At 42.7% G+C, this 71,527-nt stretch overlaps 2 protein-coding genes across 11 annotated transcripts; both read left to right on the top strand.

Annotated features, from left to right (window-relative positions):
- The first annotated feature begins 13,423 nt into the window (after nt 1-13,423).
- A4GNT (alpha-1,4-N-acetylglucosaminyltransferase) lies at nt 13,424-17,745 on the top strand. Its single transcript, XM_019746617.2, has 2 exons — nt 13,424-13,834; nt 17,131-17,745. Exons 1-2 carry the CDS (start codon nt 13,424-13,426, stop codon nt 17,743-17,745), a joined length of 1,026 nt encoding a protein of 341 aa, XP_019602176.2.
- Nucleotides 17,746-20,297: 2,552 nt separating this feature from the next.
- Nucleotides 20,298-63,662, top strand: DZIP1L (DAZ interacting zinc finger protein 1 like). Of its 10 annotated transcripts, none has more exons than XM_019747844.2 (17): nt 20,448-20,570; nt 23,185-23,297; nt 28,825-29,406; nt 33,455-33,524; nt 36,501-36,619; nt 37,444-37,605; nt 39,347-39,475; nt 45,703-45,765; nt 46,958-47,098; nt 48,979-49,009; nt 50,279-50,332; nt 51,385-51,518; nt 52,736-52,928; nt 55,819-56,035; nt 56,464-56,645; nt 59,914-60,053; nt 61,868-63,661. In XM_019747844.2, exons 3-17 carry the CDS (start codon nt 28,906-28,908, stop codon nt 62,030-62,032), a joined length of 2,301 nt encoding a protein of 766 aa, XP_019603403.2. In that variant the 5' UTR covers nt 20,448-20,570; nt 23,185-23,297; nt 28,825-28,905; the 3' UTR covers nt 62,033-63,661. The 10 variants fall into 10 exon arrangements, with proteins under 10 accessions (XP_019603430.2, XP_019603403.2, XP_019603440.2 ...); XM_019747860.2 differs by lacking the exon at nt 20,448-20,570 and adding an exon at nt 20,760-20,817; XM_019747871.2 differs by lacking the exon at nt 23,185-23,297 and having other exon boundaries at nt 20,298-20,570.
- The last annotated feature ends 7,865 nt before the right edge of the window (nt 63,663-71,527 follow it).

The raw sequence follows: 71,527 nt of genomic DNA, 5'->3' as shown, positions 1-71,527 counted from the left end.
TTAATTACAAATTAATTAATTACTAATTAATTACTAGGGACTGAGTTGCACAAATGTTGCCCTTCATGCTGCGTAATGGATTGCTAGTATTAAAGTATTTTTAAAGAGCCATGTGGAAAAACACACCTCTGTCCTGTCTCTGGTTAAAATGCCCGGGCCACCTGAGGAGATTGTTGCCCTTCATTTTGGATCAGGAGCCATGGAATCCAAAGACTGTTCCAGGATCTCATCATCCCATAGCAGTGCAAATCCAGAAGGGAATCTAGAATGACCTGACAGTTAGCTTCCATCTTGTCAGCATGTGACTTGAAAAAGGTCTAGGACTTGGGGTTTTTTATCTTTATTGCCTTCCATTTTTTGTTTACTTTCTTTTTTTGAGTTGAATACTTAATTCAGTTCTTTTAATTCTCATTATTTACATAAAGTATTTAAAAACTATGAATGTCCCCATCAGTAATGGGGACAATTGAATCCCACAAATTCTGACATTTTGTGTTTTTCCCCCCAGAAATTCTTAATAAAGATAAAAAGAGAAAGTAGTTAGATATAAGTACTAGTTAATAAATGGTGGTTCTTAAAAAAAAAAGACAACTCTCTAGCTTACCGAATCAAAAAAGAAAGCACAAATACCAAAAAACAAATAAATGAGAGAAATAGCCACTGAAACAAGACATTCAAATAAACATAAGATTACTCTGTATAACTTGGTATAATAAATTTGATAAATGGATGCATAATTTCCTCAGAAAATAGAATTTCCTGAAATTCATCTTAAGTAGAGATGGAAAGTGAAAAATTAAGTTTCCATAGAAAGGACAAAAAGTTATGAAAGGCTTACTCCCATAAAAATCACTTGGCCCCGATGTTTTCAGGAAGACACTAACCTTTTAAAGGCCAGACAATTTTTAATATTATGCAAACAGTTCCAAAATATAGAAAATGAAGGCAAGTTTACAGTTTTTATGAAGCAAGTATAGCTGATACCTGAATCTGAGAATGATTGCACACAAAAAAACCACAAGCCACTCACATATCAATATTGATGCAAAAGTCTTAAATAAAATATTAGCAAACAATCTATAGTACATTTTTCAGGTAATATAGCATGATACAAAGACAATTCAATATTAGGAACCATATAATTCACGTATTAATAGATCTAAGGACAAACATGATTATCTCCATGGATGATGAAAGGGCAAAATTCAAGGGTCAATTTTGATTTTTTTAAAAAATAGTACAGTCTAGTATCTTGTTGAACAGGGAGGCACTCGCTATAAGCATTCCTGTCCAAGACAAGGTTACCCATTACCTCCATTACATTTTAACCTTGTATTGGTGGAAAGAATAAAACAATTAGACAACACAAGAAAAAAAACCAAGGAGGAGTCAGAATTGCAAAAGGGATGCATTCGTGTATTAGAATTTGAACAAAATCCTAAATGGCAAAACTTTTGGTCCCTTTTAGAGTCTAAACCTCCAGCAGCAGCATGGCTAAGTAGGAAAGACATGTCTATCAACCCAGAGTTTTGCAAACGTTTTTATACTCAAGTAAGGGGAAGAAAGATTGCATTAGCTCTAGACAAAGGAGATGGGAGAGGTGAAGCGGGGATAGTTCTGGGATAGGCACAGCAGGGTCCATAAGGAGGAAGTACCAGCTCCTGTGGATTAGCTGTGAACAGCAGATTGGAAAATACACATGCAAATGAGAAAGGTTCCAGGGGTTCTATGGTGCTTGGCTATTCTCTTTTGGGTAATCCTGGAAATAGCCACCTGAAGATTAATCCTAAATTCCATCAGATATACATGAATGTGAGCAGTTTTTTGAGAGGGCTGGTCTACAGCTATTTACAGGTTAACTGTTCTGTGTCTCTCTTTCAGGCAGCTATAATTTTAACGTAGAACATCTCAGAATTTTTTTCTTGTCACATATTCAAATGACCTGATAGTTTAGGTGGAAAGCATAAGGAAATTAAAACGAATACAGTAAAATGAGTACATAAAGAAAGGTAGTAAATAATAAGGTAAAATTAACATATTCTACAAACCAATAGTTTTCACATATGTACACAATTACTAGTAAGTGACATGATATAAACAAAAAGAAACACTGCCTTTTTATTTATATGTACTGTTTTCTATGGCACCAGGTAGAAACATTTACTCCCTATCTGTTCCAAGGAAATAAAATAGTTCTCAGTCATAATTTTCCTACTTACAATAAAGATTGTTAACACATCTGTAAAAAATAAAAATTCATGATTTATAAATGAAAAAAAAATGGTTGGCACTCATTAGTTCTAGTAGCAGTGCCTGGACAAAATTATTTTGTAGTTTCTATTATCTATTCTACACCTCAGAATTGCTTTTTTCTTAGCCTAGTGTTTCAGCCTTCCTTTTATCTTCTAATCCCTAAATCCCAATCTCTTTATCTCCTTCCAATAAATTTCCCTTTTGCTTAATGTAGCCAACATGAGTTTTGGTGCCTGCAAACAAAATATGTGAGTGATACCTATGCTGAGTGTTAATGAACTTGTAGTTAGAATAGGGGAGGAAAAAGCAAGATAAGAAAAGCCCTCATCTGTTATGATTTTCTTTATTTTTTCATTATCAGCTTAGGCCACTCATTTATTCATTCAAGAAATACTTGAGATGAATAGGTCCTAGGCAATATACCTAGGGATACAATGGTGAAAGTACCAGGTGTAATTCCTACCTTCATGGAGATTATAGTACAGTGAAGAAAATTAATATTCATGAAATAATCATCAAAAATTGTGAAATTCCAACTGTAGCAGTTTGACAAATGAGAGGAACATGGTACTTACTATAAGAGCAAATCAAAGGGACATTTGATTCACACATATTGTTTAATACAGTACTGGAGGTCTTGGTCAAAGCTATAAAATAAGAGACACAATGGTTGGAAAGGAAACATCATTATTTGCAGACCATGTATATGCAGATTATAGAAAGGAGAAAAGCAAAATAAGAAGGTTCATACAAATTAACAAGGTCAATAAAAGTTTACTAGATACAAAAAGAACTAAAAATCATTTTTCTAGAACAGTAATAACCAGTGGAAAAAAATTATAGAGAACAACATAGCAAGAACAAAAATGATAACATTTTTGGAAATTAACTTATCAAAAAATGCAGAAGATTTCAATAAAGAAAAATTTTAAACTGCATTAAAGGAAATCATTTAATATTTAAATAAATGGAGAAATAGTTTATGATTCTGGATGTGATAGCTTAACGTTGTAAAGGTGTTAATGCTTGCCAAATCAACAACTAGCAATTATCCCAAACCACCTTGGAGAAAGCACTGACTACATTCTGATCATTTAACAAATCTGGAAAGTTAAACTTTAATATAAATTATAGTAGCAAAACTACGAAGAAAATTCAAAATCAATTCCTAAAAGTATATCAAAGTATGGTAACAAGAAAGAACATTGCAAAATGTAATCACTATCTTTATTTTTAATACATAAAATATGGCGAGGAAAGGGTAGAGAAGCATATCAAAAGATTCCAAAGCAAGCATTTCAGTTGTTTTGCCTTGTCTACTTTGGACTTCTTTATGTATCAAATTATTGAATTGAAAGTGGGAAATTCCTGGTGATTTCCTGAATCCTTCAGTTGTATCAAACTTCTGAACTTTCATTATAAGCCTGGGTTTATCAGTCATTGTTGAGATACTCAAATGTTTTTCTATAAATGTTATCACTCCGAAATGCTTATATATTCCCACAGTACACAATTCCAATAGTACAGGTATATGCAATGAAAAAGCTCTTCCACCTCTGTCCCAGGCCTTTAGTTCCTTTCCCTAGAGTCAACCAACATTATCAGTTGAATTTCTCCTTTTTGCCTCTCTTTTGAAAAAGATTGGGGCAATGCATACATTCTCTTCTTTACTGTGCTTTTTTTCACTTAAAACATATCTTGGAGATGATTCCATGTGCATATATAAAAGTCTTCCTTGCTTTTTAATGGATATATATTATTCCATTATATGGGTGTATCTTAACTTATTAAACCAATCCCTTCTGATGGACATTAGGTTGTTTCTAATCCTTTGAAAATAAAATCAATAAAAATGAAAATAGATTTCATTTTGCTCATGTGCAACTAGATCTCTAGGATAAATTCCTGGTGATAGAATTGCTGGACACAGGGTACATTGGTTTATAATTTCGATAAGTATAGTGTAACTGTCCTCTACTGAGGGTGTACAAATTTATGCTCCTAGCAATGTGTAAAGGTGATCATTTCTCCACGCCTTTCCTAAAACCTTATATTATTAAACTCTACAGGCATTTACTCATTGCAGAGATGAAAAATGGTATACAAGTGCAGCTTTAATGGTCTTACATGTAAGGCTGAGTGTCTTCATATGTTTAAATCTATTTGTATTTCTTTTGCTGGGGACTGCCTGGTCATAGCTTTTGCCTAATTTTTTACTAGATTGGAATTTTATTTCTTACTGATTTATAGGAGTTTTTATGCAATAGGGAATTTATTACTTTGTTTTTTGAGTAAGTCTCTGACTTACTATTGAGGAGTCCAATCACTGGATCTTTAGCTCTTTTTATAAAATAAAATTGTAAAGTAAAATAAAACACAGAATCAGAACACCCACAAGACCAATGTATAGTTACGGAATCATTATAAGGTGAACGCCCCTGTAGCTACTACTCAGATTGCCGAATATTCACCCCAGAAGTCCCGCCATGTGCCCCATCCTGATCTAAACACCCTCCCTTCCTCCAAGAGTATCCATTATCCTGTCTTTTATAGCTTACTTTCTTGTCTTTCTTTATAGTTTTTCATCTGTGTGCAATTCTAGACACTAGAGTTTAGTCTTGTCCATTAAAAAAAATTGCTATATCTTTTAAGTGTCTTTTAATCTTCAGGATTCATTTCCATCTTTTTTTCTTTTCTTTATACTTTTTCAAATGAAGATAACAGGTCTTTTGATGTATAGTTTCCCACAGTCTGGATTTTACTCTTAGTGCAGTTCAACACATTCCCCACTCTCTGTATCAGACTTAGATGCTTTATCAGACTTAGGTAAAATCCAAGAGACCATTGGTGGTGCTGTATTCCTTCATCAAGAGGCACAGAAACAGAAACAAACTCATAGATACAGAGATCATTTTGATGTTTACCAGATGGGGGGGTGGAGGTAGGGGACTGGGTGAAAAAGGAAAGGGATTAAGAAGTACAAATTGCCAGTTACAAAAACAGTCAAGGGATGGAAAATACAGCATAGGGAATATAGCCAATAATATTGTAATAACTATGTATGGTGTCAGATGGGTGCTAGATTTATTGGGGTGATCACTTCACAAGTTATATAAATGTCTAATCACTATGTTATATACGTGAAACTAATATAATACTGTATGTCAACTATAACTGAAAAATAAAAAAATTATTTAAAAAAAGAAAAAATTATCATTCTGAACCTACAGATTTAAACATATTTGCAGAGTTTCAATCAGTTGCATTTAGTATACCTTTTAAAGCTAAGAGTGTCATTTTTTTGTTCAGTAGAAAACCCTTCAAGTTGGTTCCCAAATTATTTTGACATGGCCCTAGTAGCTTTTTTACTATCTGTTGTGAAAATGTATTTCAGATTCATCTTGTAGTTTTTCTTTCTCAGGCCTGGAATGAACCATTTCTCCCCAAAAGCCCTTGTTTCTCTTAGTGAGACACGGTACTTCAAGACCACAATCTGGGTATAAAGTTTGCTAATTGCTACTGGATTAGTCATTGTTTCTATGATTCTTCAATGCACAGAGCTAGGAAAAGTGTACAGACACAACAAAATACCTCATGAGTTTATAGTGGTACTTCTATTTCAAATTCAGGACTACTGGTGTTTTATTTAACCTCTATGAAATTATAAAGAAAAAATGTAGGGGACTGTTTTTGTGACTTAGGAGTAAAGAAGGTGTTTAAAAAGATGCCCAAAACACAAATCATTTAACAAAATAAGAGGATACCAAAGACAAATTAATCCAAATGACATATTGGGAAAAGATAGTTGCAGTATTTAAAACCAACACAAGACTCATATCTAGATTCTATAAAGGGTTTTTAGATTTGTAAGAAAAAGGCAGAGAACTCAACAGAAAAATGAGCAAAGCACATGAAAAGCAATTTACAGAGGAGAAAAACAGACAACTAATATGTGAAGAAATGTTCAAATTTATTAGTTACCAGAGAGGTGCAAATTAAAGCAACGGTGAGATACCTCACAGGAACACTGATGTCCTGCTGACAGTCTAGCAATTGGTCACCAGCCCAGAACTGCCACCATGGGCTATGGTGGCAAAGATAGAGGCCATGAATTGGTCCATCAGCAGAGACTCCCACTTCTGAATACTGATCTAGCTATTGCTGCCTCTGAATATCCAACTTGTCAGCAACAGAGATCAACACTGAATCCTTGATATGGCTATTTCTTGAGGAGAACAACTGGCTACTTGTTGCCCAGTTGATTGACTACATCAGGCCCCTTCCATTGGAAGAGCCAATGGTTCGTTCCCACAGGAATGAATATTCCAGGTATGAGTTTGCCTTTCCTGCCTGCAAAGCCTCAGCAACAGTACTGTTTGGGGTTATGGAATGACTGACCCACAGACATGGAATCTCATATAGCACAGCATTTGACCAGGGGAATCGCTAGAGTGAGAGAGGTACAGAAGTGGGCCCATGACCATGGGATCTACTAGTTATATCACATATTGCACCATTCACTTTTCTGGAATGGCCTTCTAAAGGCACAGCTAAAGTGCTAGCTTGGAGAAAACATTGAAAGAATGGAATGTCATCCTTTATGTAACGATATATCAGTTCAGGGCCAGTATAGGGTGTTCTGTTCTCAACAGGAAGAGTACATGGATTCAGGAATCAAGGGGTATAAATAGGAGTGACCCCACTGACCACCACTTATAATAACCTGCTGGAGGATTTTGTGCCTCTGTCCCTACAAATCTGAGCTCTTCAGTGTTGGAGGTTCTGATCCCAAAAAGAGTAGTTTCTTGCCAGGTAATACTGCAAGGGATCCAGTGCAAGGCATGTCGGACTTCTTGTGCCCAGAGACCAGCAAGTAATTGACCTCGCTCAGCAGGAGGAGGTCAGGCTGCTTTTACATAATAGCAGCTGAGAGGACTATGAGAACCTAAGAGATCCATCTTGGGGCCTCCTGGAACTCCCTTGCCCCCTTACAACTATGAACAAACCTGTGCAGCAACCCTGACTTGAGAAAGAGTATCACTATCAAGGGTTCAGGCACTGCAGGGAGGTGAGTTGTACAACCAGCTAAGCTACCGACACTTGATGAGGTGACTTCTGAGGGTGAAGGGAATTCAGAATGGATATTGGAGGAGGGAGCAGATGAGTTGTAGGCCTGAGGTCAACTACAGTGACAGGTGCTGTATTTCATCCCTCTAACCTCCTTTATAAGTTTTCCCTTTGGAAGAAGGGCCAATGGGAACTATGGGAGAACTTTCCCCCCAAACTATGTGGAGAAGTAGATCTGTTAGCTCCAGGGGTGCACTGTAGCGGCCGTAAGAATATGCCTTATGGACCTCCAACTGGAGGGAGCATAACTGACCAAAGGTCCCAGCTGCTGCTGAGTTGTGCCTAGGCCACTCCTCCCACAGGCTTCTCCACACACAGCAATGAATGCATGTGGCAAGAACACTGAGGTAGACCTGCTCTGGGGAGACATAGGACTCCTCTAGTGGCTGACTTTGGTGTGAGGACTCCCTGATGGCTTTCCCGAACCTGCCTTAGACAAGGATAGCCTTCAGCAAGGCAGCCTGGGACACTTCCGCCCAAGCTTCTCTCTGTGATTTGACAGTTGCCTTGCCTTACACAGCTCCTTTCCTATTTCTCTCACACAGGCATTTCCTTGCACAGTCAATCTCGTCTTGGTGTCTGCTTCTTGAAGGACCTGAACTAGCAGAGCTTGTACATGAGGGGAAAGGAGAGTTAAGAATAACTCCCTGATTTCTGATTGGGTACTGGGTGCATGTGATTGACAGGCACTGAGATAAGGGAGACCGGAGACCTCTTTGGAAGAGAAAAGGCATAACAAGAGGACACATTGAGGGGTGTGTGGAAAAGCAGAGAGGTCTCAGGCAAGGAGGAGACTTCCACCTGTTACATGTTTCTGTTACAGATGAAGTGGCCCTCTCCCCACTGGAGACCCGGTCTCAATTCTCTAAATTTTAAGAGCAACTTCAACCTCACCCATTGCTCAAAAGCAGGTTCTCATGAAGACGTGTGGAAAGAGATTAAAGAGAAGCAGCTTTCTGTGGAGCTTCTGTCTTAGCTAGAGCTGCTATAACAAAATACTGCAGACTGGTGGCTTCATCAGCAGACATTTATTGCTCACAGTTCTGGAGACGGGAAGTCCAAAAGCAAGATGAAGATCAGGTTTCTGGAGAAGACCCTCTTCTCGGTTTAGAGACAGCCTCCTTCCTACTGTGTTCTCACATGGTCTTTCCTTAGTGAATGCTCCTGGAGACGGATCTCTCTGTCTTCCTCTTCTTGTAAGAATCCTACCTTCATGACCTTATTTAAACCTAATTATCTCCAAAAAGCCTCATCTCCAAACACCAGTACTTCGGGGGTTAGGACTTTACCATAGGAATTTTGGTGGTGGTGGTGAGGGTGGGGGGACACATTCGGTTCATAACAGTTTTTTTTCAGCCATATTGGGTAATGCTCATTCTCACAGCCACTCAGTCTTCATAAAGGTCACCTGCCACATGGACACTTGGCACAGGGTGGCTCTAAGATATTTCCAATTCCTTTTAGAAAGAAGAAACTAAGCACTGACTTACAGACTTAGAAACAAAGCTCCTGCGAGCAGCCTTCCAGCCTCAGACTGGCACCACTGCTTTCTGTAGGTTTCTTGCATACCTTGTTCTTCAGCCTGAACGGGGGTTGTCTGGGGTACAATTGCTTCACTGAGAACAATTATTTTCCCTTATCTCCCTGCCCTTACCCTCCAACCCTTCATTTACCTGCGAGTAAATTTAAAAAGGGGGGAAATGACATGTATGAACATAGTAATTTCTAGAACAAACTCAGAAACACATTCTTGATAGCTATGTAAGGTTTTGTAAACAGCAGCATGTTTGACTGGTATGGCTGAGTTATTGCCAGAAACACAAGGCTAGGCCATATTCTTAGAAATGCAGAACAGTTTAAAATTTAGCCATAGGACAAGGGGATCTTATGTGGCATGAACTCACTGATTTTTAGTAAAAGAAAAAATTGGTTTTCAGGAATTAATGTCAAAATGTCACTCCTCAATGGGCTTCAGTTATTATACTACGGGTTCCCAATTGTTAGGCTATGGATTACCTCTCACTCTGAATGAACTGCCTCTGTCCAGCTATCTCATCTCCATTCATGTAAACGCAGGTCTGCAGTCTTTGTTCCAGCTTCAGAACAGTGGTGAAAGGAATTGGTGATGTTGATAAGGTATCACTTTGGGTATTGTTTTTGCGCTAATAGCTGAATGCTTTAACAAGTTTATCAGTCTCACTTGCTTAACAAATATGTTAAAAACCGGAACTGTGGTTCCAAGGGCTCCAAAGTAAATAAGACAAGTATTGTTGGCTTGAATATTTCCTTCTTGCAATAAATTGGAGTTCAAAGAAGTTACAGAATTAAAAGGTGCGATTTTCACGTATAATTAAGGTCAACAAATATTTATTGTTAAAAATTCCTTTAACTTTTCCTTCTTGATACAGTGGGTCCTTTATAGCAGAGGGAGTGTAGGCCCAAACATTGAACTATTTCCAATTGAGGTTATCTGAGGTTACCTGCAGGGCTGGAGACGTGGGGAAATCTCTGCTCTGGTTCCATGGTTTTCTTCCCTCTATTGCCTTTTCTTTATACTAGCTCCAAACATCCAAAGAACAGTATTGTAAAATAAAAAGAACATTGGATTCAGAGTTTTATTTCCCATCCTGTTGATTTGTTTGAGGCTACATCAATGTACATTTCCTAAGGTCTCATCAGCTACAATTACCCATGCTCCGTAGGCTACTGGATTGACCAAGTCTGGCTTACGTTATAATGGAGGAAGCAGGAACTCGCTCACAGGAGGCAGAAACTCCTAGGAAAGTAGACAATATCAGGATGCATATGTGACTGTCATCAGTGTATTCAGACCCACCCATTGCTCTAAGATAAATTATCTCTTTGTACATCTCTACTCGATATCTATATTGGGGTTCCTAGGGTTTGCCTGCCTGGTTGGAGAAACCCTGCAACTGTGTGATGAAGACATTTGGAATAATTTGAACAGACTTGTTCAAATGTTATGAGGGCCAAAGAGAAGGGACATTCCTCAGGGCCGGTGAGATGTAGGAGAAGCTGTGAATAAGTGACCCCCACGATAAAGGGACTGATGCAAGCTGTGGTCCCAGGATACAGGGTTTCCTGACACCCATCCTTGGAGCCTCTAGGGATCTATGGAGTCCAGGTGAGGAGCTGCTGCTGTGGCACCTGCTCACACAGACAGAAAGTTAGGGTGGTGCAGGCCAGATAAGGCAAACTGGGGAGTAGGAGGGAGGGATGGCAGTTCTGCTGTCCACATCGGAGGGAAGGCTGAAGGGATGGATCTGGGGGCCCTGGGACATTCCTGGAAGTGGCTCAGATGGCAGAGGCCTCCTCAGGAAGACTCAGAAATGATATTAGGCTGTGATTCTGAAAAGGTCCCAGGTACCAGTGACTGACTGCTGGTTGCTGCACACATCTTATCAACTCTCATACAGGGCTGAGGATTTCCTTCGGGAAGGTTCACTGAGAAATAGATTTCACTCATTTGAAAATAATAATAACAATAACAACAACAACATGTTTGTCATCAAGGAGTCCAAACACCATCTAGAGTAATAGTATTCTATGTTTCTCCTCTTTTCCTTAGTAAAAAGTGAGGGCTGCTTCTTTGGTTTACAGAGCCCTTCCATCCTCACAATGAGCCTGAGGTAAGTTATTTTCCATACGAGTAGTTTAGGGACTTGTTCTGGTAGCCTCAGCCTATGGAGGGTGGAGGCACGACTCCAAGCTCAGTGCTCTTTCCGTCATATCCTCTACTTGGTTCTTGGTCAGGTCCTATTTTTTGCATCACTAATGCTCACTTTCATCCCTGTGACAAAGACCACCAATTACTTCACTGCTCTCTGCCTTGAACACTTGACCATGGTTTTGGCTATTTTGCAAACAGTTGGAAGGCACTAGAATATACGACCCACCTGAAACACAGGCACTAGGAATGTATCACTCCCACGAATGCAGCCGTCTAGTTCCCCCAGAGAGGGGAGCAGGAGCTCTGCTCTCTTCTCTTCCGTCACTGAATGGAAAAAACAACCAGTCTCTCCAATGCCAGGGAACTTTGGAAAAATACCAAGACAGGCTGAACCTAGAATTGATGAGGTCCAGAGAAGAAATTCAACTCCAAAAGGAAAAGGTGTGTGTGCAGACCCAAGGTGCCATTCCTGGGGAGCCATGGGCACAGGAAAAAAAGAAAGAAGAAGGCATCGACTAGTGGGACAGCTTTACCTCCCTTAATGTAGGACCTGCTAGGTCAGGATCCAGCTTGTTAAGGAAGGAACCTCCCTGCTCACACCAGAGCATCCAGGGGAACTGTAGATATCTGTTCATGGCTGAGAGAAGGCTCTGGACTGAAGATAGGTGACTCCCTGAGTGAGAATGGCTCCAAAGAGTATTACTAAGTACTCATGTCAGGGGCACTGGAGAACAGACCACAGCAGAATGGCACTATCTTGGGACATGTGGGGATTGCCACATCAGTGGAGGGAAATAAACTTGACCTTGTGAGACTGGGGGAAAGTATGACCCACAAGGGGGAACTCAGAGCAAAAGACTCTTCCTGAAGCTGCTGTAACTGAAATTGGAAAATCAATTCTTGTTCCAAATCCCAGGGCCTTGGACTACTGGGGTTGTCCTTTATTTATGGTGATAGATTTTCTTTTCTTTTAATCAAACCTTTGCAAAATTTTGACCAAAGAACAGGGTTGTCTGGTGAAGAAATTTTCCCAAGTCTCTGTCCATGATTTTGATTGAAACTCAACTGCTCAGGCACACTATCTTTTGGCTCCAGATTTAAATACAGTTTTCTCCAGTTGAAATTATCACCCTATAAGCCCTCCACAAGTAGGCAGGATCAACGTGTGGGTTACCTGAAAAATCATGTGAGCCCTTTGTTGTCCCCAGGTCTCTGTGTTTGGGGGAACTTAGTAAAGGGAGGAACTTCCTGGGAACTTCTTGTGTTTAGTGTTAATCTTCTGCCAATGATTTACTTTCCCCCAGTGTTGCTGAATTGGAAGATTAGATGGTGATTTATCAGAAAGTATAGCAGGAAAGACTTGTCATTGCTAAGACCTCAGATATTGGCTAACTGCAAGTTCCTGGCTAGAAGGTAAGCTGTGATTCACTGGTTTTGCATTTTCTAAAAAAGTTATATGGAATATGAAAAATAGACCACCAAGAGAAATGAGATCTCTGCTCTCCTGAAGTGAGCTGGGGTTAGAGCTAACACTTAATGGAGAAGGAGGTATTGCAGGTAACAGTTCTCAGCCTGGGCTTTGGTGGCAGGTAGTCCCATGTTAGAGTCATGGCTCTGCTAACTGTGTGATCTTGGCAAATTATTTAACTCTAGCCTGCAGTTTGCTACCTTGGTGAATTTCCTTCTTAGTTCTATTAGATTTCGCAATTTCTACAACTAGTGATATTTTCTAAGCAATCATATTTTCTACAACTAGTGATATTTTTGCCTCTTTCTTTCTAATATTCATAGTAGAAATTCTTCTCTCTTGTTTCATTGCCTTGGTGAGACTTAGCAGAATGATGTTGAAGAGTAACTGATAATAAACATCTATATCATATTCCTGGTCTTAATGGGGATGTTTCAAATGCTTCATGTTAAGTGTGATGATTGCTCTATGTTCTGGTAGACATTGTTGGTCAGCTTAAGAAAGTTTCCTTGTGTTTTTTAAAAATTACGAGTGGATGTCAAATTTCATCCTGTTCTTGGCATCTATGGAAACAAAATGATCATACAGTATTTCTTCTTCAATCTGCTAAGATAATGCATTTTACCAATAGTTTTCCTATTAACAAATTTATTATTTTCCTCTTTCATACCACCTTTAAATTCCTCAGTTAAACCCTAGTTAATGCATTTTTCTTTTTAATATTGCGGGACTTGGTTGTATTTTATTTAGGATTTTAAAAATCTAAGCTTAGAAGTGATATTTTTTGTATTATTTTCTTGTGTGCTATCTTCATCTGGTTTTGTGAATCTAATTTTTAATTAATTGTGTTGATTTGAAGGAGCAGCTAGGAGAGAGAAGTAGACATGCTGAAGGAGCTCCAGCTCTCCTTGTCGGTCATCCTGCTGCTTTCCTGTGGCTTCCTCTACCGGCTCTCCATGAAGTCTAGCTGCCACTTCTCCTGCCTGCCTCCCTACAAGTCCCAGCAGGGGCCAGAGGGCCTCCTGGGCAAGAGACGCAGCATTGTGTTCATAGAGACCTCTGAGAGAATGGAGCCACCCCCACTGGTCTCCTGTGCTGTGGAGTCTGCTGCCAAGATTTATCCTGAGCAGCCTGTGGCGTTCTTTATGAAGGGTCTCAGCAATTCCATGCAGCCACCCCCAAACTCCACTTACCCAGCCTTTTCCCTCCTTTCAGCAATAGACAATGTTTTCCTCTTCCCTTTGAATATGAAAAAGCTGTTTGAAGACACACCATTGTTTTCATGGTACACTCAAGTAAGTGTTCAGAGAATCTTAGAATGCTAGTGTGGGGAGGGACCACAGAAAAAGATTTCAACCTACTCATTTTATAGCTGGGGGTAAGGACTCAATGTTGGAGATGGGACTAGAACCCAGATCCTTTGATTCTTGCCTGGCCTTCTTTCTATTGGGTTGAGTCTTGATTCAAGTAAACAGGGAGAGACTTAAGCTTATCTATAAGCTTTTGTTTCCAGCCTTCTACCTGAGGATCCGACATACTTTTGAATCTTTTTTTAACCGAATAAGTTGCTGTACCTTTTCTAGGTGTACAAACCCCTTATTTTTCACTGAGAGTTAAACCCATCCATGTTAAAGTTTTCTTTTTTTCTCTTTTTTTTTTTTTTTTGCACCTGAGGGGGAACATTTAACTTGAAAATTATGTAAACAGAAAACTCATAACGGATCAGGTGGAATATGGCTATATGAGATTGGGTTATATTAAGATATGATCAAGACACTCCTGGAGCTCTTAGGAGGTGTGTAATCTTTATCATAGTAACATAGCATAATAAGGAAATAATGTTTCAATTAAATATTTCTCTCACAGAGGACTCATAATCAGGTAATGCATTAGGAAATTATAATATAGCCACTCAGTAATTCCATTATGCAGGCTTTATCTGTGGCATCTTATGAAGACTACAAGATGAAATTAAATATTCTTATATTATAATGTAATTGTAATCACTTTAGCGATGCAACCCCCCAGCCCCACATCTATATGGAAGCAAAAGACCTGAAGAAAATACACAACACACAGTAATAGTAGTGTTTTAGTATGATTGGATGAGGAGTGAATTTAGTGATGAGAAGATGTTAATTGTATAAGTAAAATTATTTTAAAAAGTAATTTAAAAACAGACATCAAAATAATACCATTTGCCTGCCATATAAAATCGGATCTAAGTTCTAATCAGAGGCTAGGCCAAATGTCAGCAAACTTTTCTCTGTAAAGGACCAGAAAGTAAATACTTTGGGTTTTGCAGGCCAAGAGGCAAAATTGAAGCCATTATGAGGCACTTGTGTTAGTTCCCTATAGCTGCTGTAACAAAGTACCACAAACTTGGTGACTTAAAACAACGGAAATATATTCCCTCACAGTTTTGGAGGCAGAAGTCCCAAATCGTTTTCACTGGGTGGATATCAAGGTGAGGGCAGGGCCCCATTTCCCTGGGAAGCTCTAGGGAAGAATCCTTCCCGTAGAGCCTGTCACTCCAGCCTCTGTCTCCATCTTCACATCCGTGTGTGTGTGTGTGTGTGTGTGTATGAACTCTACCTCTCCCCCTCCCTCTCTATAAAGGACATGTGATTGCATTTAGAGCCCATCAGGATAATCCAGGATAATCTTCATCTCAAAATCCTTAATTGAATTCCATCTGCAAAGACCCTTTCCCCACAAGGTAACATTTACAAGTTCCAGGACTTAGGATCTGATTATCTTTGAGTGGCCATTTTTCAGCCAACTACAGTATTCATATATAAAAAAGGAAAACTCCTGACCTCGTACCCCCACCTCATTTGCCTGGGGACTGGGTGGCTCCCCTGGGTGGAGGACACACTTGGCTCCTGGTTGCTGTCAGCTGGAGACGTTTTCTGGATTAAGCGACAGGCCTAAGTATGTGTGTGTGTGTGTGTGTGTGTGTGTGTGTGTGTGTGTGTGTGTGTAATTGGTCAGTTTCACTCTTGGCCCCATGTAACTTCTATATCCCACTGCACCTACCGGTATCTCTTCTCCTGAAGAACATGGAAGTCTCAAATTTGAGACCTGTCAGGAGGAGGTAGATTGACTCACCGGATGGATTTTTCACCTGCAGTTGCCAGCACAGAGTTCCTAACAAGTAGGTGGCAACTAGTGTGGCCCCAGGCAGCGGCAGGGCAGGCTGTGGGTCAGGGAGGCAGGCGTTAGCAGTGGAGAAGGACTGGTGGAAGGGACATGCTGGCTAGGTCCCTGCGACTCTCCGTGCTAGCCTGCTAGAGGGTGCTCCAGGACTGTACAGGAATAGGCAGCACGCTGGCTCTGGGGCTGGTGTCCCCACTCTGGTGTTAAACTAACATTACCTATGTTGTATTTTGCTCATGGGAAAAAGAAATCTGTACTCTAATTGTTTTGGGAGATACTGAATACTAACTATATCCTTTTCTCACAGACTAACCATGCACATGAGGAGATTAAAGGCTCTCGTGTAGTCCTGAACTAAAGACACTTGAATTTGACTCAATCCAGCATTTTCCAAACTTATTTGAGCATGGAACCCTTTCAGTATGACGTAAATATTTTCTTGGAGCTAATGTTCCCCAGAACTCAGTTTGGGTTGTTCTAAGCTACACCTCCATTTTGCTATGTTGGATTTTAGGAACAAGGTGGGCCCTGGGACACAGAGCTCTTAAGCATCTGCCCCTTCTGAACCTACACTACTCTCTTTTGGCCACACTGCCTCCCTCCTGTTCCTGCCTCAGGGCCCTTGCACTAGCTGTTTCCTCTACCTAGAACATTCTTCTCAAGATATCCGCATGGTTCACTTACCCACTTCATTCAAATTTCTGCTGGAACCCAAGACAAGATTGTGTTTCACCCTACCCCCTTCATAGCTCCCTCATCCAGCTTTTTTTCCTTTACAGGCCTTATGAACACCCAACATATTATATGCTTATTTGTTTATTGTCTATCTCTTCTCAGTAGAGATTTTTGTCATTGTTCACTGGCATATCTTTAGCAGCTATAACAGAGCTTGGCGTATCGTAAGTAGGACCTCAAAGAATATTATTAAAGGAATTAGTGAACAAAGGCATGTATGCATTTTAAGATTCTTTTACCAGTTTCTCAAATAGCATACATACTTACTTTTTTCCTATAGTTGCCTACTTTATCTTTTTCTTGTTCAGTTTTTAGCATTTTTAGGACTTTACAAAAATTATTCCTTCACAGTTTTATATTTGTGGTTAATGGACACCCCCCTGAAAATGACTCATATAGTTCATTGTGAAATCCCTTCTGGGTTTTTATTTTACCTTTTTATTGCTTTAATTCTTTTTTTATTTTTTAAAATAATTTAATGAAATCTTTTCAGATTGCTGTAAACTTTTTACTAAAAGGTAACTTTTTCGGGGATGGAGGTAAGTTTGGTAAATTTGCAAAATTGGGCTTCTGGCAAATAGGTTTTTGGGAAGCTGGCTCGATTCCTCTTTCCCAGCTACCCTCGGGCCAGGTGTCCTGCTGCCACAGCCATCCCTCTTCCCCTGCTGCTGGGGCTGATTTGCACCTGCTCCCGCAGATCAACACCAGTGCAGAGAGAAACTGGCTCCATGTCAGCTCCGATGCATCCCGCCTGGCCATCATCTGGAAGTATGGTGGCATCTACATGGACACCGATGTCATCTCTATCAGGCCCATCCCCGAGGAAAACTTTTTGGCTGCCCAGTCTTCTCAGTACTCTAGTAATGGGGTGTTTGGATTCCTCCCCCGCCACTCCTTCCTATGGGAGTGCATGGAAAACTTTGTTGAACACTATGATTCAGACATTTGGGGCAACCAGGGTCCCAATTTGATGACGAGGATGTTGAGAGTATGGTGCAAACTCAAAGACTTCCAGGAGGTGAGCGACCTCAAGTGTTTGAATTTGTCCTTCCTACACCCCCAAAGATTTTACCCCATCTCCTATCCAGAGTGGAGGCGCTACTACGAAGTCTGGGACACAGACCCGAGCTTCAACAACTCCTATGCCCTGCATCTGTGGAACTACATGAACCAGGAAGGGAGGGCCGTGGTTAGAGGCAGCAACACGCTGGTGGAAAATCTCTACCGTCAGTACTGTCCCAGGACTTACAGGCATCTGATTCAAGGCTCAGAGGGGTTGGTGACTGGGAAGCTGGGCCCTGGTAACAAATAGAGCCAATGCTGGGTTGTTGCTGCTACATCGTGCAACTAAATATTGCCTGGGGTGCCACTCTTTCATTTGATCTCCAGTTTCCCCAGGGGTGTGGGGACTGATCCACATGTCAGTTAGTATTAGCTTTCTCTGTCTATGACACAAAAATCCTAAGGACCATTGGTGTATAAAATATAGAAGTTTATTGCTCTCTTATGTAAAAGAATCTGAAGGCAAGTCATTCAGGGTGGGTGTAGTCACTGCAGCCATCAGGGACCTCGGCTTCTTGCTTCTCTCTGTTTGTCATCCTTGGTGTCCACAGCTCATGTTCCATATGGCTAGCTTATCTCCTGTCTCATCGTGTCTGTATTTAAACAATGTCCCCTGGACTAGCCATCTAGGGCCAGTCTCCTTTGGCCTGTTTCTGTGTCAGGGACTGACATTGGCACCAACAAATCTTGTGTGTGCTGTGGCAGAAGTGACAGCTTCTTAGTGCTAAGTGATCTAGTCTTCTATCAACTCTTGGTATCCTCAGGACCTGGAACGGAGCCCGGCTCACAGTAGGCACTCAATCATTCTTGGCTATATTGAATGTTGAACTGTGGCCCAGTAAGGGAAAGGTACAAGGGTCCCATGCATGGCAGGTCTTGGTCACCTGAGGATGGAGTCTTTAGCTTTTGCATTACAGACCAGGTGGACTGAGGTGCTTGTCGATTCCACTTTCTCACAAGCGCCCTGCAAAAGAGGGCACCCACTTACACATAGGGAAATTGAGTCTGGTGGAAATGACAAACACAAACAGATACCCTCAATGCTACTTTCTGTACATTTAGGGAATACAATGGGAAGAGAGCTGAGAAGCAAATGCTCTAAGCCCCCACAGATTTCACACTGTACTGAACTCAGAGGACACATGCTGACTGCTATGCTCCTGGCTCAGTCTAAAGACGCTTTAGCTAATTTGATTCACATAATGACCCTGCTAGGTAGAGTTTTTCTTTCTTTCTATTTTATGGAGAGGTTAACTGACTTTCCCAAGGTTAGACAGCTTGGGAATGTGGGATGTAAATGAATCTTTGACTCCAAAGCCTGGCCTCTTCTTTCCCCTCCAGTGGGCAGTAGGAACCCCTGGACAGAAAAGTGCACCCTGACCAGGAAAGGAGAGGAGGAACAAGATTCCCCATCAGATCAGATGACTCACAGACATCCCTACTTGGTCCTGGTCCCTAGCCCATCCACTTTTTTTTTTTTTAACATTTAAAAAACTGCAGTGAAGTACACATACCATAAAATTTGTCATTTAAACCATTTTAATATGTACAATTTCAGTGGCATTAAGTACATTTATATTGTCGTACAACAAACATCACCATCCATCTCTAGAACTTTTCAAAGTGAAACTCTGTACACATTAAACACTAATTCCCCCTCCTTCCCCAGACCTGGTAACCACTATTGTACTTTCTGGGATATATGAACTTGACTATTCTAGGTAACTTGTATAAGTGGAATCATATAATATCTGTCCTTCTGTGTCTGGTTCATTTCTCTTAGCATAGTATTTTCTAGGTTCATTCAAGTTGTGGCATGTATCAGAATTTCATTCCTTTGTAAGGCTGAATAATATTCCACTGTATGTATGTATTACATTTTGTTTATTCATTCATATGTCAGTGGGCACTTGGGTTGTTTCCAACTTTTGGCTATTGTGAATATGCTGTTATGAACATACATGTGCAAATATCTGAGTCCCTGTTTTCAATTCTTTTTAGTATATACCTGGAAATGGAATTGCTAGATCGTATGATAATTCCATATTTAATTTTTTGAGGAATTGCCATTCTCTTTTCCACAGCAGCTGTACCATTCCCTCCAGCAATGCATGGGGGTTCCAATTTTTGCACATCATGGCCAACATTATTCCCATACATTTTTGTTTTGGTTGCCCCAAGATACAGAGCTTGGCAGATTGAGGCTGGTGGGGGGAGCCTTAAAACATTTTTTTCCAGAAATCTGAGTCTCAGTAAAGCAAGCACTGACTGGGAAAGGATCAGAGGCTGATACCAGGAAAGAAAGAATTTTTTGGTCCTGGGTTTCACAGCTGGATCCACAGGACAAGCCAGTAAGTTGGGTGGTGGTGGTGGTGGTGCTGGTTAACATTTGACCAGGCCTGGGACTCACTGTAAGGACTAACATGAGGTGGGATCAGAAACCAGGAAGATTCCTTTAATTTAGGGCGGGTGGGCTGGGCTATCTGCCTAGGAGGTTGCAGCTGTCCCTACTTTCAGCAGGAAAGCAACTGTACCGGAGGGTGTGGGGTGTGGTGGTGGTGGTGGTGGTGGTGTGTATGTGTGTGTGTACAGGAGTACATCAGCCTCCCTGAGTTCCACGGGGCATGGCCTCTCAGCAAGGCCTGGGAGCCATTCACATGAATCCTGGATTTTCCTAACGGGTTAAATTTGGCATTCCCTCCTTCCCTGCTCTGTAACAGGCCTAAAAATAGCGGGTCTTGGGGCCTGGGAGAAGCTCCACCCCTCCTTGGGGTGGGGTGGGGAGGCTGTTTTAGGAGTAGGAGGCGTCAGACCCCAGGCTTCGAGCTGCTCGCGTGGCGAAGTTCTGTTGTCCCAGGCCCGGCAGGTTGGCAGCTCTGTCCCCGCCCCCGAGAGCGCCCAGGCTTCCCGAGACTGGGGAAGCATCCCAGCCCGCGCGACGGTGAGGATTCCGGGAACCTCCTGGGGCAGTCGGGGACTGTGGAGAGAGCCGGGGGCGGGGACTGGACGAGGCTGAGAAAGGGAGCCAACGACTCTGGGGCTTCTGCCCACTCTCCCAGCTTCGGGGACCCCCAGGTGAGCCGGACCGCGTGGGAAAACTATGCTAGGAATTCGGCCCGGGAGGGGCGCGGGGGAGGTTCTGGTAGTCCCGGTGATAGGTGCCACGGGCTGCAGGAGGTTAAACATTAGCTGCTCGGGACGCCCAGCGGGGGTCCCGCCCTGGAGCAGCGGAGCTGCGCCCGGGCTCGGCCTCTAGACGCGCCACTTCCTGAGTCCGGCTCTGCCCTCCACACCCAGCTTCTTTGGCCTGCTGTGGACCGAGGTACCCCAGATGGGAGCAGGAATGACTGTACCCCCAAGACTGGGCATCCCTGGGAGGACAGCTTTGGATTTTTACTCTTTGAAAAAAGTAAAATGATGTGGGGGCTTAATGCTTTGAGTTCTATAGGTGTGTGTGTGTGTGTGTGGGGGGGAATCATTTAGTAATAAGATGATTTAAAAACAAACACTTTGGCATCTCTAGTTCCTCTGCCTTGCACTCCTGGGCTGCAGTTTAGCAGGAGACAGCGATGGTGTTTTCGTTTTGTGGTGGCTACAGATAAAAGTCCACTGGAGACTTGCTTAGTACAGGACAAGGGTCCAGAGGCCTAGCAGAGCACAGCCTCTGGAGGGTCTGAGCAGGGGCTCCCATTAACCCAACACTGCTCGGGGCTCAGGGCCTGCCTGCGCCTTCATTGTCTCCTGGAATCGGATTTCTAACAGGACTTGGAAGAGAGGCCTGGTGAGTGTGGGGTGCTGGGACTGTGGGCTCTCACACCCCCATCTGCAGGCAAGGTGAGGGGGTCTCTCTCCTTTTTCACGTGGTCCCTAACCCCTCCCCCTGGAGCTGAGGACTGGCCAGTGAGAACAACCCCACCTAGAGAAGGCTAGTCCTTCAGTCAAGTGGCTGATGAGCCGCCTTTTTTCTGTGTCTGTCAGCACTAAGGGTCTGGAGACATTTACCTCATGTGGAAATACTTTTGGACACTGTCCAATTTGATAAAGTGGTCCCATGAAGTTCTGTGCTTCAGGTTGGAAACAGAAAACTGAATTCATTTTTGCAGCATAACTGGGTTCTGCTACGGAGCTGGAATTTGGTCAAAAGGCTTGTTGCTCAATTGAAACTGTCAGGCGCAGGAAGGCGGCAACTTGCTGGGCTGTTCTGAACTGCCTTGTGGGCCCCTTGCAGGGAGGGCCAGTCTTGGTCTGCAGGGTTAACCACCTGCATGAAAATTCCACCTGTCACTAGACCTTGTACCTCTAGGGAGGATTCTGTGGGGTCTGATGACCCAGGCACTGAGGGCAGAGAAGCTCTACCAAGAAGCAATAACTCCTCCATGGGAAAGAAAACACCACTATTATATTCTAGACTGGTTTTCTTTTAGATGTGAAAGCAGTGTTGGTTTTTGACAATTCTGCACTTGGGAAGCTAGGTCATGGTCACTACGTAGTCTTTTCCTCTAAAATACTCCTGAGAGATGTCAGTCAAATCCCTACCTCCAATTTTTATTTTAGAGAAAATCCTTTTGTGGCAAAAACTTAAAATAGGTTTTGACCAAACTGTGAACACTGTCTTTTAAAAATATCTCCTTAAGGTTTCTGGGAATGGAGGCCAGCTATAAGGGAGAGCTGTGTGCCTAGAGGGGTAGATCTGTCTCTCTCTCTCTGTGCTGGAATTGGGGGCAGCTCCCACAAAGGGAAAGAAAGAGTGGAAAGGTGGACTCCTTCCTTTAGAAAACAACAGAATCAGAGAAGTCTGAGGTCTGTAACGGCAGTGCTCCGGGAGAGCTCCTGGGTCGCACTCATCTCTGTTGGGGTCTCCCCCGCTCCCTTGCCTGTGGTGTGTGCACAGCCTGTTTGCAAACTCTGTGAAGGTTACCTTGGCAGCCACAACAATTAGCACTAATGACATGCCCGAGCTCCCTGGGGCAGGCACCACTGAAATTAGTTGGGAGCCAGGGCAGGCTTGTAAATGATTGCCTGGCAGAAACCATGGAAGCTTGTTTCTCTCTGTGTGCTTCTCTTGGCTTCATTCTTGAAGAAGCAGAAGAGACAGGAAGATGGCAGCGGTAGTAGTGTACTCTAGCTGTCAATTTATATTAAAAAGTCAGCCAGGATTTTGTTTAAAAATCAGCTGTTTGGTATATTTTGTGGAAGTTATCTTTGACAGATTATAGGTGGGCAGGTTTCAGAACCATAAAGTCTCCAGGAATTGCTTCACAGTGGGATGACTGCCTTGAGAGGTGTGGACACCCTGTCACTGGGAATATGCAAAGCTAGGATGGTAGATGGGCTTCCTCTCTTGGCTATAGGATTGCCCCAGGTAGAAATGATCTCTTCACCCATGAAGTTGGAATGCTAGCATAAATATCGTTTTTTTGGCTCCCATTAACTTATGACATTGGTCTAGGATTGGGAAGTTTCCTGGACCCCATTGAAACATCTAGGGATGGTTAACACAGCTTCAGATTTCCTAATGACAGTGAGTCATTTCTGCCTGTGTTCCTATTCCCAGATGGGAAAAACAGTCTGCTGCTAGTTCATTCGGGAGAAGGCAGGGTGTTCCTGCCCTCCTGGGTGTGTGGTTTCTAGGTAACTTGCAGCATTCTCATCTGGCTTTGTCTTCTGCCCATCCTAACCTGGATACAAGCTGCTGAGTTGAGTCTGCTGAGATACAAGGAGAATTGAAGGCCTCTAGCCCTGATCCTGTTGTGATTTGCTGTAAACTCTTTCAGTCTGTGCAGTTTGGTCAAGAAATCTCAGGTACTGTAATTTTTATAATGGGAAATAATTTATGTATTTTCATCATGATCATTGGAAGGTAGTTTGGCATAATTCAAAAGCTTTGGAGTCAGAATTTGATTTGAATCCTGGCTTCATACATAGTAGCTGAGTGACTTAGGGAAGGTCCCTTAGCTTTTCTGAGCCTCAATTTTTACATTTTTTTTCAGATGAGGCAAATCAAAGCTACATACCCAGCTGTATGACAACTAGAAATAATACTTTTTAAGGCTGGCACAGTGCCTGGCACATAGATACTTAATAAATGATGGCTGCTGTCATTGTCATACTCATCAAATTCCCACAGTTCTGCTCACCTTTTGATGTCAGAATGGTAGGACTGCTGAGAATTGGAGAATTGGGGTTCTAGTGGGAGACAGGAACGATACTTTTGGGGCTCGGTAAAACCTCATGAAATCAGACCCCTAATTCAGAATTCTGTATAGCTGGGACTGGGGCTGTGGCCCTCAGTATTAACAGAGTGTGCTCAGTGTCAACGTGAGGGTTTTAGGGCTGCTCAGGCGGCAAGCTAGGACGCTGTGACCACAACCTGACAGCGAGTGTGGGCACCGGGACTTCTCACTGAAAACCACCCACAAGGGCTCCTGCGCTCTAAGCTTTCATTAGTGGCACATGGGATTAAGCTATGGCCATAGATTGTCAACAAATCAACCATTTTACTAAGTCTGAATGGCATTGCTCTCCAAGGAGTCCAAATTAAGGACTCCTACCTCCATTCTTATTCTATAACTTAATTCTTGCTATTCATAGCCTCATTTCTCCAAGACCCCAAGAATGTAGAAATGTGAGGCAGATATTCTAAGATTTTGGCAATTCTGCTCAGTTCAGTAGAAATCTGGGCTGCAGGTAATATGCTAGGGGCTGGAGTATAACAGATGTGAATAAGCGAAGGTCTCAGCCCTCGTGGAGCTCACAGAGAGAGAGGGGGTGGGGAGAAAGGAGACAGAATGTCCTGGTATGGCCTCTTCTTGGTGCTCCCATAGCACCTCGTCCTACTTCCTACCCTGGCACTTGCCACTCTGTAGGCTAATTTCTGTGTATTTTTCTGTCTTTCTGGAGAACCAGCTGTGGACCAGACACCATCACTTACTAATTGTGTAATTGTGGGAAAGTCTTTCACCCTCTTTGTTCACCTCTCAGTTTCTTCATCTGTATACAGGGTTGTTGTGAGAATTAACTGAGATAATACATGTAAAGCCTTATAACTGTGTGTGGAGCACACAGTTCCAGAACTGTTAACTCTTTCTGTTAACAATGGCAGGAACTGTTGCCTGAATCACCATTAATCCCGAGTGTCAATCACAGTGCCTGGCACTTAGTACGGGTTTAGGAATCATTTGTTGATGGGATGGATGAATGATTGCTGCACAGCTACTGCACGTCAGACCAGAATGTGGTGAGAGTGACTAAAGGAGTTTATGTTCCGTGCTCTGGGGAGGGGCAGGAATTATGACTGTGGGCCTGGGAGGGATTTGGGTAGCGATCATGTATGAGCAAATCCTTGAAAGCATGCATTCACCTTCAGTAGGAGCAGAAGGATATGGCCGAGGGCCCTCTATACCAAGAGGCAGCATGGCATAGGGGCTAAGAGTTCAGACTCAGTAACCAGGCGGCATGGGTTTGGATCCTGCCTCCTGTACCTGTGGACAAGCTTCTTCACTTCTTTGTGGCTTAGATAATAATAGTATCTCCTCAAGGCGGTGTTCTGAGGATTACACGAATTATTCTTTACGAAGCACTTAAAAACAGTGCCTATAAATAAGTAGCCCAGACATAAGAATGGGTGGACAGCAAATAATATGGTAAGTGGAGATGCAGCTAGAAAGGTAGTTTGGAAACAGTTCATAAAGGTCTTTGAATATCTTCTTAATTAATTTGGAATTAGCGCCCGAGGAACACATTCATTCCTATATGGCTGAAGCTCATTGGTGGCTGTCCTTTTTAAAGAGGTCATGCACTGCCATTTTGCCACAACCCCAACACTGCCTGTCCCAACACTCCCTAAAGCAGTGGTTCTGAATTAATAAATCTGGAGAGCTGCATTTCTCACAAGGTCCTAGGTGATGCTGGTCTGCTGGTCCAGAGACCACACTTGAGAATCGCTGCCTGATTGTATTTTGGACACTAAGATGGAGAATCAGTTGCCATTTATCATCAAACTTATGCTGTGGTTCCTTTTATACCTGGCACGTTTCCTGCATCGGAATTTGGATATATAATTTCTGGTATTATCAGTAATGGCAATTTTGGTCTAATGGTCCCAAGAGACAGATGGGCCAGTAAGATAGATTTGGTAGATGAAGCTGTGGTTATGTGTGAGCTCATCTCCAAGGAGAGTGTGCAGGGAGAGATGCATCATGGGTGAACGGGACAGTATCATGGGGGCACTGGCACACCCTGCCTTAAAGGAGGAGTGAAACTGTTCGAGGGAGAGGCTGGCAGGAGCATTCAAAGTGATGGGAGGAGAGCCGAGAGAGCTGCTGATGGAGTGTTTTTGGTCATATTATTAGAGAGAGGACTGTGGGCAAACATCTGAGGCCAAAGCTTAAATAGTTAAACAGTGCATTCTCAGGTGAGCTCCTGGTCTTCAGGAGGACAGGAAGCAGGTGTCCTGTTACCCTTGCCCACAGCATGCCTGGTAACCTGCTGTTGTTCCAAGACACGGCTTGTTGTGGCAATTGTTTCTGAGGCTCTGGTGACACAGTTGCAGCTTGAAGTTGAGCATGGTGAGTATCATCTCACCTGCCTCCCTGCCTTTTTTTTTTTTTTTAATAACACACTGTGTTAAGTAGAAATGTGCTGGTCTTCTCCTCATGGCCTTGGGTGTTTGTGGCTGGAGAGTTTTGTTTTTGGCGTATGTGTTGGGGAAGAGTATCTAAGAAAGAATAGGAGATGAAATGGAAAAGGTGGGTCAGTGGCATCCTGTGGGCAGTCTTCCAGACCAAGCCAGGGTTTAGACTCAGTACTGTGGCAACAAGGAGCCACACTGAACCAGGAATACACCTTGGTTGCCCCAGTGCCTGGTACTAGGCCTGGCCCAGGTAGTCATGCTGTAAATGAGAGGGGAGTGAGTGAATGAATGAGTTTGAGGGATAAGTGGTGATGATCTGTTCAAAGCAAGTTTTTAGGACTAATAGCCTCAAGGATCATATTGGGGAGTTCACAGTCCACAAGCTTTGGAGCCAGACGTACTTCTAACTATATTTCAACCCTGGCCTCCCTACCTGGGGCAAGACACTGAACCTCTGCAGACATCAGTTTAGTTGTTTGTAAAATGGGAATGCTAATAGCTGTTTGTAGGTTTGTATTTAGAGTTTGTAACTAGCACAGAGGCTGGTGCTTCCTGCACCACAGCTGGTGTTAGTACTGCGTGCCTTTCCCTTGTATCTCCTCCAGTTCTCACAGCACCCGGGGGATAGGTAGGGCAGGCCTATCACCGCCTTTCCCAAATGAAAACAGGGCTCAGGGAGGTCAGGCCCTTTCCTGGAGGCCCTTCCCTTCTTTGCATACCCAGCTCCATCATTTCTTCAAGGCCTTTCTCCTTTATGAGGTCAATGACCTTTCTCTTCTCTGACTGTCTATTGCATTTAAATATCTGAATGACATGATCTAGAAAGAATTTGATTAAATAGCGTCACATGTACTGTCTGTTGCTCCAGATTCTAAGTTTTTCAAGGGCAGAAATTATATCTTTTTCTTTTAAAAAAATTTAAAAGTAATTGATGAGGATACAAAGATCTTTGAATGGTATAGAGAAGTGGAAAGTGGAAGATAAAGGTCCTCAACCTCCATTCCCATTCCCAGAGGTAACTGGTAACTATTGCTAACAGCTTGTTTATTTTTCTAGACATAGTCTATGCTTATGAAGCTATATATATATATATAATATATGTACTATATATAATATATATAATATATATAAAATCAACTTAGTGTATGTATTTTATTTAATTATGATTATACATGAATAACAAATAGAATCATATATATATATATATATATATATATATATATATATATATATATATGTAATCATTATTGGTCTGTGTAAGGCCTGTCTATCTTTATCTATCTATCTATCTATCTATCTATCTATCTATCTATCTATTACCTATCTCTTTCTAGCTATCCATTTTCTACTCATGCATTCATTTATTCACTCCCATTTTCCTCCTCCCTCATAGGCAACCATTTTAATGTGATATATCTATTTAGATATAGATATCAGATATATACTGTGTTTCCCTGAAAATAAGACCTAGCCGGACAATCAGCTCTAATGTGTCTTTGGGAGCAAAAATTAATATAAGACCCGGTCTTATATTATAGAAAAGTAAGACCGGGTCTTATATTAAGTTTTGCTCTAAAAGATGCATTAGAGCTGATTGTCCGGCTAGGTCTTATTTTTGGGGAAACACGGTATATATATATATATATATGAGATATACATAGCTCCTTTATTTTCACAAGTTATCGTTAATGTGATTATATCATTTAAACAGAAATGAAAGTATGTTTATGAGTATATGAGTATCTATGATCAGTATTCCATGTAAAGCTGCCTTATTTTCATCAATAACCACAAAGTATTTCATTGTATAGAGATAACATTTATATCCCCTGTTGTACTTTGTTCTCTGCTTTCTGGTACTTTTTCTTATACTTTGCTATTACAAACAATGCTACAATGATAATTCTTGCACAAGCACCTTTGCACACCTGTATGAGTTTATTGGTAGGATAAGTTGTAATTGGGTTTGAGAAAAAAGACCATCATGGATGGAGCACAATCTGCGTGCAGAGACGTGGCCACTCTCTTTAGCACCACTGCCCCCCTCCCCCACCCCCTCCTCAATAGCAGTATTGGACATCATTTCACTCACATTCCACTAGAGAGAACATAGTCATATGATGACACCTTACTGCCAGGAAAACTGGGAAATGTAGCCTACCCCTGTCCCCTATGATCTTGTAGTTGCAGGAGGAGAGGAGGGAATGTTGTGGACATTAGGTGGCTGTGCCACCCATGGCAAGTTGTTGGACGTTATCTGAGATCAATGTAGGGTTGCAGAAGGACCTACTTATACATTTGACAGTTTTCCCCTGACAAAGACCTTTGGCCGTGGACTTGAGCAAGGGGATGTTCATTGAGGACCTACTATATGCCAGGCACTGGACTGGGTGCTTCACCTGCCTCCTTGCTAACCACAAACCTGCAAAGTGAGTCCCGTGATCCCCAATGTACCTAGGAGGCTTAAAGATGTGAAGGGACTTGTCCAAGGCTGAAGATCTGAATCCACATCTGTGTTATTATTGTAAAGCCCACGCCCTTGCTTTCCATGGCTCTGGCCACGTCAGTGCATACCACACATACTCCAGCTGTTGTTCAGGTCCCTCACCTCACCCCACTTAGGCTGTTGCTGGCCAGGTGTAGGGTACATGCAGCCCACATGCCTTGCCTAATTTGGAATCTCTTCTCATTTTCCAGGCCCTCTCTCAGTTCCTTTGCTGGCTGCCGTGGCCTTGGCGGTACCCTCCTGCAGTGGTCAGCCCAGGGCTTCCCTCACCCATGCAGTCCCCTGCTACCACTGCTGAGGGCCTCAGTGGTCCCCTTTTTGGGGCCTACACACTCCCTACCTTCAAGTTCCAGCCTCGCAATGAGAGCATGGACTGGAGGCGCATTAGCGCCCTGGATGTGGACCGTGTGGCCCGGGAGCTGGATGTGGCCACCCTGCAGGAGAACATTGCTGGAGTCACCTTCTGCAACATGGACCGGGAGGCATGCAGCCGCTGTGGGCAGCCTGTGGACCCAGCACTGCTCAAGGTGCTGCGCCTGGCACAGCTCATCATAGAGTACCTGCTGCACTGCCAGGACTGCCTGAGTGCCAGTGTTGCCCAGCTGGAGGCGCGGCTGCAGGCCAGTCTGGGCCAGCAGGAGCGCGGTCAGCAGGAGCTGGGCCGCCAGGCTGATGAGCTCAAGGGTGTGCGAGAGGAGAGCCGCCGGCGTCGCAAGATGATCAGCACCTTGCAGCAGCTGCTCCTGCAGACAGGTGCCCACAGCTACCACACGGTGAGGAATCTTGGCAGGGCAGGGTGAATGGGAGGGCTGTGCATCCAGCCACCAGGCCATCTGGGCAGCACCACCCTCTGGGACCTGAGGCCACTCTGGGCCATTCTCACTGGTTAGGAGCAAGATTTTAGAGACACTGCTCATGGCCAGAGAGCCCGAGGGTATCTGATCAGGTTCTACAGTCTGTGTGTGTGTGTGTGTGTGTGTGTGTGTGTGTGTGTGTGTGTGTATGGAGAGTGTATATGTGTGGTGGGTGTGTGTATGAAGGATGTGTGTGCATAGAGTATGTCTAGTGTGTGCATGTGTGAATGTATGGGGTGTGTGTGTGCTTAAGGAAGGTGTGAATATGTGTGCATCTAATGTGTGCATGTGAATATTTGCAGAGTACATCTGTGTATGGTATGTATTTATATACAGAGTGTGTGATGTGTAATGTGTGCCTGTGTGTGTAGGTGTGCATATAAAGATATATCGTGTTTCCCGGAAAATAGGACTGGGTCTTATATTAATTTTTGCTCCATTAGGGCTTATTTTCAGGGGATGTTTTATTTTTTTCATGCACAACAATCTACATTTATTCAAATACAGTCATGTCATCTTCTTCTGGAACATCATCATAATGTACAAAATGCGTCCATCTGGCTGACGATCTTAACGGGGGCTTATTTTCGGGGTAGGTCTTATTTTCGGGTAAACACGGTATTTATGGTGTGTGAAGGAATAAAGGCTCTATATATGTGTGTCTAAGGATGTGTACATTTATGGAGAGTGTGAATGTGTATGTATGAGAGGTTTGTGTGTGCATATAGAGAGTGTGGCGTGTAAGGGTATATGTAAAAGGGGTGGTGTGTATGTGTGTGTTTGTGTAAGTAATCAGTGTGTGACAAGGGGCTGGTAGAGTGAGGACCATTCTGGAAAAGGGACTCCATTATTCAACCAAGTGACTGTTACCCAGAGCGGCATTTGAGCATTTGCATGTATTTCCACGGAGAATGTGGATTGGGGACAGTTGCCCTTTAATGCATTGTCATGGTGGGCAGGCTCTGTGCCACACTCTGGGGACGTAGGAACAGGTCATGTTGGTTCAGGTTTTCAAGAAATTCACGGTTTGGGGTGGGTGGGACAGAAGGAATCATTAGGATTCCATGTTAATTCGTAGAATGGTAATTGATATAATTTATATAATGTTAATTATGATAAAAAAGGTCAGAATCCTTCAGTAGTAACAAAACAGCTAATTGGTTTAAGCCAATAAGGAATTTATTGGTTGATTTAAATGAAAAATCCACAGTTATGGTGGCACTCAAGTGTGGTTTTGCCCCAAGAATCATATGGCACCAGAATCTAGTTTCTTTCTCTGCAGCTCTTGGTATTTCTTCCTCAGTCCACACTGAGGAAGAAATACCAAGAGCTGCAGAGAAAGAAAGACTCTGTCTGTGTGGTAGGAAGTTGGGTCACTGTAATGCCAACTTCTCATTTTCCCAGGTTTAAGGCTGACATGATAGAGGACTGTGGGGGCAGAGCCCCAGAAAGTAGTTTCCAGGCTCTCGGCCTCACATAGAAAGGTGTTGGCTCAGGTAGTAAATGGCCAACTGTGATTGCATGGCCATCAGCTGTGGCTAGTTGGCCGTCAGCTGTAACCAGTGAGCCATTGGCCACTAATATAACTGCTGTGGCTACGCTAGCAGAGAGAGAAGGAGGAGAGAGGAGAAGAATGGGGGCTAGCAAGAAGATGGCGGCTGTGCTGGCAAGTGTGGATGGCGGTTTGCGGACAGTGTGAATCCAGCCTCCAGTGAGAGTATAGTGCCACCAGAGAGAATATAGTGGTATGACTCCCCCATCTATGGCTCCGTGGGAGTTCCTTTTTGGCCTCACCATATCCTGCGTTCTTGTATGGGGAGCGGGAGCAGAGATCCCGCAGGCCGCCCCGCACGACAAGGACCTACTTTTGTCCCAGCAGCCCAGACAGTGTTTCAGTGTGTCTCTTATGTTTGGGTCTCCTAGCCATTTCTGAACCAGTCACATGACTCTGGGAATGAAGGGCTTTGATTGGCTTTGGTCTAGGTCACATGTTCCACCCCAGAGCTGGGGGTGAACTGAAGCCCATGGCTTGAGAGTAAGGAAGAAAGTAACTCCCAGAAGAAAGCTGGGGCTTTCTGTACTGCCAAAGGCAGTGGCTACTGTACCACCAAAAATGAACAGGTGGAGAAAGTGTTAAGTCAGAGAAATGCCTGAGGAGCGGTGGGAGCACAGAGGAGGGAGATGCGGAGTCTTCCTGAGGTGGTGTTTAAACTGAGCCTTGAATGTTGAGCACAGTTTTGTAAAGGAGTGTTAGGGGTAGAAGCAACCGAGGTGCCTCTGTGAGAAGGGTGCTCAGTGTGATGGCTTTGGGGTTTGGGCGGGGGCCTGTGGTGAGAGATGTGGCAGGAGAGGATAGGAGAGCAAGGTCATGGTAGCCTTGAATCCCATGGTAGAGTGTGGATTTTAGCTTGAAGGCAGTGGTGGCTGTCCGACTTAAGGTGCCTGGCTTGTGAGTGCGCTGCTTGAGGGGGGAATGGGGAAGCAGGGAAGGGTGGGATGAGGGCAAGGGCTTATAATTTGGAATAGGATGCCTTATAAAATATTCCCCACCCCACCCAACTCATATTCCTTCTGACAACTAGAAACTCATTTGTGTGACTCTGCTAGCCTTGTCCCGTGGCTTCTGCCTCATGGGCTAAGACAGCTGCCTGAATTCCAATCTTGAGTCCACATTCTCTTCAGCAGGAGGAGGGAGGATGAAGAATGTGTTGAGTCTTTCTTTCTTTCTTTTTAATTATTTTTTTTTTTTAAATTGGGGAATATTGGGGAACAGTGTGTTTCTCCAGGTCCCGTCAAATCCAAGTCATTGTCCTTCAATCTAGTTGTGGAGGGCACAGCTCAGCTCCAAATCCAGTCGCCGTTTTCAATCTTAGTTGCAGGGGGTGCAGCCCACCATCCCATGTGGGAATTGAACTGGCAACAAGAGCTTATGCTCTAACCAACTGAGCCATCTGATCGCCCCCTGAGTCTTTCTTTAATGATACCTCCCAGAAGTTGCACATAGCACTTCTGCTTCCATGTCATTGGCCAGAATTTAGTTACATGGCCACGTCTGGTTGCAAGGCAGGCTGGGATTTAGTGTTTATTCTCATTAGATTCATGACCAGCTAAAGGTTTCTATTGCTAAGGAAAAAGGGAAAATGGGTATTGGGGGACAACTGGCAATTTCTGTCACATTTTCCCACATCTTTCCCTGTAAAGATTGCAAATAATCTGCCCTCTTACTCTGTTTGACCAGTAATGGCAGCCTTCAAAGCTGTGTTAGAAGAATTTTGAAGTTATACACTGAAAAGATACGATAGGTTGGCAGTGTCTGAAATGCTTGAGTAGACTGCCGTGGGATTAGAGATGCTGTTATTCGCTATCCTCTGCTCTGGTGGTTCTCAACCCTGTGGTGGGACCTAGACATTGGTACTTTTTTAAAAACCTTTTCATTTTGGCAAATTTTATACATATACAAAAATAGAGTGAGTGAAGTACTGAACCTTCATCTGCACACTACCCACCCCAATTGTTATCAACTCATGGCCATTGTTACTGCATCTGCTCTCCTACCCACTTTCCCCACCCTTGGATTATTTTGGAGTGTATTAGACATATGATTTCATCTGTAAATATCTCAGTATGTTTCTCTAAAAGACAAGGACTCCCGCTTTTAAACATAAGCACAATACCATCATCACACCCTGGAAAACCAACAAAAATTCCTTAGTGTCATCAAATACCTAGTCAGTATTCGCAGTTCCCTAGGGCACTGGTAGTGTTTTAAAGCTCAGAATATACGTATGTTTTTTGGGGGGATGGGGTGGGGAGGACTTGAACGCCATTGCCTTACTCAGTAAATGAAATTCTTCATTTATGAAGCAGCTCAGGGGTTCCAAGGAAATAGGAGTTTTGATATAGGGAGAATCCCAGGCAGACTCAGGTGATCTAATCCTGCACTTTCTACCACTTTCCCTCTGTGTAGTGCCATCTGTGTGACAAGACGTTCATGAATGCTACCTTTCTCCAGGGCCACATCCAGCGCAGGCATGGTGGTGAGTTCAGGTGTCCCCCTTGGGACTGTGGAAGGAAGGGCCTGGGGTGGTGGTCAGTGGGTGCACATATACCCCTAAAGATGCCCTCAGAACCTCACCATACAGGTGAGGATGGGGTGATCCCACCGTCTGCCATGGGGGATCCCCACATGGGGATAGGAGGATTTCTGAACATGTGTGTAAAGAAAAGGGGCTGGGAGTCAGACAAGTAGGTTCCAGTCTTAGCTTTGTCCCTTTCTACTTTGAGACCATGGTCAGTGCTTGCCCCTCTGAGTTTCAGTGGCCTTTACTGGGATTGGGCATTACCTCCCAGGCTTCTGTGAATCCGCTTTTCTCTGATGCTAACTATGAATGAGCTTAAAGATGCTTAATGAGTAGTCAGACCAGTTCTTTGACTTTTTTATGTACATGAGCTTATTATGATGTTATCACTTTAATTTTATTGTTTCAAATTTCAAAACGAGTAGCAAGGCTTTGTTTTCCACGTATAGAGATTTGCTTACTTTATATCCATTTTTTGAGGTTCATTAAGAAATAGCTATTCAAACAAAATACATATAGATATCAAAATATAAATATAAAAATCCCATTAAGTAAAACTTTTTCCTTAATTTCCTTTTCAAAGAACAGACTTAGAGTTTTAACTTAGAGTTTTAAAACAGCACCATTTACCTAGTTACTAAGCATTTTTATATATTTAATTCTTGGTTCTGCATTGGAGGCTGCTAAAGAAAAACATATTTTCCATTTCTTAAATAGTTTTCTTCTGATAAAAGTATATATCTTTAAAGACATATTTGTATAGCATGTTTATAGCAGCATTATTCACAGTAGCTAAGATGTGGAAGCAACCCAAATGTCCATTGAAAAATAAATGGATAAACAAAATCTGGTATGTATATGTATATATGTATATACACATATGTAGTATATACATATAGAGAGAGTGGAATATTATTCACCCTTAAAAAGAAAGGAAATTTTGACATGTGCTTCAACATGAATGAACCTTGAGGACATTATGCTAATTGAACCAAGTAAGTCACAAAAGACAAATACTGTATGATTTTACCTAAAATTGTCAAATTCATGGAAACAGAAAGTAGAATGGTGAGGGGCAGGAGCTGGGGGGAAGGGAGAATGGGAGCTTTGTTTAATGGGTACAGAGTTTCTGTTTTACAATATGAAAGAGTTATGAGAATGGATGGTGGTGCTGGTTGCACATCATTAGGAATGTATTTAATACCACTGAACTATTCACTTAAAAATGGTTAAAATTGTAAATTTTATATTATATGTAGGTATAAAAAATGCCTGTCATATAGAAAATTTAAATACAGAAAGATAGAAAGGAGAAAGTAAATACACAGACAGTATCACCTGCAGTTAATATTCTGGTGTATTCTCTATCATTATTTTTCTGTATACATATATAATCATATAGTGTACAATTTTGACTGTTGCTTATATTCAATTAAGAATATATGACACATACACAGAAAAGAAAAAATATATCATATTTTCCAATGTTATGAAATCATCTTTGAAAACATGATTGTTAATGGCTGAATAGTCTCCCATCATAGTGCTATCATAATTTATTTCACAATTGAATTACTTTATGATGGGTTACTCAAAAATTTTCCTATGATAAATCATATGATGACCTAAATTTTTGTATGTAAATCTTTGTGCACATTCCTTAATGTAAAGGGCTGTAAGGAGGGGGAAGATATGTTCTTAAGACTACTTAGCTACACTAATGTTCATGACCTTTTTATTCTCAGGCAGCCGGCCTCTCGGATACCCCAGCTCTTCTATTCCACACTCACCTCAAATCACTTTATTAAACCAAATTAATTTCTACTGCATCTAAAAGTTGCTTTTAAAAAAGCTGCTTTCCAAAAAGTCCAATCTGAGAAAAGCCCTATCTCTTTTCAAAGAAAGGCTTAGAGTTTTAAGAACAGTAGTACCACTTATCTAGTAATCACTAAATGTGCTTTCAAAAGCAACAAATGTGCAAGTACAATTGGTATCTTTTTCACTAACCCTTAACTCTTGCTTTATCAGTATGTGGTTTAGTTAGAATGCGCTCCTATAATTCATTCTGAATCTTTTTTTTAAGTTAAATTTATTGGGGTGACAATAGTTAGTAAAATTACATAGGTTTCAAGCGTGCATTTCTATAATACCTCATCTATATATCACATTGTGTGCTCACCACCCAGAGTCAGTTCTCCTTCCATCACCATATATTTGACCCCTTTACTCTCTTCTACTATCCTCTCTCTCCCCTTACCCTCTGGTAACCACTAAACTATTGTCTGTGTCAATGAGTTTTTGTTTCTTTGTTTGTCTTGTTATTTTTTTTTTAACTTAAAAAATTTAAATTATACACTTAAAGCAATCTTGGCTAAATGCACATTGCCTTTTTTCATAATGCCCATTGCCTTTCTTCCATTTGAAATTTAAAATCATATGTTTAAATTATATTATTGAAAAAAGTGAACTTAAAACAACAATTATTTTCATCGTTTTAAAGTCTTCCCTGATTGCTGTCAGGATACATGTAGGTAGGATCTTTGTATTAACAATCAGCGTGTACATGTTATTTGGTATCCTGCTTCTGTTGCTCTGGTAATTTCGCATTCACATTTTCATGTGTCAGTCCTGTCATACTAGTTATTTGAAATGACAACAGTTGTTCACATTTATTGAGCTGTCATGCCAGGCACTATGCTGAGCAGTGTGCATCCTCGCAGCAAACCTCTGAGTTAGGCACTATTATTCTCTCCATTTTCCAGTTTGGGGAAACTGAGGGTTGGAGGTTATATCATTTACCCAAGGTCAATGTACAAGGTAAATGGCAAAGCTGCTCTCAGACTAAGGTGTGTGTGATTGATTACATAGGTGAGGATCAATACTCCACTGACTTTTCTACTTAAACTGGTCACTCTCTTTGCATGGACCCCACAGGAAAACAGAAGCAGGAGCAGCCAGTGGAGGAGGTGTTAGAAGAGCTGCGAGCCAAGCTAAAGTGGACCCAAGGAGAGCTGGAAGCCCAGCGGGAGGCTGAGAGGCAGCGGCAGCTCCAGGTGGGCATCAAGAGGAAATGTCCGGACGGAGACTCGGTCAGGGACAACCCAGGTGTCCTACAGGGCCAACAGTCTGGCTGGTTTCCTGGACTTGGGAGTCACAGCTAGGATGGCATCTTCCTGAATGTGGCAAATGATTTTAGGTAGTCTGGAAAGGAAAATTCAGTTATTTGCCAGACTGGTCTGGCCAAAAACAGAGCAGGGAGTTGCACTTTCCTGCATTATTCAGCACCTTCGGAGGGCATTTGAGCCTGAATTTTAACTGCTTACACTACACTTTTAGTTAAGTTTTTGAGGACAAAGACTGGGTCCTATTCCGAAAGCTCTAGAATCCAGCCCAGAGGAGGTACTCAGTAAGTATTTGTAAAATGAAAATACATAAACTTGCCTCCTTCCTTCCCTCCCTCCCTTCCTTCCCTCCCTCCCTCCCTCCCTCCCTCCCTCCCTCCTTCTCTCCCCTTCCCTTTCCTTCCTATCTTCCTTCCTTCCTTCCTTCCTTCCTTCCTTCCTTCCTTCCTTCCTTCCTTCCTTCCTTCCTTCCTTCCTTCCTTCCTTCATCATTCATTCCCTTAGCATGCATTTATTGAGCACCAGTTATGCCAGGCATTGTGAAGAATAGAGAGAAAAGACCTGATACTTATCCTCAAGTGACTTTACACTTCAAATAAGACTTGGCCCACTCCAAGTCCAAACAGTGGGGACTGTGGGATAAATGTTCTTTGGGTCTCCATAGCGACTTGCACGGGACGAGGGGCCCTAGCAGTTTCTCAGTAAATGTTTGCCATAATGTGGATTTAATGATTCAATTGTTCTTTTCTTTGTAGGAAGCAGAGATCACTCGTCAGAGGGACATGGAAGCTAAGAAAGAATTTGATGAATGGAAAGAAAAAGAGCGGGCCAAGCTATATGGGGAAATAGACAAGCTAAAAAAATTATTTTGGGATGAATTTAAAAGTGTTGCCAACCATAACTCTACGCTGGAAGAGGTACTCCCCCATAAAAGGATTTTAAAAGTTCTGTTGTTGAAAATCTGCTTCTTCTTAAAATTCATTTCATGGTTTGTACTAGTTTTATTTCCTCTGCCATTGGGGGCTAATACACTGTGAGGCCAGATACCAGAGGCCAGTACCTGGGATTGAATTCTTGCTTTATCACATATTGGCTGTGTGACCTTGGGTGAATTACTTAACCTTCCCGTGCCTCAGTTTCTTTTGTGTAAGATAGGTTGCTGAAAGAGTTAAATTAGCACATTGATAACACTTAACATTGTCTGGTATATAGTGAGAACTCCCTAGATAGTATCCTTATTTTTGCAAAGGGCTTTCACCACTGGACAGAAATGAGGAAAAATTTAAATAAATAAATATTTAATAAATAAATATTTGCTGAGTGCTAGCTGTGTGGCAGGGGTTTGTGGTGGTCACACATAATCACTAACATTTACTGACTATCTTTACTGTTTTCTAGCCCCTGTGCAGAGCACTTTATATATACTAACTTTTAATCATCGTAACAACCAAATAATCATAACATTCTCAAAGTAGGTATGTCATTAGTTTATTAATTTATTTTTTAAAGTTCTTTTTTTTTTTTTAAAAAAAAGAAAGCTATTAACATTCCTCTTTTACAGGTGAAGACATTGAGGCCACCTAACTTGCCCAAGGTCACACAGCTATTGAGAGATGGAGCTGGGCTTTGAACCTAGCTCTTTAAACGTCTAAGCCCCTGGTTTTCTACTGGATATACTACTAAGTTTATTCAAAAACACCTTATTATAGTTATCCCTAGACTGTATTTTCCCATATAAACTTGTATAACTAAAGTTGTATCAGAGGAAAAATATTTTCAGAATGTATTTATCTCCTATGGGTCCTCCTAACACCAAGGAAAATCTTTTCTTGTTTTTGAAAATGAACTATCAAATAATATTTCTCACAGTCATTCCACATTCTGCCTAAAGAAACCTAGACAACTTTTCCAGAAGGGGATTGTCATAGGATATGCTTGGAGTCTTGGGTGATGCATCATCTCAATCTGAGATGGAAAGCTGAGGATGGAAGGCAGAGGGGTTGAAATGAGGGGTGTGTGTGTGTGTGTGTGTGTGTGTTTCTTTAGACATTTGATAGATAGGTATTGATTTGAATATAGAGTTGTTCAAAAACCACCTCATCAAGAGTCGAAGGGTTACTTTTGGTTAGGAAATTCTGAGTTTTGGTAAATGAGGACATAATTCTTACCATCCATGGTTTCCTTTTAACTTGGATCACATTCTCCTAAATTGGAACATCCATTTTTTTTCTTTTACCCTATAAGATTGCTTATGTACTTACGTTGTGTGTCTAATTCCTGTCTTCTCTCACCTGACATTTTATTATTTTACTTTTATTAAAGGATAGGAACCAAATTGTTACTATATTTTTAAAAATTCTGGGGGAAAAACAGATAAGGTTCCATTTAGAGTGACTGTAAACCACTCTGTGAGACAGTCCATTTTCTGTTCTTTCTTGGGATCTTGCTTCTCCTGTGCAAGGCCTGAGCTCTCAGGAGAACCCCGGAGAAGGGGAACGCAGACTTGTGTGAATATTTGCAGGCATGCAGATATCTAGTGAGGACAAGTTGGGGGTTTGTGGTTGGGGTAGGTGTGCCTTTCTGACACTGCTCAAGGTATAAATGACAACATCGTGATTCAATCTTCACCTTAATAAAACTATGCCCTGGCCTTTTCAGAAACTAAAGGCACTGCAGTCCCACAGTATGATGGGCTCCAACCTTGGGTCTCTGCGGGATGAGGAGTCTGAGGAGCGCCTCAGGCAGGCACAGGAGCTCCGGCACCTGAGGGAGAAGATGGAAATCCAGGTGAGCCGATCGCCACTGCCACTCTTCCCAGAGCCAGCCAATAATCATGTTGTCTTCTAACAGAGTTTCTCATTTTTGCTGTTGGTTTTAGGGAAGTTGAAAGACATCAGAGTTCTGTATTTTTAGACCTTCTGCCAATGTATGAAAGCATAGAATAGGGTTCTTGTGGTCCTCAGGTGAGGCTGGTGGTATGCATATGTGCAATACCAGATACGCCCGGGATCTTTTTCAAAATACACCCAGCTGTGTCTCTCATTGGACACCTTTGCCCTCATTTTGACTCCAACCTAGTTGAAAACAGCTCTTAGAAAGCATGATAACCTTCTGGATTTGAAGATACATATTTGGGATGGATTTAGTGGTGTGATGGTACATATTTAACAATTGGCTCTCTGGAACCAAAAAAATCTTCGATTTGTTGTATTTGCTATTTTCTGTGATGTGACTATTCCCACCATGGCTGATTTCATGCTACTAATGTGGGGTTACTGAGCATGGAATTGGGAAGATTTGTGCACAATCCACTCTCACAAGCTGGTAGGAGGTAGCTCTGGCCACCACTAGGTGAATCTTAGAATAGTCCAGTTATGATAACTCCATGGCAAGGAAAGACAATTGACATGATCATTAAATCATATGCTTCTGTTTCTGCTATCCAAGACTGTTAAGAAAGAGATTAATGTCTAACTAACACTCAGCAGTAAAGTGTTTCCACTGCTTGATGTTTCACAAGTGTCAGATTTAAAAGGCCATTCTTTTTCTATGAACTCTATTTATATCCTTTGCCTATTTTTCTATTGATTTCCTTACCAATTTGTGAGTTTGTGCAATACATGGAAAGTAACCCTACCAACCATTTGTGTTCTCATTGTGGCTATTTTCCCCACTTTTCTATTGGTCCTTCAACTCAGTTTATCATGGATTTGGTCATATAAAATTGATAACATTTATGTGGTCAAAATTATCAAATTATCAATCTTTTTGATCAATTTATGGTCACTGAGATTTAAAATATTCCTATATTTTCTTTTAGTAATTTTATGGCTTCATTCATTCATTCATACCACTTTATTGAGAGGTATGATTGACATGTAAAAAAGCTGTACATATTAAATATATACAACCCAATGAGTCTGGGGATAAGTATACACCCATGAAACTATCACTACTATCAGGCTATAGACATATCCATCACCTCCAAAGTTTCCTCCCACCCTCTTTATTATGATGATGATGATGATTGTTATTTTTTTTGTATGTGGTAATAACACTTAACATAAGATCTACCTTCTTAGCAAATTTTAAGTATACAATACAGTGTATGTATCTTGCATAACCAACTTTTGACCATAACTTTTGACCATAACTTCCTGATATCCTCATCCTCTTAGCCCCTGGCAATCACCATCCTACTCTCTGTTTCTATGAGTTTGACTATTTTAGATTTCACATATAAATAAATCATACACTATTTGTTTTTCTGTGTCTGGCTTATTTCACTTAGTATAATGTCCTCTAGAGCCATCCATGTTGGTGCAAATGGCAGGACTTTCTTCTTTTTTAAGGCTGAATAATATTCCAGTGTATGTATATACCACATTTTCTTTATCCATTCATCTGTAGATCAATTATTAGGTTTCCATATTTTGGCTATTGTGAATAATGCTGCAGTGAACATGGGAGTATGGGTATCTCTATGAGATCCTGATTTCAATTCCTTTGGATCAGTACTAAGAAGTGGGATTGCTGGATTATTTGGTAATTCTAGTTTTAATTTTTTTAACAAGAGAAAAACAACCCAAAGTTTATTCACATGTATACCTCATGTATACATGGGAGCTACCCAGAGAAACTTATTAACTCTGTTTTTAATTTTTTGAGGAGCCTCCATACTGTTTTCCATAGTGGCTGTACCAATTTACATTCCCACGAGCAGTGTACAAGTGTTCCCTTTTCGTCACATCCTTGCCAACACTTGTTATCTTTTTTTTTTTTTTTAATAATAACCATGTCAACAGATGCGAGGTGATATCTCACTATGGTTTAATATGCATTGCTCTGCTGATTAATAATGTTGAGCACGTTTTCATATACCTGTTGATACATGGTTTGCAAATATTTTCTCCCATTCCATTGATTGCCTTTTTATTTATTTTTTGATTGTTTCCTTTGCTATGCAGAAACTTTCTAGTTTGATGCAGTCTCACTCGTTTTTTTTTTGCTTTTGTTGCCTGTGCTTTTGGTGTCATCCAAAATAATCATTGTCAATACCAATGTCAAGGAGCTTTTCCCCTATATTTTCTTCAAGGCATTTTACAGTTTCAGGTCTTACATTCAAGTTTTTAATCCACTTTGAATTGATTTTTGTGTATGGTGGAAGATATTGGTCCAATTTCATTCTGTTGCATGTGGACATTCATTTTTCCCAACACCATTTATTAAAGAGACTATCCTTTTCCTATTTTGTATTCTTGGTTCCTTTGTTGAAGATTAGTTGACTGTCCATGTGTGGGGTTATTTCTTGGTTCTGTATTATGTTCCCTTCTGTTTTATGCCAATAACATATTGTTTTGATTACTATAGCTTTGCAATATATTTTGAAAGCAGGAAATGATGCCTCCAGTTTTATTTTTTTGCTCAACATTGCTTTGGTTATTTGGGGTCTTTTTTTGGCCCATGTGAATTTTAGGATTGTTTTTTCTATTTCTGTGAAAAATGCCATTTGAATTTTGAGAGGATTACATTGATTGTTTTGGGCAGTATGGACATTTTAACAATATTCTTCCAATCCATGTGCACAGGATATCTTCCCACTTATTTGTGACTTTAACAGCTTCTGTAATTGATGTTTTATGTTTTAGTGTACAGATATTTCACCTCTTTGTTTAAATGTATTTCTAGGTTTTTAATGTTATTGATGCTATTTTAAATGGGATTGTTTTCTTAATTTATTTATTAGATAGTTTGCTGTGAGTGTATAGAAACACAACTGACTTTTGCATGCTGATTTTGTATCCTACAATGTTGTTGAATTTGTTTATTAGTTCTAACAGTTTTTTGTTTTGTTTTGTTTTTTTGGTGGAGTCTTTAGGGTTTTCTAGATATAAGATTATGTTATCTGTAAACAAAGATACTTTTACTTCTTTTTTTCCAATTTGGATGCTTTTTATTTCTTTTCTTACCTGATTGCTCTGGGAAGGACTTGCAACACTATGTTAAATAGAAATGGTGAGAATGAGCATCCTTGTCTTAGAAAAAATGTGGTCAGCTTTTCACTGTTGAATATGATGTTAGCTGTAGGCTTGTCATGTATAGTCTTTATTATCTTGAGGTATGTTTGTTCCTTCTATACCCTATTTGTTGACGGTGTTTTTCTTGAAAGAATGTTGAATTTTGTCAAATGCTTTTTCTATATCTATTAAGGTAGTCGTATGATTTATCCTTCATTCTGTTAATGTGGTGTATCACATTTATTGACTTGTGTATGTTTGTTGACTTGTGTATGTTGAACCATTCTTACATCCTGGGGATGAATCCTACATGATTATAGTGTATGATCCTTTTAATGTGCCATTGAATTTGGTTTGCTTGTATTTTATTGAGGATTTTTACATTTATATTCATCAGGGATATTGGCCTGTGATTGTTTTCTCTGGTAGTATCCTTGTCTGGGTTTTGATAAGAGTAATATTGGCCTCATAAAATGAGTTTGGAAGTGTTCTTTTCACTTCAATTTTTGGTAAGAATTTGAAAAAAAAAATCATTCATTCATTAAATGTTTGGTAGAATTTACCAATGAAGCTATATCGTTCTGGACTTTTCTTTGTTGGGAGATTTTTGATTACCTATTCAATCTCCTTACTCATTATTGGTCTGTTTAGATTTTTTAATTTCTTTATGATTCATTCTTGCTAGATTGCATATTTCTAGGAATTTATCCACTTCTAGATTATCCAGTTTGTTGGCGTATAATTGTTTATGGTAGTCTCTTGTGATCCTTTGTGTTTTTGTAGTATCAGTTGTAATGTCTCCACTTTAATTTCTGATTTTACTTGTTTGAGATTTCTCTCTCTCTCAGTCTAGCTAAGGATATGTCAATTTTGTTTACTTTTCAAAAAACCAACCTTAGTTTTGTTGATCTTCTCTATTTTTTTTCATTCTCTATTTCATTTATTTCTGCTCTAATCTTTATTATTTCCTTCCTTTTGCTAACTTTGGGCTTAATTTGTTTTTTGAGGTGTAGGGTTTGGTTGTTTATTTGAGACCTTTACCAAATATAGAAGTTTATTACTAAACTTTCCTCTTAGAATTCTTTTACTGCTTCTCATAAGTTTTGGTATATTGTGTTGCCATTTTCATTTGACACAAGATATTTATTTTGTCTCCCTCTTGTTTTCTTCTTTGACCCATTATTTATTTAGGAGCATGTTGTGTTGTTTAATTTCCACATATTTGTGAATTTTCCTGTTCCCCTCCTGTTATTGATTTCTAGTTTCAATGAATCATGATTGGAAAAGATTAACTTGATATGATTTTAGTCTTAAATTGGTTAGACTTGTTTTATGGGCTAATGTATGATCTATTCTGGAGAATGTTCCTTGTGTGCTTGAGAAGAGAGTGTTTTCTGCTATTTTAAGGTGAAATTGTTCTGTATATGTCTCTTAGGAATATTTGGAATATAGTGCTTCTGTTCTAGGCTGCTATTTCCTTTCTGATTTTCTGCTTGGATGATATATCCATTGTTGAAAGTGGGCTAATAAAGTCCTTTACTATTATTGTATTGCTGTCTATTTCTCCCTCAGTTCAGTTAGTATTTACTTTATATATTTAGGTGCTCTGATATTAGGTACCTGTATCTTTATAATTGTTACATCCTCTTGATGAATTGATCCCTTATCATTACATTATGATCTTCTTGGTCTCTTGTGACAGTTTTTGACTTAAAGTCTATTTTGTCTGGATATAAGTATAGCCACTGCTGTTCTCTTTTGGTTACCATTTGCATGAAATATCTTTTCCCGTCCCTCCAGTTTTAGCCTGTGTATATCCTTAAAGGTAAAGCGAGTCTCTTGTAGGTGGCATATAGTTGGATCTTTTTTCAAAAAACAACAAAAACCATTTAGCCACTCTACATTTGTTGATTAAAGAATTTCCTCCATTTAAATTTAAAATAATTATTGATAGGTAAGGACATACTATTGCCATTTTGTTAATTGTTTTCAGACTTTTTTGTAGTTACTTAGTTCCTTTCTCTCTTGCTGTTTTCTTTTGGGATTTGATGATTTTTTTTTTTTTTTTTTGGTAGTGGTTTGCTTTGATTCCTTTCTCTTTATGTTTTGCTTATCTGCTACAGGCTTTTTCTTTGTGATTAGTATGAGACTTACATAAAACATTTTATAGTTACAGCAGTTTATTTTAAGTTGCTAACAACTTAACTTCAATTGACTACAAGTACTTGACACTTCTACCTTTTCTCTTGTCCACACCTTTTGGTATCCATAAGCAGACAATGGGATCCATGGCCAGTTGTTGAGATTTGTGTACCAGTGCCCCAAGCTGACTCAGCCATGCTGATTTCCTCAGTTCTGGGTTGGGTGAGACAGAAGTGGGCTTCCTGGGCAGCATCCTCAAGGCTGGGGCCGTTGGGTGCTCACGTTCACTTTCCCTTGTTGGAAAAATTGTGGGTTGAGGGGATCTCTTGTCACTGAGCTGTGCTGCCTTGGGGGAGGGGCAATGCAGGTAATGTGAAACTGTTCTTCTTCTCTTCAATGTGTCTATTCTCAGAATTTTTGCTCCACTGAGGTACTGGAACCTCTCAGCTGGATTTCAGGGTCCCCATAAAGATGTTCTCACCTGTGGGTGGTTTGAGAGCTGGAACCTCCCATTCTATCATCTTGCTGACAGTCATTCCTAGTTTTTATGTTAAAAATCTTTGACTCACCTAGAACTTATTTTGGTTTAAGATATGAAATAAGGATTCAAGTTCACAGTTTTCTTTTCTTTTGTTTTTCAGGCAGCTAGCTACTTGTTTGAACAACATTAATCAATAATCTATCACACTGCCTGCCCCCCTAAGATTCCATGTTTTTCCTCCATCTTTGTCTGGGCTTTCCATTCTTTTTACTTCTCTGTCTGCCTAATCATGAGGTAATACTTTTAAATTCCTATAATTTTAGAATATATTTTACTACCTAGATGGGCCCATTAAATCTTTTAATCTTTTTCAGAAGACAGAATGGAAGAGAAAAATGAAGGACATGCAGGAAGAGCATGCAGCTCAGAAAAGAGAGGTAGCTGTCATTGGGTCTGGGGAGCTTGCTTCCTGTGACCTCCTCTCACCTTTCAGTACACTGTATGTCCCTGCACCTTGAATTGGTTGGCAGATATTTTGTTGCTGATACTGTTCCTAGATGCTGACCTTCATCAATACACAGAAGAGTCAGCTCCCCAGACAGCAGCTTCCCTGGCCAGGAACAGTGGTGTCAGGTCTTCTCTTCTGAATCCAACACATCCTTTACTCTGTGATCCTCTCAGCAGTGACCTCTTCAGGTCCCCCAAGGAGGGTTGTACTATAAACCTCAGATGAATTGTCTGGTCATTTTGTGCTTGGGTCCTTCTTTAAAATCCTACCCAGGAGAGAAATAGATGGCTGTGAACTTCAGTGATGGTTCAGGGGGAGCCCTAATGGAAGGGTTCAGATACTGAGCCCAGAGAACAGAGACCAGTAGACCTCAGGGCAGAGAGAACAGCTTCGATAAAAATGCCCCTGAGGAGGAGGCAAGTTGAAGAGGAAGCCAGTTGTCCAGAGCCCCAGGTTGTGCCTGCAGAGAGCTCAGAAGATGAAACTGCTTAGATCAGAGTTGAACACATAGTGGCCACTCCCACTCCAGTAACCCCCTCTGATGGTTTTATTTTAAACATTTTAAAATGGGAAATACATTCAAATTCATTCCAAAAGCAGAAGAAATGTCTTAAGGTCCACTGAGTGAAGTCTCACTTCCACTTCATCTCCAGCTACCTGTCCCCCCCCCGCCCCCCGCACACACAGGTGACCACTTTTATTGTTTTCTTGCATACTCTTCTAGAGTTTCTTTATGCAAATATAAATAAATAGTCTCATTTTCTCTCTGCTCTTACACCAGAGGAAGCATGTTTCCACATTTTCTTCACCTTTTGTTTTCACCTAAAAACATCCATTTGATGATTTTTGATTGACCTCACCTTACCCAACTGGGTGGCCACAACTGACAGAGAGCCCTTTTGTCCTGATCTTAGGGGCCTGCATTCAATTCTTACTTCTCCTCAGGCACAGCTGGAGAGTAAGTCTTGTTAGAAAGCCACCTGCCCAGGTCTGGAAACCCTCTACCCTACTTCAGGTGAAAGCCCGACTAGCATTTGCCTACAGGTGCAGGCCTCAGAGACACGGGGCTCTCAGAGGTCCCTGCAACATTTGGCTGAACCACCATCCTGTGTGCCCACCAGCTGCAGGAGGAGAATGAAAGGCTCCAGGCTTCCCTGTCTCAGGATCAGAGGACAGCAGCTGCCCAGTCGCAGCACCAGATCCATGCCCTCCGCACCCAGCTCCAGGAACAAGCCAGGCTCATCGCGTCCCAGGAGGAGATGGTAGGTGTGTTCCCTCTTCCAGCCAGCCTCTGGTGCCTCTTCCCTGTGAGGATCTCCTTAGGTTCTTCGGGACTCAGCAGCATTAGTTTCATTAGTTAGGTTCTTTAAGGAGAGCAAAGAGTCCTCAGGCTTGAGGGGCACAAAGTGGTGAGGATACAGCCTGCCTCCCTCCAGGCTGGAGATGTGCCTGTTATCCTTACAGCTGCCGGCAGATGGGTTCCCTAATACTGGAGATGATATTAAGTGCCGGCTCCTGGTAGATACTTTGCTTATTGCTTCATTTAAGCCTCATGACTGCCCCTCAAAAGCCCCTGTGACTTCACCTATTGCGGATAATTCTCTACCCAGCCCAGGTGCAGCTCCCCACTTCTGAGCCCCAGATCTGTGGAGAAGTGTATCTTTCCCCAACTGGGCCCCTCCTGTGGCGTCAGGTCCTTGGTTCCAACACCACCCTCCACATAGCTTCCCTGGGCTGAGCACCACCGTCACTATCTCGTCTACTCTTTCTGCACCTGCACCCTTGCTAGTTGTGCTTTTCTGTTCTCCGAGCCATAGGTACTTCACCCAGTCAGCTTGCCTCACCCACTCTGCTGCTTTTCTTTTCACTGTGTGCCCCCCAGAACACTTAGTTCTTTACTGTTGTGGCCACTCAGGTCCAGTCGGGAGGTTTCTTCCTTATGTTACCCAGAACTCTTATTTGTAAATGTTTTAGTTAGGAACCCATTGGCTAATGTTTGACTCTCATAGTTGTAAGATGGCTGCCATAGCATTAACCATCACAACCATATTTAATAGAAGAAGTTTATGAAAAGACTCCCTTCCAAGATTTCTACTTATATTTTGTCAAAGCTATATCACATGGGTAGCCATCGCTGCAAGAAAGCCTAGGAAGCAAATAATTTGTTTTATGGTCTCTAGATTAGAGGTAGGCAGAGGAACAAATAGTTGGATGAGCCATTAGCCAGTAGGTAATAAAAAACAACTCAAGCTTAAGCAGAAGAGGGAATTTGTCGTAAGGGTAGATAGGGCGTCTCACAGAGCTCAAGGCAGGAGAGCCACTGAGTCTGAGAATAAACTGGAATTGGAGACATGAATATGGTCAGGAGCTTTCCTCTGCTGTGCATCTCCGTCTCTTTCTTTATATCTGCTTCCATTTTTTTTTTTAAACTCTGAAGATCAGCTTCCATTTCTCTGTTCCATGTGGCAAAACAAATAAGCAAACACATAAACACACCAAGGAAACCAAAACCCAAACCAACTGGCTGCTGATAGCTCTTGACTTCACACATTACCAATCCAGAATTCTCTGCCAGACCTAGAGAGTCAGCTATGGCTGTGGTATGGGGTCACATTGTCAGATGTGGCTGCCCTGTTTACAGCCATGTGGAAGGAGGAAGAAGCACTTCATGGAAAAGCGGGGTTGAGCAGACGGTTCAGTGACTGTCCCCATCATGCCTCCTTCTTCCTTACAGGGCACTCAGCTCAGATGAGCATATTGCAGGAGGGCCGCCTACCTTGCCCTGGCTGTTTTCCACCAATTGTACCAATAGTACTGACTATGTGCCTGTCTGCTTCCATGGGGCTCCTGCCTTTCAAACCATAGTCCCTCTCTGAAGAGGGGGCATTCTTATCTTCCCACCATGGGAAAATGGAGCATGGTGCCATCCTAGTTGCTGCCATTCAACCTGGCACCATCCCTCTCAAATATGGATGGCAGGAGATGTGTTGGGGGATTAGAGTGGTGTACTCTGAGCTCCTTCCAATTCCCAGTGGGTGACATGGAAATCGTGGCTGTCCCTTCTTCACGGTGCTAGGCAGACCCACTGCTCAGAGCAGAGTATCCTGCTGGCTATAATCTGCTCTTTTCCACATCTTTGTAGATCCAGACCATGTCTCTCAGGAAGGTGGAGGGTAAGTTTGCATGGGGTAGTTTGTAACAGTCTTGGCTGTTGTCTTGGGATTTTCTCTTTCCTGTCCCTTACCAGTCAATTTACAGGATGAGGATGAGGACTTGTGGCATCAGACTCTCCGACTGGGTGAGGGAGGGGGAGAAGACATTTGCTTCTGGGTCAGACAGGGTTGCAGCTTGGCATTTGTGCTGAAAGTGTTCCTTGCAGCTGGCAGGTTTTCTTGCCTTGCCAGCTCTTCTCTGTAGGGTGGTGGAGACATGGGGAGGGGTGAGGAACTTGGGGGCAGGGTTCATGAAGAGGCTCTTTCTAATTCACCTTGCCTGTTCAGGTCATTGACCTTTACCTTGTTCCTAGTGTGTAGCAAGTTGACCCCAAGTATATGTGAATGTGGCCTGTCTGCAGTGTGCACTTTCCTTCAGTACTCGTGTGCTGGTGTGTGTCCATGTGAATGTGTGAGTGTGTAATGGAGTGCAGGTGCTGGTGTCTAAAGGCAGACAGTAACCTACAGGGCCTGTGCCTGCGTGGAGGATCTTGGCCAGCCCCTTAGGAAAGTGGTCCCTCATACTCCATGCCACCTCCCCTGTCCTACTCTGTGTTTGTCCTTCTTGCAAACATGCACATCTCCCATTCTCTGCCTTGAGGCTAGAGATTTCTTTCTTGGCCTTGCAACCAGCTCAGAGGAGCACTATTCCTTTGGCCTTGAACTTCGCAGTGCTGGGGCTGGGATGTGTGCTATGTGCTTCCCCAAGCATTTCAGATTCATTATTTCATTATATTGTCCTCATGATTTAATGTGGGGTGGGTATTATTATCCTCATTTTGTAGATGAGGAGACTGAGGCTTAGAGAAGCTCAAGGACTTGCAATGTTGTGCACGGCTAGTGAAGATCAGAGCTGGAATGTGAACTCTGATTCGTGTTTCCCCGAAAATAAGACCTAGCCGGACAATCAGCTCTAATGCATCTTTTGGAGCGAATATTAACATAAAACCCGGTATCATAACATACCTGGTCTTATAGGAAAATAAGACTGGCTCTTTTTGCTCCAAAAGACGCATTAGAGCTGATTATCTGGCTAGGTCTTACTTTCAGGGAAACACGGTCTCTCTGCCTTCAGTGTCTTTGACCACTGCTCCATCCTGCCTCTCTCTGATAAAGAAATGACTAGAGAGCTTACGCTTTCTGGCCAGCACTCACAGGGTGTCCCACGCTTTTCTGTAAGTCAGGGATGGGGTCCAGGGCACTGGAGTCGCTAACTGTTCCTGTTCTCAGGGATCCGTGAGGGCCTAAAGGCTGTGGACACAGAAGAGGACTCTTCCGAGGAAGGTAAGGCCTCATTGTCTTCTCCAGTGTCCAATGCAAAACACCAGATTTGCTGCCCTCTTCGTTATTTAGTTTGTCTCTGCTTAACTGTATCTGGCCACTTGAAATGGGTGAAGGGAATTAGGGGCATGAATGCAGAAGGGTGTACAGCAAGAAGTAGGTCTCCTCACTCCCAGTTTGCTGGCTCCACTTCCAGAAATTTTGATTCGGTAGGGTTGGAGTGCGATCTGAAAATCTGCAGTTCTAATAAGTTACCAACCAGATGGCGCTGGTGTGATGGCTCATGTTTTGAGAACCATTGCTCTAGAATAATGGTTCCAAGGTGTGGCTGCTTGTTAGAAGGTCTGGGGAGTTTTAAAAATGAATATTAAGGTGTGGGGCCTCCTCTCAGAGATTCTGATGAAATTAGCTTGGGTGGGGACCCAGGTGATTCAGATAGGAAGCCAGGATTGAAATTACCACTCTCAACTGTGAGCTCCTTGAGGGTTTTTTTCTGTTTTCCAGCACCCAGCACTGAACTGTTCATACTCATATTGTCAGTAAATGTCTATTGGGTGAATCAAAGGATGGTGCAGGTCTCACCACAGTGGCCCCCACACTGGACCTGAAAAGCACTTTTAGGGGGCTTCCCTGGGTAACCCTGGATGGCTCCTTGGTAGCAGTTACCACATTTTATTGTAATTGCTAGTTTTGTTACCTTTTGGGTCACTATTTCTTAAGGCATGGTCTGTGCCTCACCTCCATCAGAATCATCTGGGCAAGTAAAAATCCCACAAGCCCTGAGTCATCCTGAGGCAGGGCCTAGTCCTGATCTTGGAGGTCCAGACTGGCAGGGAATGAGAATCCTGAATATGGGAGGTGGGGGTGGTCTAAGGTGGTGGTGCCCAGAAGCAGAAACAACCCAAATTTTGACCTAAGGATGCGTACTCAGACGGGGTCAGTGGCCCCAAGCTCACAGGCTGTAGACCAAGTGAAGGCCAGGTGGGAGCAATGTGGCTTTGAGAGTGGAAGTTTTGGGTGCTCAAGCTGACCTTGGTGATTGTCTTCTGCTGCAGAGCTGGAGGAATTACGAGATGGACAGCATAAGGTGCTGGAAGCTCTGAGGAGAAACCCCACCTTGCTGAAGCAGTTCAGGCCAGTCCTGGAAGACGCCCTGGAAGAGAAACTGGAAAGCATGGGGATAAAGAGAGTAAGTTCCGGGACCACTGTTGTAAGGGCCATCCCTACCATTTAGACACAGGGTGTTCTTAAACTGACAAATGATTGATTGTTTTTCAAATAGTAAGCTTCTTTATCTTCTTTGTTCCCACTGGGGCACCTTTGGTGTTTAGGAACATAAACCCACACAGCTTCTCCTCCCACATCACGATAGTGTGGTTCTTTCTGTTTCCTCCAATGGCTTCTTGAGATGCCACCCTATGTCCTGACCTCTCTGTGCTGTCCACTCATTGGTTATTTTCTTTGGGTCTCTATTTCTGACAAAGGGAACTTAATTGGCTCAATCTGGCCTCTGGATGAGTTCCTTGGGTGAGATGTCCATGCAGCCACTCCTACTCAGCAGGTGGCTGTGAGTGAGGCAGGCACTGAGAGCTCTGTCTGGTACAAATTCGCAGTTGATCGCTGTTGCTCCCTCATGCTCATGTCCAACCCGAGCATACAGATGATTAAAGGCATCAGTGAAATCTATTATTACATAAAAACATGCCATGTTCTTAAAGGAGCCGAGCATCGTGTCATTGAAAGTACTATTTGTGTAGCGTAAGATTCGAACAAAAATAGGGATCTAGGTTTAATTTAGTAAGGATGCGCTAATCTTTGACTGTGTTCAACTCCTGCTTAATCTAACTTTGGCCCGCTATTCAGGCTTGATTGAAACATTCCTTTCTAACCTTGAATGAATCCCTGTCTTGCATTCAGATGCCTCCCAAGACCCTCCCATGGACTCTGGGTAGATGTCAAAAGCCCAAGCAACTTCCAGTAGGTCTTGGAAGGGTAGCTGGCGTTTGTTTTTTTGTAGTAGTTTTTTAGAAACATTGTTAGCCATGAAGGGCAACGTGTCTGACATAACAATAGTGCCTGGGGTACAAAAAGGAGCAAGTCATGGTCTCCCATCCTAAGATTCAGTTAGGTGGTGGAGAGGCATGTCCCGGATACTGTGATGTCGATGGAATTGTGCGCAGCCCCTTTGTAGTATCTTGCTGTGCACGTTTTAATAGGGCCCCCAGACCCTAACCCACCACACTTTCAGCAGCGTGTGAAGCCACTGCTCACTCTGCCCTGATGCTCACCTCATCCGTTCCCAGAAAGCACCCGCCTGATGGCAGTGGCTCCCAGCCTAGCAGCAGGCTTAGGGGAAGGAGAAGGAGGGGAGGCCCGTTTCCAGAGGAAAACGTCTGTCTCTTCTAGGATGCAAAGGGAATCCCTGTTCAGACTCTCAGACACCTGGAGACCCTCCTGAGAGCCCAGAGGGAGCAGAAGGCAGGGAGGTTTTCTGACTTTCTGAGCCTGAGGAAAAAGCTCATCAAGGAAGCCACCAGCAGAGTGAAGGAGAGACAGAGGAGTGGAGCCCCGAAGTCCCAGGCAGACAGCAAGGCTCCAGGTAAGGTGGTAAGAGGGCTTGCTCAGAGGGGCTGTGACCCAGGAGGGTCTGGGTTTGTTTGCACAGGAGGAGGATGTAATCCCTGCTCCCATGGGTCGTGACTGTGCTGGTAGCGTTCCTATAGGTTACTGAGTCCGAAATCTTCTGTTGGGGAAACAGAGTCCGGGTGAGGTGGGTGTGGAGGGGTGGGGAGATGGTGGGATGGGGGGACCCCAGGATCTCTCAGGGGAGCAGAGGAGATCCAGAGCTGGAGCTTGCAGCCAGCCTGAACTCTTCCTGCTCAGACTTGCTCCTCACTTAGCAGCTTAACTCTGCACTGCCTTACTTGCTTTTACCGGAAGTTGAACTTTGCTCCCACAGAGAGCAGCGCATTCAGTTTCTGGCTCTATAAGCCAGGCATGTCAGTGCTGCGAGAAGGCCCCAGGCCTGGGAGCACTGAAGCTACAGGCAGAGGCAAATATAAAAAGTCTGCTCTGAAGCAGTGGGATCGTGTGAGAGGCTGTGCCAGTTCTGCCTGTGGCCAATTCCTCAGAACTCAGACTTGTTCCTTGCATGGGGTCATGGCTGCTGCTTTGCTCCTGGTGGTCATGACAAGAAAAGGCCCTGTGATTCTTATTAAAATGTATAGGCAAGGACCCTCCAGCCTCTGTCCCCAAGGAGCTTAGGGAGCAGGGGAACTTGTGTTTCTAGGTTTGCACCGCCACCCCTTTCTAGAGGAGTCCCAGATCCACTGGGCTGCTGTAATGGGAAGCTCTGGGTAAGGAGGCTTTAGTGAGTGTGGGTCTCTCATGCAGGGTGATACCCCTGCTCCTTTCACTTTGTCTTCTCAGTCATGGACATATGCAGCTAGAGGGACGTCACTTCTGTCACCTCATGTCCTGGCAGACCCATCCTGAGCTCTTCATGCACAGGAATTTCTCAGAATATGGGCCAGATATCTCTGGGGATAAGAGAGATGATTTTAATTGGCACATGGATGAATAACTTAAAAATTTAATCTTTATTTTTCTTCATGTGCATTAGAAAAATATTATTAATGTAACGCCAAGAGCTCATGGAAATTATTACTTGGACAGGTATAAAGTGGGTATTTTATGTTTAAAAGTGGTATCATTTTATATAAAAATGTTAAATAGATAACAGAACAGTTGATTTGAGAATATTGTGTCAATGATACGGGAAACTGTTCTCCTTAGTTTAAACTCCTGGACTTAAAAATCTCTAAGGGAAGGGCAATTCTTAGTCTTGCACTGAAATCTCAGAGAGAGGATATTTGTCCTGGTTGCTAACCTGCCTTTCATACTTCAATTTAAGCCCCTAGCCCCCTGCCGCAAGTATTGATTCATTCACTGATTCATTTAGTACAGTATTCACTGAGGTTGGTCTGTGCCACGACCTGGGAAGCCAGTCAGGACTAGGTGATGAGATGGAGCCAAGCACAGGGTGGTGGGAGCTTGGAGAAAAGAGGGGGCAGGCAGTCTGGGGGGGCAGGCTGCCGGGGGGGGGACAGGCAGTGGGGAGGGCAGGTAGTGTGGGGGGCAGGCAGTCACGGAAGACAAATGGAGGGCCCTTCTAGTCCCCCTTCCAAGAGAAGAGAAAGGTGTCTTGCTCCTCCAGGTGCCACTCTGCCCTCCAGCCCTTGCTCCTGTAGTCCTAAAGCCAGGAGTGAGGACCTTTCTAGTTTGGGGTCCTGCCTTCTCCAGGGCACGTCACTGTGAGATGACGCTGTGTTTTCACAGCACTTTGTAGACTCTTTTTCCACTTCTGTGTGAATACTCACCTCCCATTTCCCCCTCAGACTTTGCCTCTTTTGTTTTGGGGCAAAGCTGTAGGATGTAGAAGGCAAGAGCCCTAGTTTTGAGGTGACTGACAGCCTGTGTTTGCATCTACCACTTACTTCCACAGAATTGTGGTCTGTGATATAGTCCCTGAACTCCGGAAGCTTCTGTAAAGTAGGGAAAACAACACTCTCTGAAAGTGTCTGTGGCTAAATGGAAGTATGTTAAGTGCTTGACTTGGTGTCTGCCCAGTAACTATAGCTGTTATTGGTATTTTCTCTTAGCAAGTTTGCCTTCCCCTTCTCTTCAGTTTATGCTTTCCTAGAAGGTCCACTTCTAAGTAAAAGCATTCTCTGAGATCAGTGTATTTCAAACATTTGACCTTGAACTACAGTAAGAAACTCATTTTATATTGTTACTTGGTCCACATATGTTAAGAGTTTCATGGAACAGTACTTACTCCAACTCCCTGAGATGCACTTTCTCTCCTCTTTCCATAAAAAAGTTGCCGATCCTGGATTTCTCTCCCCACAATGGGTCTTGATGATATTTGGAAAATGGAAGGCTGTGTTTAATGTCTTGGCTTTAGCACTCGCCACAGGCCGAGTTCTGGTAGGCGGTTGTGTGTGGATCTTAGAGGCCCATGTGGTCCTCTGGCGACCTCTGGTGGCAGCAGGGCCTTCCTGCAAGGCTGTCCGCACTCGAGTGGCTGCAGCTTGGTTGAGCAGAGAGGGTAGGTGGCTTTGAAGAGGTCTGCTGCTAAGACTGAGCTGGGGTGGGAGTGGGGTGTGTGTGTACGGGGATGAGCTGCAGCCATGCCGGGCTCCTTTTCAGACCTGCTGCCTCCTGTGGGTCTCCTGGAATGACAACATGACCCTGGAATACCAGCTGCTCTCCTGGTCTCTGATAAAACTGTGGGTCCCAGCCCTGAGTCTGGCCAGCAGTGGGATACCAGGGATGGGGGAAATTATTCAACATGTTGTGGTTATTATAGAATATTGCAACAGAGTGACTTGTCCATTTCCAGTGTGTTGGAGCCTTATTCGGTATTCTCTTAGGCTTAAGGGCTCCGATGGGTATATTCTGAAACTCATTCCTCTCTCTGTTTCTAGCCAAAAGCCAGCAGAGTCCTTTGGTCACCAAAGAGGTCCAGGCAAAGGCCAGGACCCTGCATGTGGCATTGCCATCCAAGCTGGCAGAGCCACCTATGACAGCTCTTCAGCACTGCGGCAGCCATGGTCCTGGGCTGGCGCAAGTGCCCACCCCTATTCCACGCCTCACAGCACATGGACCCTCTGGCACCCCTGCTTCCCCAGGACCGGGGTTAAGGTGAGCCCTAGACTCTGCATTTTCACTGGGTTTGTGGTGTGGCTCCCAGCCTCAGGCAACCCTACTCTGGGGTCTCCACAGGCTTCTGCAGACATATGGGGGGCAGAGAATAGAGGGGTCTTAGGTCGGGTCCAATCCAAGCTCCCAGGAGGAGACTGGGGTCCTTTCTCCCAGTTGAGACAGGCCTGTGCTCCCCTTACTCATCTCTTCCTCATGCCCCAGATACCACACTGGAGGACTTGGTCCTCTTCTCCTAAGGGAGGAGCTGGTGTGGCTGCTACACTCCGGGATTATTCCTGGCTGTCTCCTGGGCCCAGGGAATGAGTATGGCCAGCTCTGGGCAAACCAAACATGCTTGCAAGTGGTGAAGTATGATTTTTAAAGTTTTCCGTCTGGCCCACACATCCCTCATTTTTTCTCCTCCTCAGCAGTACGCCCCCATTCAGTTCTGAAGAGGACTCGGAGGGAGATTCTGTGCAGCGTGCATCTCTCCAGCCCCCACAAGTTCCTTCCAGGATGGGGCCTCAGCCTGAGGACTGGTCTGATACCGAGACCTCGGAGGGGAGCACCCAGCCCTCTGGCAAGGGCTCAGGGATGCTGGCTTCCTCAGGTGAGTGGTCTGGGACCACTGGGATAGCCCTTCTCCAGCCCAGATTTCTCTTGGTCCTGGAAGCATCCTTTGATTTCCTTTGGGTTTTCTGATTTGGGACTGACTTGGAGAGAAAGATTCTCCTTCCCATCAGATATTTTCCTGGGATGGAAGATATATCAGGAGCAAGATAGAATTTGAGTGAGGTTTATTTTACCCCTTGTTTTGTCACTGAATTGTTTAACTGTTGGAGGTTGAGGGGAGCCCACTCACCCCTTTTCTCCTCTAGGTTGTTACCAGTAGAAAATAAACATGGTGGCCAGATACATTGAGATCAAAGCATTGCTCTACTAATGGCAACAGAGCCCAGTAAGGCCTAAGGTGTCGGCTTCCTGTTAGAGCTGGATTGGCTCCTGAAGCCAAAGTGGGGATCCCTGCAGCTGTTGCCTCCCCAAGTCCAGATCCTGATCATATGTGTACATGGGGCTGGGTCAGCAAAGAGGACCCTCAGTGGGTTTAAACAGGCAGCTGTGGGGACAGTCCAGCTACTTTTCAAACCCAGTCATTGGTGTGGGTAGAGGGTCAGAGAGAAAAATAAAGTCAGCATTCCTGATCCTCTCCCAGCTGAAACATGTCCCAAAGATGCTGCATTCCCTTTCTTTGGTTAATTCTGTGGGTAGGAGAGGATAAGGAGGTGTGGGGAGACACTGAGAGGGTGTCCCTTCTATGCTTGGGCCACCTGGGGGTAGAGCAGGAATTCCCTCACACTACCCATGAGGTAAGGCATCTGTACAACTACATACTTTGTCACAGATGTCAAAACTAAGCCTCTGACTGTGGAGAAAAAGGAACCCTCATACACTGTTGGTGGGAATGCAGACTGGTACAGCCTCTATGGAAGGTAGCATGGAGGATCCTCAAAATATTACAAATAGAATTACCATATGACTCCCTCTCCTGGGTATCTACCCAAAAAATCTGAAAACATTTATCCATAAAGACATGTGTGCTCCAATGTTCATTGCAGCTTTATTTACGGTGGCCAAGACATGGAAACAACTAAAATCTCCTTCAATAGATGAATGGATAAAGAAGTTGTGGTATATATACACAATGGCATACTATTCGGTGGCAAGAAAAGATGAAATAGGACCATTTTTGACAACATGGATGGATCTTGAGATTATAATGCTAAGCAAAATAAGTCAGAGAGAAAAAGTAGAGAACCATGTGATTTCACTTGTATGTGTGGTATATAAACCAAAAACAACAAAAGAACAAGACAAACAAATGGGAAACAAAAACTCATAGACACAGACAATAGTTTAGTGGTTACCAGAGGGTAAGGGGGTGGGGGGTGGAAGGTGAGGGTAAGGGGGATCAAATAGATGGTGACGGAAGGAGAACTAACTCTGGGTGGTAAACACTCAGTGGGATTTATAGATGATGTAATACAGAATTGTACACCTGAAATCTATGTAATTTTACTAACAATTGTCACCCCAATAAGCTTTAATTAAAAAACAAAACAAAACAAAAACGAAAACAAAAACTAAGCCTCTGAGACCTTAAATTACTTGTTCAAGATCGCAGAACTAGCATCATGGAAAATTGACTCTGTGTTATGTTTTTGAAGTTAATGTGTTGGAGTTATTGTTCATTTGTTTTTTTATTTGTGAAATAATTTTTTCCCAGAAAGAACTGCCTTTAGCCATTTTCCTAATATGAAGAATATTTGCAGTCTTTTACGTATGCTGCTCGAGTTCATTAGAGCCAGATCAAGGGGCTGTGGTCTCCCAGTTAACTATCACCATGGTTACTATGAGGTCAGCTACAATGAACATTTCGACAAATACAGTTTCCGTAACATGCAGTCTAACAAACATAAGTTTTTGTAACAAAAGGGTAGTGAAAAGTGTGGCTTCCCAGCTAATCTTGAGATGGAGGGTGGTGACAGCCTTGGAAGGTGACAGTGAACCTTCACAGCAGGCTGCCTCAAGTCTCCCCCAGCAGTCTTTGGGTCACAGGAAAATTCTTTGCCCTTTTCAGCAAAGACACTTAGGCAGAAATGCAACTTGTTGATGGAAAGGGCATTACAGACATTTACGTTAACTGGAAATTATGGTTAACTGGAATGAATACATCCATTAAATTTGTCACTTTCTATCTAACAGGTTACAATATTGAGCATTTTTCTTCTCAAAACAATTGAGTCAGCTGCCATTCTTTTGAGATTTTCTTACAAAACTATTAGCAGAAAGGTTTGTGGCTTCCAGCTTCAGTTGCATTTTTCTAGCCCAGGCTTAGTTAAAGAATATGCAGCTTCCAGTTCTGTATTTCCATAGTTAGTACGTGGATGCGTTGTGATGTTGGCCCAGGTCTGTGTGATCTGCAAGTATACGCTCTTAATGGATTCTGCGAACTTCGTCTTGTCCACAGCATATTCCAAGCCTGCCAGCCCATGAAAATCCACCAGAACCAGGTCTTTGGAGAAGTGTTGATGGCGTGTAGGTGAGCTAGAGGGTAGAAACATCCAGGAACTGGGAGTCAGGAGTCCTCAGATCCAGTTTCGGCTCTGTCACTTTTTACCTACCTGTTTGTGTGAGGGGTTTCAGTTCCTTTGTTGTACAATGAGATAGCTGGACAAGATGATTAATGGAAGGTGAGGAACAGCGCCTGGTACGTAGCAGGCCCTTACACATTTCTTGAAGGAAACAGTGAGCCAAAGACGTTGTAGCTCCAGCCGTGTACCCAGTCCCTCAGACGTTTGAATCCTAGAAGGCCGAGCTTAGCTCCCTACTTCTCGGTCATTCTTGAGGACCTTATTTACTATATCTCCAAGAGTCCTAAGTTAATGTATGTCACTGCGTGGCTCCCTCCCTGCATGGAGTTTGCAGAAAGTATGTCTGGCCTGCAGTCCCCCTGTTCTAATTTATATTTATGATATTTCTTCTTGTCCCAGTGAAGACGTTAAAGGAGGATGTGTCTGCATGTTAGTCTTGTGGTTCATGTACCAACTGAGCGGAGGTTAAGAGGGAAGCACAGCTCCCTAAGCCTCTGTCCCTGCCATGTTGTTAAGTGCACAGTTACATGTTCAGGATATTCAAAGCCTCCTTTCTGCAGCACAGGTTGGCCTGGGCCTTCCCTCGCTCCTTGCCCTCTTTGCGGTTGCGCTTCCTTCTTCCTCCTGACCCTTCTCCATACTCCCTCTACCCACACTGGAGCCTGGACCTGATCCACAAGGCTATGGAATTCATTCTCTGGGCTTTGCCCTCTGGTTGCCTTCCAGGAACATTGGTGCAATCGATGGTCAAAAATCTCGAGAAGCAGCTGGAGGCTCCTGCCAAGAAGCCTGCTGGAGGGGTCAGTCTGTTTTCAATGCCCAACGCCGGGCCACAGAGGGCGGCCGCGCCAGGAAGGAAGCCTCAGGTAGGGTGTAGGAATCTTGGAGGTTACTCTGCAATTCCCTACAGAGCCAGCTCCAAGTTTCAGGTGCCCGGGGTGGGGCCTGTGGGAGGGTCGTGAGGGTGTCCGCCTTGGCACGAGTGGGACATTGCAAGTGACCTCACTGTGGAGAGAAGGCCACTTTCAAATGCTTGTTGCTTGTGTCCATGTTAACAATAAAAAGCCTTTTGGCTCATTATACAAGCAACTACTTGGTAGGTTGTTTCTCTCATTTCTTGCCTCCGATGTTGCCTGGATCTGGCTCCGTGTCTGCCTTCCGGTAGTTGGTAGGTGCTGCTCTCTGGCTCTTCCTGCAGTGGACCCTTCCCCTTCCTTCTCTCTTTGAGGACCCCCACACACGGCCCTGTGCAGAGCAGATTTCTCCCCAGGGCTGGGGTGTTGGAGGGGCAACATCAGATTAGGGGACAACATACAGTGGGAGTCTTTAGATACCTTCGTTCTAAATATTCACGCCATTCCTCATCACTAAAAAGTTGCCTCTCTCAGGCTCTAGCCACCATCAGATTTAGAAGCTGGGATGCTCAGCCTCTCCCACCATTACCAGAGCCCCCTCACTGTCCTCCTCTCCCCCATCAGGGAACAACTCACACACTCCTGTTACTTTCTTAGGTAGAAACCTTGATTGCTCTTGTTACTTCATACTCCTTTTCTCTCCTTTTGCAATCCAAAAGCTACATCCTGGGAGGAGCAATGCTGTCGCTAAAATTCAGAAGTCATGGGAAATCACTTTTTTATTCCTACTAGCATAACCCCTCCCCCCCATTTTTACTACATAATATATTTGGTTTATTATACAGCTCGTGTGTGTTTATGAGTAATGACTCCAAATGATTAAAACAATGTTTTTTCCCTTTCCCATGTTGTGAAAGAGCGTCAATAGCTCAAAGCAGGTTAGGTATTGCTCAGAGCATGCTTGCTGCCCTGGGCCCTGTGTGGTTTCTGATTGGTTGGACTTACATTCCAGGAGAAAACACATAGGATGCTTCTATCAAAGCCAGGTGGCCAGGGCCTCATGTCACCAGGGGCGGTGAGAGTTTCAGACGGGTGACTGTGGTCCCAGGGTAGCCTGGGCCCTTGGCCCACTCTGGGCAACCCAGCTGGCCACAGCCCAGACCCTTTCCAGCTGAAGGTTTCCTAGCACTCTGTAACTCTCCTCGTGCTCCTTCAGTCTGAGTGTTTACTGGGCCCTAAAGGAGCTGTTTGAGAGGAGGTGGGGTGGGCACTTTAGCGCCTGGTACATTCAGCTCAGGAATTCAAAAAAGTCATGGCTCCAGGCTTCTAGCTCCATTGATATGGGGCATTAAAAAATCTGGACGGGGTGGCCGGTTGGCTCAGTTGGTTAGAGTGCAGTGCTCATAACACCAGGGTCATAACACCAGTTCGATTTCCATATGGGCCAGTGAGCTGCACCCTCCACAACTAGATTGAAAAACAACTACTTGACTTGGAGCTGATGGGTCCTGGAAAAACACACTGTCCCCCAATATTCCCCAATTAAAAAAAAATCTGGACAAAGGTTAAATGACAAAAAAAGCAACCTAATCTGCCATAGTTCTTTCCGAGGAGCTTGCCCTGATTTGGCTAGTGGAATTTTGGGGGTGTTTGAAATCATTCTGATGCCATGTCTCTGCAGCAGGTCCTCAAAGACAGGGGACCTTGAGAAAGCAGGAGGAGCAGCATCTTCCTACTTTCTTCCAAATCAGCATTTTGTTCCCATGTCCATCTACATTTCCAGTCTCCCTTGTCAGAATACATTGTCTTCTCCCCCTTACCTCCAGCAGCTTTCTGATGATGAGAGTGACTTGGAGATCTCTTCCTTGGAAGATCTCCCCCAGGACCTGGACCAGAAAGAGAAACCGAAGCCCTTGTCTCGCTCGAAGCTCCCAGAGAAGTTTGGCACCAGTGCTTGGAGCCCTGGCCAACCCAGGGTCCCTGGCTGGTGATCCCACTGGCTGGCTGGAGGACCAGTCTTACCACTGGCTTGGGCCAGCTGAGGTCCCACCTCAACAGAAGAGGCTGCTGGACCTCTCGTCTTCACCAGTAACCAAGAGGTCTTCTCCCTTGGAGAGAAGTGGAACAGAAGATGAATTTGACTTCTCCCCTCCAGCCTGTGAGGGACCCTCCCCCACAGTGCTACGGAGGCCTGGCTGGGTGCCCCTGGAGCTTAAGAAAGGGTTATAACAGGACCTCTAAGCAGTTTTCTTCCTCCACCTCCATGTTCACACCAGACGGGAAGGAGCCACTTGGTCTCTATTGTCAAGCATTTATTTGTAAACCTGCAGGAACACTGTGGGGGTGGGTCTTCGATGGGGTCTTTTTGGGGACATATGTCTCAGTCAGTCATTCAGTAATTGATCCAAAGTCATTTGCGGGATACCTGCTCTGTGCCAGGTCCTCCATTGCTAAATTGGGGTGCAGGCAGAAGTAGGTGAGGCAGAAAGTATGTGGCAGCAATCTAGTGACAGAGATTAAGGTGTTATAGGAGCAGAGCAGAGCCACCCAGTACAGCCTGGGGTGATCTTGGAGACCTTCCCATAGTTAACATCAGGCAGAGCTTGCTCATGGGTGGGAACAAGGAGGGCCCCTTGACTGGGGCCTCATATCCCCAAAGGACCACAAATTTTATTTTTGATATTATTTCCAAAATTAGGTTATATGTAACCACTGTATTTTTTTTAATGTGAAAAGCATTAATTTATTATATGTAAACATTTAAATATAACAAAATGTTTATAACTCTCTCGTATTTCTTCATTATTTTTGGAGCTTTAGCAGGGGTGGGGAGGTGAAGCACCTGACACCTCAATTGTGTCAGTTTAGGTCCTTTGGGATGCACTAGCCAAGATGGAGCTTGGCGTGCAAGAGCTTGGATGAGGAGTCACACCTGTGAAAAGTGAAGGTGGAGGAAGCAGGATTAGGCAGGGAAAGACTTCAGAGTGCAATGTAGGTCTGACCACTATGCAGGGCTGACATCTTGCCAGCCCAGTAGGAGCTCCAGGGCAGGAGCTGCCCACCAGAGTGTCCCCATTGGGCAGAAATGGCCCAACCCTAGTGTCCCTATCCTGCTCGGCCATTGGCTGGGGCGGCTCAGACTGAGTGAGACTTTGATTTGAAAGCTGAGATCAGCCAACTTCATAGTTGAACAGCAAATTTTTCCTGAAGGAACCTCCAGCCATGCACCTCCATACCTCACAAGCAGAGGGAATAGCGTGATGAGGCCACGTCCCCAGCACCCAGCTTCGACTGTTATTAAGCCAACTCGTGGCCAACCTGGCTTCATCTATCTCTCCCCACTACCTCAGGTCTTTCCCCTTCCCCAGCTCTCTTTACAGCTTCTTTTGACCTTTCAGTGGTCCTGACATCCGGGATAGAGCCTGATGATCTAGTAGGGGAAGTGAGGGAGGAAAGGTATTGCAGAGGGCAGAGGGGATCTGGGCTGAGAAGGTTTGGGGGTGTCATGGTATGAGGCTGTTCAGTGAGGCCAGAGCACAACTTATGAAGAGCCTTAGGTGGGACTTGGGGCTAATACAGCCCTGGCTGGCTGGAGGGCAATTCGCTTTGTGTGTCTCATACCTTTGAGCAGCTAAGACTGTATATGATGAATAATCTCAGTGGCTTTGTGAGGAGGGTCGGTGAGTGCTGAGTGGCGGTAGTGCTGCTGGGGTTCATCCTCCTCTCAGGATTCTGCCAATAAAGTCAATAAAGTCATGTTTCCCTAATCACTGGTTTTGGGCAAGGGAAGTGAAAAAGATGGCTGTGGTGGCCCTGGTCACATCCCGGTTTCCTGCAGCTCTGAGCACACTTCCGGTGCCAGCTTCTCACATCATACAAATGCCCTGGAGCCTCTGCCTTTTGTCCTCAGTGGTGTCTCTGATTCTTTGGGAGGCTGCACAGCCTTCTTGCAGGTCCAGCCTGGAAGAGCAGGAGAGCTGACACTACCAGGGCAGCCCACAACCAAGGTGGGGTGGGAGTAATTGGTGAGTAATTGTTCCAGCTTTCCCGTGCTTTGATGCTTCAATTCTGATTTATTCCACAGTTTCACAGAGAGTCCCAGTGGGAGTGAGTCCCAGTTGCGTGCAGCAGTTACTACTCATTAAGGCACCCTTTATTGGCCTCTCCCTCCTATTTCATTTTTCTCACTTTCTCACTTCTATTTCTTGGGTGCACCTCTGAAATAAATTAACCTGTATCCAGCTCCGTGCCTCAGGCTCTGCTCTCAGGGGAAGCCAAGTGCAATAGATGTGTGTGCACGTGTGTTTGCATGTGCACACACTGGTGATAATTACCAGTGAGAATGACTCTGTTCCTGAATGTTCGTTATTAAGTTATATGATTCCAAATGTGTTTTTCTGTCTACTTTGGAGACATATTAGTTTTGGATTTGTATGCTGTTTACCCCTCCCATTTTCAGATACAATTAAACAGTTTTTTTGGCAAGATTTTTAGGAACTTTGGAACATGTTCCTATGAGTCTAGGTTCTCCAGAGAAACAGAGCAATAAAATGTACATATGGATTTATTATAGGAATTGGCTCATGCAGTTATGGAGGCTGAGAAGTTCCAAGATCTACCCTCTGTAGAACAAGGAAAACCTCTGGTGTGAGTCCTGGAGTCCATGGGCCTGAGAACTAGGAATTCTGATGTCCAATGGCAGGAGAAGATGGGTGTCCCAGCTCAAGCAGAGAGAACTAATTGGTTCTTTCTCTGCCTTTTGTTCTGTTCGGGCCCTCAGTGGACTGGATGATGCCCGCCCACACTGGTGATGGGAGATCTCGTTATTTACTCTGTTTACTGAATCAGTTGCTAATCTCTTCTAGAAACACCCTGAGAGACTCACCCGGGAATAATGTTTTACCAGCTATCTGGGCATTGCTTAGCCCAGTCAAGTTGATCCATAAAATTAACCATCACAATATGAAACATATTAAATTATTTTAAAAATTACAATAAGATTGATACAGAAAAATTATAAAACACAGATAACCAAAAAGAAAAATAAATCTGAATAACTCCCACATCCAGAGTCAACCACCATTAACATCTAGGTATACATTCATTGATTAAAAAAATGCACATGTCTCCTTCCTAGGGTTCAACTATATTTATTCTTGAGCTTGATTTTGCTTCTCGAAAATAGATTATAAATGTCAATATATATACAAAAATAGATTATAAATGTCTATATATATATGAAAATAGATTATAAATGTCAATATATATGTATTAATATCAATATATATGTATTAACATAATTACATTTACTGGCCATATAGCATTACAAGGAGAAGATTACAAAAATGTGTTTAACCAGGAATTTCCACTTTGGGCCTTTGATAAATCATGAAATGATAAACAAATGTGTATATATATATATATATATATATATATATATATATATATATATATATATATCTCTTTGTACACTTAATTAAGATCTCCTTAGAAGTGAGGTTGCTGGACCAACATAAAGCCAGCACTCTATGCCAGGCTTTGGTCTAAGTTTCTTATGACGATTCACTGATTGAACCTAACAGCAACCTTTTGAAGTGGTGCCACTATATCAGTCATTGTATGTCTAAGAACTGAGACACAGAGCAGTTGAGACAGTTGCTTTGAGTTCTGTTACCAGTGAGTAAGTGGAACCTCTGGGATCTAACCTGGGCTGGCTGGCCCTGGAGCCCTGGCTCCTAACCTGTACTTTGGGGAATTTTGCTATGTGTTGCCAAATGCTCTTAGGACGCCTGAGCCAATTTATGTGGTGTCGGCAGTGCTCATTTTCACAGTCCCTTGTCATCAGGGGTACTGATCATCTCTAAATACATGGACAATGTGGCAAATGAAAAAATGAAACCTCACCTTTTAAAAAATTTACGTTTTAAAAAAAGTTTTCGTCTAATGTAGGTTTCTTTTTCATTTTCTTCTCTTAAAAATTGCCTGATCGTAGTCTTAGTCCTTATTTTTTTTTCAGTTGATGTAATTTACATTTCCTTGTTGCTGTTTTCTTTGTCTTTTTATTATGGAAAATTTTAAGCGTATATACCGATAGAGGGAATGTATAACGGCCTTGATGAAGGCCATCACTTAGCTTTATTAATTGTCAACACATGGCTTGTTTCCTGTAAACTTCTTGCCAACCTCCTTCTGAATAATCATACTATTATATCTCCAAATATTTCCATATGTATCTCTAAGATATACTTCCTTTTAAAAATAACCATTATACCACCACTGCCACACTAAAACAAAAATCAATATCTTTTAAACATCACCCAATATCTATTCAGTGTTCACATCTCCTGTTTTCTTATACGTTTCCTTATAACCTACAGATTCCTATTCCCTTCCCTTCCCTTCTTTACCTCCATTCCCCCCTCCCTCCTTCCTTTTCTCCTTCATAATCTTTATTATTTTTGTTGTTGCTGAGGAAATTGGGTTATTTGCCTTTTAGAATTCTCCCTAATCTGGACTTTGCTGATTGCAGTACCGTGGTGTTACTTAATGCATATATTTCTCTTCCCCTGGACTATCTGCAAAATTTGTAGTTAGACCTAAATACTTAATCAGGTTCAGCTCTTTTGGTTTTTGATTCTTTTTGAGAAGATACTTCCATCAGGAGGCAGAATAGTGTCTGGTTCCCTCTTCTCATGGTGTTGATGACATTGATGGTACATTAAAGACCTTTGCTTAAATCCATCTATTGATTTTAACTTTTCTGTAATTGTGATATTCTAAGTCTATAGCTTTCCTTTGGCGTTTACTAGCTGGAAAACTGTGAGGAGAACTTCCCCATATCAAACTGCCTGGTTGCCTGGAGGTATAGTTTATATAGGTAAGGAAGCTCAGGATTTGAGTCTTTCCGCTTTTAAAAGAATGAGTCGGTTTCTTAGTGTACTCCAACGGTACCATATGAACTCATATATTTAAATATATTTGATTTGTTGAAACTGATTGTAGTTGTTATCCTTATTGATGCGGAGATTGTCCCTTCTTTGGCCAATGGGTGCCTCTTCAAGTTGATTCCTGGATCCTTTTGAATGACCTTAGCATAGCAGTCTGATAGCTTCCTTGCTATGAAAGATGAAAGATGAGATGAAAGATGATCCCAGCTCATATCGTACATTTCCTGCCTCAGACCTGAAATTCGTACTATCTCTGGGGAATCCTTGCTTCTTTTAGAGGAAAATGGTACTTATAGACACAATCTGGGTGCCGAGGGTGCTTTTTGCTGCTGGTCTTGTCATTATTTCTAAGCCCTTTCAGTGGGCAGAGATAGGAAATACAGTTAGGGAAATATATTATGTATTCATACTAGTATTTCCCTTTCAAATTCAGGACTATAGGATTTTTACTTTACTTCATTGATCTACCATCTGTCTGTATCTCTTTTCTTCCATAGCTAAAGTCCTGGCTCTTAGCATCACAGTCACAGTTTCAGAATCCTAATACCAACTCGATTGCCCACAATATGAATGTTGAAAACAAATTGAAATTTGTTATTGTTATTTTTTGGAGTTTGTTTTGTCCTTAAGGTATATTCCACTAGGGGTGCCCCGTTAAGTTATTGTGTTTTAAAATCACCTCAGATAGTTTCTCTCTATGGTTATGCTGCCAAATGAATACATGATTAGGTTTGTGTCTTTATTTTACTTTGATTTTTAGAGGTTTTATTTTTATTATTTAATTTGCTTCATATTGCTTCTAAGAATTATTTATATATATTGGACATATTAATCTATTGTCATATATGCTACCTTTTTCCTTCTTAGTGATCATTTGTCTTTTAGTTTTGTTTATGGATTCCTTTCTATAGAGAGGTTTTAAATTTGTATATATGTAACTAATCATGTTTGACTTTATAATTTCTGCCTTTGGTGTCAGAATTAGGAAGGTTTCCTTTATTCCAATATTAATACATGTTCATCTACATTTTCTTTAACTTCTATTAAATGTTTTAAAATTTGAAAACGTAATATAGCTGGACTTCTCTGGGGCATGTAAGCTGTGACTTAGGGATCTGTTTTATTTTTTCCAAACAGCCAGTTGTCTCAACATCACTACTTGAAAATTCATCCTTCCTTCACTTTAAAAAATATCCCCTTTATCAAATATAAATGATTATATGTGTTTGTGTCTGTTTTTGGACTTTCTGTTTATTCCCTCAATCTGGCACTAGTATTGCAGTGTTTTTAATCATTGAAATTTTATCATCTTGCAAGACACAAACACCCTGATTATTTTTATCTTTCAGAATATTTATTTGATTGACTATTTTTCAAAGTTGAAATTATATCATCTTTTATGAAGCTACCCTAATCCCCATGTAAGGATGAACAAATAAACATGGATGGCTCTGGCATGTATCTTCATAGAATCCTAATTAGAATCTTATTTGAAGTTAGGTCTTGGCAAAGCTCTGTGTTGGACCTTAATTGGAGTGTCTTTTGAATACTTCTAGGTAGAATGTCCCACTCGTTACAATTCTTCCTGGTCTGGATTCTAATCAGGCTGTTTCTTTGTAAAGTAGCAGTGTAAATTCCTGATGTGTGTGATGGCAGTGCACTGTAGGCTCTGCAAAAACAAGTTTCACAGGTGATCCAAGGTTACTAATTTTTATTTTGCCAAATGAGAAGGTAAAAGAAAATATGCAACAGTCACCCCCTACTAGCACTGTTATTTTGTAATCATCTAATACCAGAAGAATAAGGTTGAGTTAATCTTAGAATAAAAGACAGAACCTCCTAAGAGTAGACACTTGGCCTCTCACAATGACGTACCCCCTCATTGTCCTCATTTCACTTTGGACAAATGAACACTTGGTATGGACCAGTTCTGGTCTACCACCTGCCACTTGGGAACCACTGCCCTGGTTTGTATCTGTGGCCCACACCAGCTCTTACATTCCATGATTGCATGATTCAATATGAAGAGAAAATTTACTTAGTTTTATCTTCTGAGGTAACTTCAATAATGAACTTAACTCTTATACACATAGGGATGACATTGATTGATTGGAAGTTTGTAATAGGTTTATGGTTAGAACCAGAAAAAGGTTTTTTACCACCTAAAAATCTGATCCCACGATTTAGGGAGTAGGAGTTGGTCTCGTGGCTGGAGCCTGGTAGTGGTTTGTGGCTGAGATAAAGATTAAGACCATTTTCGGCTTTAGAAAATCTAAAGTGAAATACATATTGTAATAAGTTGATTTGCATACGATAACTCTAAGTTGATAAGGAATCTAAGTAAAGCAAACTCTAAAGTCAAAAGGACCTTTAGTGTGATTCTACACTTTTTTCTCTTGCCTGTGTCCCCCCTGCCAGTGTCGGAAGTGAGCTACAAAGATCCATCAAGTTCTCTCTAGTCTTAAGAGAAAAGAATGTGGAAGGAATCATCCAGTCCTGCGTGGCCTGTTCTATATCTGTTTTCATGTCTGTGGCTGTTACAAATTATTATAAGCCTGTCTGCATGCTGGAAGTATGGTGCAGTTTCAATGTTTAGAATAATAGGCAGAAAATGGAGCTGTCAGGCACTAACATTTGCTAAGCTCTGTAGGAAGGAGGATGTGTTGCTGACCCTTGTATCACTTGTGTCTGCACAGAGCAGACACTGCCATCTGATAAGCTGAACAGGACCAATTCCAAGTCAGTTATTGTGCCAGGAGTGTCTTTATACATTATTCTCTGTAATGGCAAGACAATAGAGAAGAACTAACCTCAGCAAGGAGCCAGAAGAAAAACCATTTCCAAGGTGTAGAGAGGACTCAAAATAAAGCTCAGAGGGTAGTGAATGGAAGGACCTGATCCAGGACGAGATAATGATCTGAATTGTTTGGCCACTGCCATAGCTGGTCATTATTAGGCTCTTGTGGAGGATGAAGCTGCATTTCATACTCAATAGAGCCCATCAATGGAATGGATCAAATGGATGGTCTGAAGGAGTAGGGAACTGCCCATTGCTCATTGATTTAATGATTCTGACGGTAGTCAGAGATCTTACAGAGGAGATGGGTGAGAACTTGGGCCTGAGAGCTGATCACTAAGGGTCCCTTGCACCCTAAGATTCAACAGCCTTTTCTTTGCACTGGTTCAGCACAATAGCCATATAGAGAAATTGCTTTGAGTTCCGCGACCAGAAGTGTTATGTTGACTTAAAGGCTGCTTATTGCCTTTAGTTTTATTTTGTGCAGGATCAGTCAACTGGTTTCTACCACACGGTGGCGCTGTGGGCCACAAGTGGATGGCTACAAAGGACTTAATAACGTGGACTTCTCAGCAAGAGATAACCAGGTTCTTCCAGGCTGTACCACCACTCCAAGGCAGGTGGGCAGGAATTGATAAATTGTCTTATTCAGCCAGGCAACTCCCCTGCGATTAAAAAAACAAGAACCTTTAAAGATAGGCTATAGAACAGGGACTTGTCTTGCTTTCCTGCTTACCTTTGCATTGCCAAGACCTCTCTGAGAGCCTTGCATGGAAAAGGCAATCAACAAATATCGATGGGTTTCCACCATCTGTGCTCTCAGTGAGCCAAACTGTTAGGTTTTCCCCATCCTGGAAATATCCAACAAGCATGGCTATTCTACACTGAAAAATCCTTATGACCTTGTTGCTTCCTCAGTTGTACTATTTCTCTCATTTTGTTTATAGATACATATAATTGGTTTGTCTATACCTGCTGCATCCTGTTCTTCATCCCATCAATTTCTTAGATATGCCCACTCATAACTGAATCTCAGCTTTGTCTGACATACCATTGAGTTGCTCTTGAACCATCCCCTGGTCCTCAACTTTCCAGTGCATACACACCACCATCACCACCACCTCCTACACCACCATCACCTCTACCTTTACCATCACCACCACCAACATCACCACTTCCTCAATCAGCACCATCATATATTTATCCATGCAATTCTTGGGATTGTTGCCCAACTGTGAAAGCACCTTCTATTGTAGAGTGAGTGGGAAGGACCTAAAGAAGGGAGTTAGGAGCTCCGATTCAAATCCTGAAAGCCATAAAAACCTGTTTTGTGACCTTGGGAAAGTCACGTAAACTTTTGTTTTCTCACCTGTGAAATGAGGAGGTTGGCAGAGACCGTCTCCGAGACTTACAGTATTGTAGAATCCCGTGAATGCTGTAGGCTTTAGAAATACACTTTGACCTTTAAAAACGTTAGTCAATTTACTAATTATAACCTGAAAGTCCTTTTGATATTGAAAGGTCCTTTTGATATTGAGATATTTGAAAAATTCTCTTGCTTTCTCTTTGTTTTTTGAACATTTAGAGCTGCCTTATTTCATAATGCCTAAAGCCTGTGTTTATAATCAGCATCTATTTCATGGTTCTGAGCTGTTTTTCACATTATTGTCTTTTTTTTTTTTTTTTTGCTTTAGAATTAGTTCTTTTGTGGTTAATATATAGCAGAAACAAAACAGCTTTTG

The sequence above is a fragment of the Rhinolophus sinicus genome, linkage group LG10, assembly GCF_036562045.2.
Source record: "Rhinolophus sinicus isolate RSC01 linkage group LG10, ASM3656204v1, whole genome shotgun sequence".
Classification (NCBI taxonomy): Eukaryota; Metazoa; Chordata; class Mammalia; order Chiroptera; family Rhinolophidae; genus Rhinolophus; species Rhinolophus sinicus.
The sequence above is the reverse complement of the archived record's forward strand: the minus strand, read 5'-3'. Positions and strand labels throughout refer to the sequence as shown.

Bases quoted from the DNA above. Each gene is read 5' to 3' on its own strand.
- A4GNT (XM_019746617.2), top strand. From the start codon at position 13,424: ATGCTGAAGGAGCTCCAGCTCTCCTTGTCGGTCATCCTGCTGCTTTCC. The intron at 13,835-17,130 runs GTAAGTGTTCAG...CTGCTCCCGCAG, and splicing joins TGTTTTCATGGTACACTCAA to ATCAACACCAGTGCAGAGAG.
- DZIP1L (XM_019747819.2), top strand. The intron at 37,606-39,346 runs GTACTCCCCCAT...TGGCCTTTTCAG, and splicing joins ATAACTCTACGCTGGAAGAG to AAACTAAAGGCACTGCAGTC. The intron at 56,036-56,463 runs GTGAGCCCTAGA...TCTCCTCCTCAG, and splicing joins TCCCCAGGACCGGGGTTAAG to CAGTACGCCCCCATTCAGTT.